The following is a 72,089-nucleotide window of genomic DNA, read 5'->3' as shown; positions in this document are numbered from 1 at the left end:
CATAACCTATTCATTCAGAGACTAAAGAAAAATGGGGAGCCCCTCTCTCGCGCGTAGGAAACATTCAGAGGACACCTGACTACTTATGAAACATCTCGCTCATTTTTCAAAATAAAAGCCTGAAACTATGTCTAAAGCCTGGTCACAGCCTGAGGAAGCCATTGGATAAGGAATCTGGTTGATACCCCTTTAAATGGAAGAAAGACGGTCAAGGAAACACAGTTAAAAAAATATATATATCACTTCCGGGTTATATTTTCTCAGGTTTTTGTCTGCAGAATACATTTTGTTATACTCACAGACAATATTTTGGAAACTTTGGAGTGTTTTCTATCCTAATCTGTAAATGATATGCATATTCTACGATCTGGGCCAGAGAAAATGTCAGTTTACCTTGGGAACATTTAAAAAATATATATATACAAAATCTGGCGCCAAGAGGTTAACCTCTTGAATTTACAAGGAATGCTAGTTCCTGGTACGAATTGCAACTGGTTACTCATGATATCGCCATGCGTTCCATTACTCTGTAGACAAAAACGAATGCTCCGGTTGGAACGTTATTGGATATATATGATAACAACATCCTGAAGATTGATTCTCTACTTAATTTGAGCAGTTTATTCGACCTGGAATATAACTTTTTGAAGTTTTCGTCCAAGTTCGCTTGGACCGGCGCCAGCTTTTGGACAAAAGTAGCTAATTGGACACTAGTAAGGGACATTATCGAACAAAACAACGATTTATTGTGGAACTAGGATTCCTGGCACTGCTTTCTGATGAAAGATCATCAAAGGTAAGGGAATATTTATGATGTAATTTCGTATTTCTGTTGACTCCAACATGGCAGAGAAATGTTGTGTATTTCTGAGCGCCGTCTCAGATTATTGCATGGTATGCTTTTTCTGTAATAAAAAAAAAAAAATCTGACACAGCGGTTGCATTAAGAACAAGTTTATCTTTAATTATATGTAAAACATGTATCTTTCATCAAAGTTTATGATGAGTATTTCTGTTATTTGACTTGGCTCTCTGTAATTACATTTCTGAACATGGCGCCAATGTAAACCGAGATTTGTGGATATAAATATGCACATTATCGAACAAAACATAAATGTATGGTGTAACATGATGTCCTATGAGTGTCATCTGATGAAGATCATCAAAGGTTAGTGATTCATTTTATCTCTATTTCTGCTTTCGTGACTCTATCTTTGGCTGGGAAAAATGGCTGTGTGTTTTTTGGATTTGGTGGTGATCTAACATAAATATATGTTGTGTTTTCGCTGTAAAATATTTTAAAAATCAGACACGATGGGTAGATTAACAAGATGTTTATCTTTCATTTGCTATATTGGACTTGTTAATGTGTGAAAGTTAAATATTTGTAAAAAATATTTTTGTATTTCCTGCGCTGCCTTTTCAGTGGAATGTTGGGGGGGGTTTCGCTAGCGGAAAGTGTGTCCTAGAAAGGTTAAACTACATTTCTTAAAATCAATTCTATGTACTATGTTCTTACAAAAAAAAGGTTTTAAATTCTGTAGTACAGCCAAAAAAAATTGTTTTTTTGAAAACGAAATGATCTCAAAAATATTGTTAAAGTTTTCAAACACTTATTTTTCACAAGGGCTTTAAGCAGGAAAATAGACACAATGTGGTCCAAAAAACACCTCTCTGACATAGGGTCCAGAATATCTTTTGCTGATGTCAGTGCAAGCTGCGTTGCTACAGATTCTGGTTTGATACCTGTGCTGGCCACCACCGGGAGACCCATGAGGCGATGCACAATTGGCCCAGCCTCGTCCGGGTTAGGGGAGGATTTGTCAATATATATTGGTCATGGCCCCTGAGTGGCGCAGTGGTCTAAAGCAACTGCCGGCAATATTATTTGGCCCCCCAAATTAATTGTTAAAATAAAAAATTAAATACCCCAAAATGTCCCTAGAAGGAAGTCACCGTACCTAAATAAAAAATATATCCAACTTGTTATGCAAGTGTTTCACACCAACAGATGGAGAAACCTACACCAGTCGAGCAATTCATTTCAACAATAATCTTCATTTTAATCTGACTTTACAAAACAACAAGAGGGTTTAATTGGAGTCTATTTCTTTGAAGCCTAGACCTATATAAAATAACAACTGGAGTTAGGCCTATGAGGTTTAACAGCCTAATAGAGGTAGGATTTTTTTATTTATTAGGCCTGCTTCGAATTGCAACTGGTCAAAAATGTAGCTTCCTACATAAAACAATAATTTAAAGAAAAAAAGACTGTCTGTGTTGGGATAGCCGGCTCTTGTAATGGCAGAACAAACAGAACATACTGTCAGCTTGAGACGTAAATATCCCTGGATAACCTCTCACAATAATATTAGTATTTACTAAATGCAGTCATTTAGGCCACTAAGCTACTTATTCAGTGAGAAAAGTTGCATTAACGATTCAATGTTTCTGCATCGGGCCTCTATATGGGATGGGAAGGCCACTGAAAGTTCTATGCTTAGATTCATAATTAGTCTGAGATTGAAATATTTGCAAACAGCAATATTTTCATTGCAAATAAGACACACTGGCTTGGCAATGGGAAAATATGCATATCTCTCTGTACAATCTTCTCTGAAACTCGATTTTCATTATCCACGTTTCTTCTTGATACTCTTTGAGAGCTAAATTGTATCTTGCTATCAAGCAAATTGTTCTGAGCACGTTACAAAAAGTAGTGTAGCCTGTTTTTCCCCACCAATGAACATACAGAGAAATAGACAAAAATAATAATTGAGTAGAGACATAGTGAATTTATGAGCGTTATCAGATCAAAATTATTATCTTGTCACTGAATTGATTCGGTACTAATCATATGTGTTAAACATGTTACATTTCTAGTGTAAGCCAATTCATTTTGCTAATATTATCAACTTATTATGTTCTGGCCCGTCGTAATCCAATTGTTATAATAGGATTTGAAGCAATAGCCTACCTGCTGTGGTCAAGTATTTTAGCACCGTTTCGCGTTGCTCTGAGACAAGCATGGGGACTGGTCTTGATAAATCAATGAGATTATTATTTTCACTGAATCTCCATTTGGGTATTAGTTAGCCTACAACTAGGGTGTGGAAAACATCACGTTGTACCGCGCCATATTTTCCTAACGGAAACCCTGAGGGTTTCGTTTTTTGTTTTTCTGGGAATAGAGACACCATAATATTTATCAAATTAATTAAGCTAAATTTAAAATCAATCCCATATCCTATGTTCTTACAAAAAAGTTTTAAATTGTCTAGTACAGCCAATATTACAAAAAGTCAAATGCTTCTCAAAGATGCCCTCTGGTGGTCAAAATAGCACTAACTAGCATTAAGGGCAACAATGGCTGACAATTAAATAATGTGCCATAGAATTCTGCGTCAGGCCGCAAGGTTTGCTGCATTATCATGCAACTTTTACAGGAAAAACCACTGTATGCGGATGACTCAACACTATACACGTCAGCTTCTACAACGACTGAAATGACTGCAACACTTAACAAAGAGCTGCAGTTAGTTTCGGAATGAATAGCAAGAAATAAGTTGGTCCTAAATATTTCCAAAACTAAAAGCATTGTATTTGGGACGAATCATTCACTAAACCCTAAACCTCAACTACATCTCGAAATGAATAATGTGGAAATTGAGCAAGTTGAGGTGACTAAACTGCTTGGAGTAACCCTGGATTGTATGTCATGGTCAAAACATATTGATACAACAGTAGCTAAGATGGGGAGAAATCTGTCCGCCTGGCCCCTAAAAGTAAACAAAGTCAACATTAATGACATGCATGTCAATCTCTCATGCCTCAAAGTGGAAGAGAGATTGACTTCCTCATTACCTTTTTTTGTAAGAGATGTTGACAAGCTGAAGTGTGTTGAGAACTCTGTAATGAATGTATTGTAATGTTTTTAAAATTGTATAACTGCCTTAATTTTGCCAGACCCCAGGAAGAGTAGCTGCTGCCTTGGCATAATAAATACAAATTCAAATCTCACCTGTTAGCTGGCAGTGAACTATGTGGCCATTGAGGACAGCAGTGTAGATCAGATGAAAAAATATATTCTTATACCAGTTGCTGAGGGGGAAAAAGCACCCAATTGTGATGCTTGAGTAAAAGTAAAGATACCTTAATAGAAAATGACTCAAGTAAAAGTGAGTCACCCAGTAAAATACTACTTGAGTAAAAGTATTTGGTTTAAAATATACTTAAGTATCAAAAGTAAATAGAATTGCTAAAATATACTTCAGCATGAAAAATAAAAGTATACATAATTTCTAATTCCTTATATTAAGCAAACCAGACGGAACAGGTTTTATGTTTTTTAAATTTGCGGATAGGCAGGGACACACTCCAACACTCAGACATAATTTACAAATGAAGCATGTGTGTTTAGTGAGTCCTCCAGATCAGAGGCAGTAGGGACGACCAGGGATGTTCTCTTGATAAGGGCATGAATTTGACAATTTTCCTGTCCTGCAAAGCATTTCAAAATGTAAATAGTACTTTTGGGTGTCAGGGAAAATGTATGGAGTTAAAAGTATATTATTGTCTTTCGGAATGTCCTCATCCACTTCCTGTTCGACCAAACATTTTTTGCCCGATGCAGGACTCCAGTGCCAGAGGAGAAAGACTCTCGGACTGAAACATTCACACCTCCATTCATTCACAAAAGGTAGTCTAATAGCTTGGCTAGGTGTGAAGAATTCCCCAATTTGTGCCACCGTTTAAACTACTGATAGATGCTGCGGTCAGAGTTGAGTCCTATTGTAAAGTGTAGCCTAATGCCCAAAAAGGGCAAACTTGCAATGAATTTGAGGCTTAAGTCCTCAGAAGTTTTACATTTGTAACTATATATCACAGACCGGAGTTGCCTTAACGAAAAATGAATCAACCCCTACAAATATATCATTTTTTTCATAATCCAAACAAAATGAGCTGTAGCAAGAGGAGAGACTGCATATGCTAAAGATAATCAGAAAGAATATGTCTTTAACCATGCATTTTAGTATAACTCATTTTGAACAAATGCCAGGAATGAGTGAGCGCTATGCTTCTGTCCCTGTTTCTGTTGTCTATCTGAGTGTTTGTTTAATATCCTACTGATTCTGTGATCACTAAGCATGCAAAATGTCGGAAAAATTAATTTCACAAATCCGGCTGTTTTTAAAGTTTGCTATGATGTCAAATCAAATCAAATTTTATTGGTCACATGCACATGGTTAGCAGATGTTAATGCGAGTGTAGCGAAATGCTTATGCTTCTAGTTCCGACAGTTCAGTAATATCTAACAAGTAATCTAACAAATTCACAATGACTACCTTATACACAGAAATGTAAAGGGATGAATAAGAATATGTACATATAAATATAAGGATGAGCGATGGCCGTGTGGCATAGGCAATATGCGGTAAATGGTATAGAATACAGTATATACTGTACATGTGAGATGAGTAATGCAGGGTATGTAAACATTATTAAAGTGGCGTTATTTAAAGTGACTAGTGATACCTTTATTAATCCATTTATTAAAGTGGCCAGAGATTTGAGTCTGTATGTTGGCAGCAGCCTCTCTATGTTAGTGATGGCTGTTTAACAGTCTGAAGGCCTTGAGATAGAAGCTGTTTTTCAGTCTCTCGGTCCCAGCTTTGATGCACCTGTACTGACCTCGCCTTCTTGATGATAGCGGGGTGAACAGGCAGTGGCTCGGATGGTTGTTGTCCTTGATGATCTTTTTGGCCTTCCTGTGACATTGGATGCTGTAGGTGTCCTAGAGTGCAGGTAGTTTGCCCCCGGTGATGCGTTGTGCAAACCGCACCACCCTCTGGAGAGCCTTGCTGTTGTGGGCAGTGCAGTTGCCGTACCAGGTAGTGGCACAGCCCAACAGGATGCTCTCAAGTGTACAACTGTAAAAGTTTAAGAGGGTTTTAGGTGACAAGCCACTGTTGCTCCTTCTTCATCACACTGTCTGTGTGGTGGACCATTTCCGTTTGTCTGTGATGTGTACGCCGAGGAACTTTCCACCTTCTCCACTGCTGTCCGTCAATGTGGATAGGGGGGTGCTCCCTCTGCTGTTTCCTGAAGTCCACAATCATCTCCTTTGTTTTGTTGACATTGAGTGAGAGGGTATTTTCCTGACACCACATTCCAAGGGCCCTCACCTCCTCCCTGTAGGCTGTCTCGTCGTTGTTGGTAATCAAGCCTACCACTGTAGTGTCATCTGCAAACTTGATGATTGAGTTGTAGGCGTGCATGGCCACGCAGTCATAGGTGAACAGGGAGTACAGGAAAGGGCTGAGAACACACCCTTGTGGATCAGCGGGGTGGAAATGTTGTTTCCTACCTTAACCACCTGGGGCCGGCCCGTCAGGAAGTCCAGGACCGAGTTGCACAGGGCGGGGTCGAGACCCAGGGTCTCGAGCTTAATGACGAGTTTGGAGGGTACTATGGTATTAAATGCTGTTGTAGTCAATGAACAGCATTCTTACGTAGGTATTCCTCTTGTCAAATGGGATAGGGCAGTGTGCAGTGTGATGGCGATTGCATCGTCTGTGGACCTATTGGGGCGGTAAGCAAATTGGAGTGGGTCTAGGGTGTCAGGTAGGGTGGAGGTGATATGATCCTTGACTAGTCTCTCAAAGCACTTCATGATGACATAAGTAAGTGCTACAGGGCGATAGTCATTTAGTTCAGCTACTTTAGCTTTCTTGGGAACAGGAACAATGGTAGCCATCTTGAAGCATGTGGGGACAGCAGACTGGGATAGGGATTGATTGAATATGTCCATAAAACACACCAGCCAGCTGGTCTGCGCATGCTCTGAGGATGCTCTGAGGATGGGGCTAGGGATGCCGTCTGGGCTGGCAGCCTTGCAAAGGTTAACACGTTTAAATGTTTTACTCACATTGGCCACGGATAAGGAGATCCCACAGGCTTTGGGACTGTATTGTCCTCAACGCGAGCAAAGAAGTTGTTTAACTTGTCTGGGAGCAAGATGTCGATGCACGCGATGGGGCTGGTTTTCTTTTTGTAATGAGTGATTGACTGTAGACCCTGCCACATACGTCTCGTGTTTGAGCCGTTGAATTGCGACTCTACTTTGTCTCTATACTGAGGCTTTGCTTGTTTGATTGCCTTGTGGAGAGAATGACTACACTGTTTTTATTCGGTCATGTTTCCAGTTGCCTTGTCATGATAAAAAGCGGTGGTTTGAGCTTTCAGTTTTGCGCGAATGCTGCCATCAATCCACGGTTTCTGGTTAGGGAAGGTTTTAATAGTCACAGCTGGTACAACATTTCCGATACACTTGCTAATAAACTCGCTCACCGAGTCAGCGTATACATCAATGTCACTGTCTGAGGCTACCCGGAACATATCCCAGTCCACGTGATCAAAGCAATCTTGAAGCGTGGAATCCGATTGGTCAGACCAGCATTGGATAGACCTGAGCACAGGTGTTTCTGCCTTTATGATGGGAGAAACAAAATGGAGTCATGGTCAGATTTGCCGAAGGGAGGGCGGGAGAGGGCTTTGTATGGATCATGGAAGTTAGAGTAGCAATGGTCCAGAATGCTACCAGCTCGTGTAGCACATTCGATATGCTGATAGAATTTGCGAACCCTTGTTCTCAGATTAGCTTTGTTACAATCCCCAGCTACAATAAATGCATCCTCAGGATAAATGTTTTCCAGCTTACATAGAATCCAGTGAAGTTCTTTCAGGGCCGACGAGGTATCTGCTTGGGGGGGATATACACTGCTGTGACTATAATCGAAGAGAATTCCCTTGGGAGATAATGCGGTCGGCATTTGATTGTAAGGAATTCTAGGTCAGGTGAACAAAAGGACTTGAGTTCCTGTATGTTGTTATGATTACACCATGAGACGTTAATCATAAGGCATACACATCCGCCCTTCTTCTTACCAGAGAGATGTTTGTCGGTGCGATGCATGAAGAAAACGGAAGAAAACAGGTGGATGTACCGCCTCTGACAACATATCCCGAGTGAGCCATGTTTCCGTGAAACAGAGAATGTTGCAATCTCTGATGACTCGCTGGAAGGCAACTCATGCAATAATTTCGTCCACCTTGTTGTCTAGAGATTGGACATTGGAGAGTAATATGCTTGGAAGCGGTGTATGGTGTGCTTGCCTTTTAAGTTTGACCCGTAGGCCGCTCAGTTTGCCTCTCCTGCGGCGACCGCGACCGCGTTGTTTTTGGTTGGCCTCCTGGATTAGATCCGTGGAGGTCTGAACAAAGGATCCGCTTCGGGAAAGTCGTATTCCTGGTAATAATGTTGGTAAGTTGACGTCGCTTTTATATTCAGTAGTTCTTCCAAGCTGTATGTAATAACACATGAGATTTTCTGGGCTAACAATTTAAGAAATAAAACATAAAAAAATGAATTACTGCATAGTTTCCCAAGAACCTGAATTGAGGAGACCATCTCTGTTTGCGTCATCTTAAAGGCTTTACAATTTTGTTTCATAAGAGAAACTCTGTTATTACTTATAATTGATTTAGTGTTGTTTACACTGTTCAATTCGGGCAGAGAAATTATATTGTAATTTAACAGCACCTGTTCATCATGCAACATTATCTCTTGAGCTTTGACAGTGATTTTACACGAGGTCTAATTCACATGACATGCCTAAAATACTTACAGTTGAAGTTGGAAGTTTACATACACTTAGGTTGGAGTCATCCTCAAAAAGGGCTTTAGATTTTGAGATGCCCCTGCCCGAGGTAGAATAAAACACAACCATGTTTTTCACATCTCTTATGAAAGTATGATTGATAGATATTGTGACACACTCCTTAAACTCAAGAAGTGCAGAATAATGCCTGGCTGGAGGGGGGAGCTGGGGGTGGGAGGGGCCACATAAGCTCATGTAAGCCAATATTGCAAGCACTGATATTGCAAAAATTTGTAATACAAGTAGTCAGGATATATTAGGATATCTTAATGTATCTTGGAAATATACAGTTGAAGTCGGAAGTTTACATACACTTAGGTGTTTTTCAACCACTCCACAAATTTCTTGTTAACAAACTATAGTTTTGGCAAATCGGTAAGGACATCTACTTTGTGCATGACACAAGTAATTTTTCCAAAAATTATTACCAGACAGATTAACTTATAATTCACTGTATCACAATTCCAGTGGGTCAGAAGTTTACATACACTAAGTTGACTGTGCCTGTAAACAGCTTGGAAAAATCCAGAAAAAGATGTCATGGCTTTAGTAGCTTCTGATAGGCTAATTGACATAATTTGAGTCAATTGGAGGTGTACCCGTGGGTGTATTTCAAGGCCTACCTTCAAACTCAGTGCCTCTTTGCTTGACATCATGGGGAAATCAAAAGAAAAATCAGCCAAGACCTCAGAAAAAAATTGTAGACCTCCATAAGTCTGGTTCATCCTTGGGAGTAATTTCCAAACGCCTGAAGGTACCACATTCATCTGTACAAACAATAATATGCGACCACGCAGCCGTCATAACGCTCAGGAAGGAGACACGTTCTGTCTCCTAGAAAAGAATGTACTTTGGTTCAAAAAGTGCAAATCAATCCCAAAACAACAGCAAAGGACCTTGTGAAGATGCTGGAGAAAACAGGTACAAAAGTGTCTATATCCACAGTAAAACGAGTCATATATCGACATAACCTGAAAGGCCGCTCAGCAAGGAAGAAGCCGCTGCTCCAAAACCGCCATAAAAAAAGCCAGACTACGGTTTGCAACTGCACATGGGGACAAAGATCGCACTTTTTGGAGAAATGTCCTCTGGTCTGATGAAACAAAAATATAACTGTTTGGCCATAATGACCATCGTTATGTTTGTAGGAAAAAGGGGGAGGCTTGCAAGCCGAAGAACAGCATCCCAACCATGAAGCACGGGGGTGGCAGAATCATGTTGTAGGGGTGCTTTGCTGCGGGAGGGACTGGTGCACTTCACAAAATAGATGGCGTCATGAGGTAGGACAATTATGTGGATATATTGAAGCAAATTCTCAAGACATCATTCAGGAAGTTAAATCTTGGTCGCTAATGGGTCTTCCAAATGAACAAGCATACTTCCAAAGTTGTGCCAAAATGGCTTAAGGACAGCAAAGTCAAGGTATTGGAGTGGCCATCACAAAGCCCTGACCTCATCCTATAGAAAATGTGTGGGCAGAACTGAAAAAGCGTGTGTGAGCAAGGAGGCATACAATCCTGAGTCAGTTACACCAGCTCTGTCAGGAGGAATGGGCCAATTCACCCAACTTATTGTGGGAAGCTTGTGGAAGGCTACCTGAAATGTTTTACCAAAGTTAAACAATTTAAAGGCAATGCTACCAAATACTAATTGAGCGTATGTAAACTTCTGACCCACTGGGAATGTGATGAAAGAAATAGAAGCTAAAATAAATTATTTTCTCTACTTTTATTCTGACATTTCACATTCTTAAAATAAAGTGGTGATCCTAACTGACCCAAGACAGGGGTTTTTACTAGGATTAAATGTCAGGAATTGTGTAAAAACTGAGTTTAAATGTATTTGGCTAAGGTGTATGTAAACTTCCGACGTCAACTGTATATCCACTAGGCTAATAAATAATCACATTTTTCCTTTCGATTATTTAATTAACCTATATCATGTTATTTAAGTTACCCCTTTGGGAACATGCCAAAGCGATTTGGAGTTGTTGAACGTGAGTGACAAAATGTAATAAAATTGAATTTGAATGAACGGGATGAGGAGGATGACGAAGAAGAGGCTGATTGAGTTTACAATAGTGTAAGAATTGCTCTTACTCTGTCCCGCGCGCACACTCAAAAGAATACCACTTTGTCAGATGGAGCTATAACTTCACTGTAGCCTATTACTTACCAAAACCTTTATTACACTGTAAGGTTTTAATTCTAAGAGAAATTAAAATGTTATGTTACATGCCATTATATATTTAAAATATATGTGTTGACTGAATATACGCAAGTGATATCTGCTAAATTAATTAAGTTGATGGCGAAGCCAAAAAGCATCGCCTACTAAGTACAGATTAATCAATCTCAAAAAAAGGTTTAACAAATTTTCCTGACCTGAGCTATTTAATGTATGTGTTTTATTTATTACATTTACTTGTGGAATGTTACCAAATAGATAACAATAGAAAGAAGCTGAAACGGGTGTCCTCCTCCTCTTCGGAAGAAGAGGAGGAGTAGGGATTGGACCAAAGCGCAGCGTGATGATTTGACATAACGAAGTTTATTAAAGTAAAGACGAAAACCGAAAACACTTCAACAAACTACAAAATAACAAAACGACGTAGACAGACCTGAACATGGAACTTACATAAATACACGAAGAACTCACGAACAGGAACAGACTACAAACAAACGATCGAACAAACCGAAACAGTCCCGTGTGGTGCAACATACACAGACACAGAAGACAATCACCCACAAACAAACAGTGTGAACAGCCTACCTTTATATGGTTCTCAATCAGAGGAAACGTCAAACACCTGTCCCTGATTGAGAACCATATAAGGCTAATTACCACTAACCTAAACATAGAAACACAAAACATAGAATGCCCACCCCAACTCACGCCCTGACCAACTAAACACATACAAAATTAACAGAAAACAGGTCAGGAACGTGACAGAAGCATCTGGTGGCATAGAGTCAGGCTGAGAATGGAGTGAAGGTGCACTGTACCGTAATATGCAACAACGCTGTGGGCCAGGTTTAAATGGTTTAGGAGCCTTTCCAATAAATTGGAATACAAAAGAAGCCATCCACACTTGATGGGCTATCAGCAGGACAATAGACACTTGCCCGAGTTTAGGAACTTTACATGTATTAATGGATGTTTATGAGGCATGCCACTTCACCCATCACATGCACTGTTTATAACCACATCTGGATGGATCCTTGACAATTACTATGGGAATAAATATCACTGAACGAAAAAAATATTAGCATAAAGTAGGCTAATGCAATTGAAGGCATCAAATTGTTGCCTTCTTGAAACACCCAAAGTCATCCAATTGTTATAATAGGATTTGAAACATTAGCCTAGTGTGGTCAACTATTTCAGCACCGTTTCATGCTGCTTTGATACAAGAATTGGGACTGATTCTTGATTAATCAATTAGATATTTATTTTCACTGAATCTCCATTTTGATATTGGTTATCCTACAATTAGGCTGTGGAAGTGTTGCTCTTTACGAGCCTAGGCCTACTCCCAACCGATCACTTTGTACAGCGCGGAAACCCTAAGGCCTACATAGGCTACTGTAAAATGCATTTTCGTTTTTATTGGAATAGAAACACCATAATATTAATCAATTTAATTAAGCTACATTGCTAACAGTATAAACAGCACAATAAATACAATTATAATTTACAAATAAATTATAATCAAAACCATATATTCTGTTCTAACAAAAAAAGGTTTCAATGTCTCTAATACCTCCAATATTAAAAACAGTCAAATGCATTTGTGAATTCAATCGCTTTAGTTGATGTTGCCGTTTATTCATTGTTTAATTATTCAATTCTCCCTTTTGTTATTTTGTTTTCGAACTAAAATGCTTGAATGTATTTCAATTCATGTATGATTTGTGTGATATGCACAAATGAATGAATAATTGGTTGATATACTTTATATTGAAGTAGGCCTGTACGCCAACATGTAAATTATGCTAAAACAGCTACAGTAAACAGGACTGTTAGGCCTACAGCTCAATGTCATTTCAGTAACTTCAACAAAAACCTTGAACCCACCTGCCCCTGACTTTTCTTAAATATGTGTATTTTACACTAGCAGTAGGCCTACATTGAGATAAATATCATTAAAGACTACAACTTTCTGAGCATTTCATCCTCAAAGCACCATGTGCTATAGTAGCTGAGGCTGCGCCATGTCAATGAAATTAACTTGTTCATTTAGCAGACATCACATGCTTATAGTCCCCAGCCCTTTATAATATGAATATGACATAACAGAATACAATAAAAATGATATTTTCCCCAAATTGGTATTTGCTGATTGTCATCAGTAGGCATGGAGCTGTGGTTATTCTTGGACAACATTTTTTAATAGAGACCATCTGTAAAATATTTTGTGTTGTTTGGCAAAACTATGTTATTTAAAAACTTTGGAATATTTTCTTTCGATAGGGTATAGCAATCAAAACGTTTGGCCTGCATGGACCTCTGTAGGATTATTTGGAAAAGTAAGCAAGCAGCAACAAGCTTCATGAAGACACCCTCACAGATGCCCTCTGGTGGTCAAACTAGCATCAATGACAACAATGGCTGACAGTAATATCACGGCCGATGCTGGAAGAAGCGGACCAAGGTGCAGCGTGGTAAGCGTACATTACTTTTATTTTGGAATGACGCCAACAAAAACAATTAACAATACAAAAACGACCGTGAAGCTTAAAGGCTATAGTGCAACTACCCACAACGAAAGGAGGGAAAAAGGGCTACCTAAGTATGGTTCCCAATCAGAGACAACGATAGACAGCTGTCCCTGATTGAGAACCATACCCGGCCAAAACATAGAAACACAAAATCATAGAAAACAAAACATAGAATGCCCACCCCAAGTCACACCCTGACCAAACCAAAAAGAGACATAAAAAGGCTCTCTAAGGACAGGGCGTGACAAGTAAAATACTATGATGTCATGGACTCCAACATGCCATAACATTGCACAGCATCCCGCAAGCTGTGCTGCGGTGTTATGCAACTTTTAAATCTGGACCAATTGTAGGTCATTTTATAGCACAAAGGTCTGACCAAATGCTGATGTCAGGCTGAGCATTTCTTCTTTTGTGTTAGGGGTCATTTAGGTTGGCGGTAGCATTGTTGACAAAATGCAGGCATCGCAGCAGAACTAGGAAGAGTTCTTGGGAAAAGAAGCCAACAAATGACTTGCAAACATAGGATCTGTCGTCCAGTATTCCTTTAGGGATTTCTTTAGAAGGACTGTCACCAGGAAGGTATGCATTTCCCCTTCACTCCTGGCTCTCTCTCCTCCTGTAGCTCCAAGGCCTCCTCCACTAACCAACTCCTCTGTAAGAAACAGTTTAAAGCACTCTGCCTCAGAAGGAGATGGCAAGGGCCTTTGGACTCCAGACTGGAACTCATCAAAGCCAACAGCAGGGGTGAAATGGCTGGAGGCCTTCCAGCTACCGCAGACCTACCGTACTTCACCCACTATTGGTCTGCCATCATCACCACCAGCATCTTTAGAGGGACCTGGGACTTTGTCGGTGGGCAAGGTTTCCTTAAATTAAGGGTACTCAATGGCCACAGGGTTGGGGGGGGGGGGGGGTGGCAGCTCCTCACTCCCACTGTCAGAGTCTGATTCTTTACTTTCATACTGACTCATTGTCAGAATTAACAAAAATCACAATTGTGAGTGGTCTCCCTTTGAAAGACATTGCTAATGCTACAGCTTAGCCCACTAGCTACATACACTACCGTTCAAAAGCCAGTTTGTGCTGTTCTGTGAAGGGAGTAGCACACAGCGTTCTACGAGATCTTCAGTTTCTTGGCAGTTTTTCACATGGAATAGCCTTAATTTCTCAGAACAAGAAAAGACTGACGAGTTCCAGAAGAAAGTTCTTTGTTTCTGGCCATTTTGAGCCTGTAAATGAACCCACAAATGCTGATGCTCCAGATACTCAACAAGTCTTGAGAAGGACAGTTTTACTGCTTCTTTGATGAGGACAACAGTTTTCAGCTGTGCTAACATAATTGCAAAAGGGTTTTCTAATTATCAATTAGCCTTTTAAAATGATACACTTGGATTAGCTAACACAACGTGCCATTGGAACACAGGAGTGATGGTTGCTGATAATGGGCCTCAGTAGTGTACATAAACATCAACCTGACAGAATTCAAATATAAATGTGAGTTATAGGTCTGTCAGTCTCATAGAAAGTCTGATAAGCGGTAGATCTGTTCTATGAGCACTATTTCTATGAATACTTTTTACTTTAGGTTTTGGACACCAACTTCAAACAGCATAAAATATGACATTTTTGGTTATTTTAAAATATAATCCACAGCGGCTTAAATGGTACAATTATTTTTGTGTTACATAAACTGAAATTAGGCAAACACGTAAACGTTTTAGCAACAGGCCTTTTGAGCATTTCACTTTCAACTAATAGCGGCTCTGACTGTCTCTTTCTTGGGATATAGTTAAAGAATGGGTCTTCTGACTCCAATGTAAGTATGATCTTGCTTCCACACAACGTTCTCACTCCAACACAGTTTTGTCAACATATGGAGAAAATCGTTTTGCTAGGTATTTGAATGCCTGCTTCCTGTGGCATGTAAGGCGGGCTGTTAAGAGACACATCACCTGGTGGGCAGCTTTGATGTACACTTTGAGGATTAAATTATTTTGTCTGAAGGCGAAGCGTTTCCAGCCTAGTCCAAGAAAGTAGAGGAGATTTTGTTTCCTGCAGCATGTTTAAGCGAACCAACATAATTTAATTTCACCAAAATCTAAAATGGACTTTTCACAGTTCTGTGTGAAGACAGGCTTACTAACAAAGACCCAGTAAAATGTGAATGTAAATAGCCTGCACCCAGTGCCGTTTCTAGGCTTAAGCAACATAAGCAGCCGCTTAGGGCCCCGCAGTCGCTAGGGGGCCCCCAACCAAAAACCATAATTTTTTAAGTCAGTCGGGGTCTCAACTCACTGTCAGTTAAGAAAGTAGAATACACTTTACCAATTTTCCTTTTGTATGTAAGTCATTGACAGTCACTCAATTAGCCCATTTTAGCTAACATTTTATAGATTGCTAGATAAGTTCATTGTAATCATGGCAGAATTACTGACTGGGCCCAGAGACCGTGGCCCCCATTGATTTTGTTAGTCACTCAGATATCATATGAAGATGGCATAAGTCATGGTAAAATGTGTAGAATTGCAGGAAAGTAGCTTTAAAACTGCAAGGTGTTCTCTACATCCCATGGCAAAATTTGTAGAACTGAATGAAATTTGCTGTAAAATTGCACATTTTCCTCTCAACCCCATTGAAAAATGAATAAAATCATATGAAATTAGTATTAAAACTGGAAAATGATCTCTCTGCCCCATGGAAAAATGTGACCTACCACCATGGTTTGGTCCTATGTACTGTAGCAACATTTTAATTTTTTTTTTTTTACATTGCATAAAAGTAGAGACTCAGAGATAGAAAATGGGATACATATATTACAGTTGAGGAACAATGGGAAAGTAATTCCGCTTTCAAAGTTACACTTGTAACCACACTTTTGAGAAAATGGCCCTGAATATTTTGGTACACCTACTGGAGAGCTCTTCTTTGTCTACACCCATTCGGCATCGTTCACACCCTATTAAGCCTTAGCCCCACCCATCTCTTTAAGGATTCACGTGAGGACGTGCTAAACAACCACAGATTTAAAGACGAAAGGCTGGTTTATACTATGTCTATCGACATGTCTCTATACAGTTGTCGCAGTTACATCATGCACATTCTATTGTCATCCGACATCAAACTTGTCGTTGTTGTTATGAAAACATATAAACACAAAAATGACACTGCATAACATCAGCAGCCTAGTAACTAACATTAAGTTAGCTGGCTAGCCAATTCAAATAATGACCATATTATAGCTGACAAGGTCTAAATTAACCTTAGCAAATTTGTATTAATTAATTACAGGAAAATAAACTCACATCATGATCATTATTTACAATTTAATGGCTAGCTAATTAACATAAATGAACTCACTTTTGTACATCGCGCTAGTCCGTACAATTAACCTTATTTTAGAGCCCAAAAAACGTAATACTTCCAGATCAACTGTAATATCAATACCATTGTAAAGCACAATTTCTCCCCTTTCCAACAAAATAACTTCACAATGACAATCTCTGCATGATTCAAGGAGGCAATGAGCTCCGTCGGGGTCTTTTTAAAAATGGTGGGTGGGGAAGCGAAACCTAATGCGTGATAGTGAGGAGAGATGTCGTGTGGGGAAATGGCTATTTTCACTCGATCTGTCCTACTTATCACCTTATTGCCTCTACAATATAAATAAAACACTATAAAGAGTTTATATAATGTGTCATTACATACCTATTTGAAGGTTTGTGTCGAATTTGAATCGGGTTTTTAGGGCGGTGCTAAAGTGATCTTCAGAAGTAAACAACGGCTTTTGAGAGTCATGATAGCTTGCAGTGACGACGCAAAAAATGACTGGGTATCCCCCCTTACCCTGTCCCTGTTCCTTTCTTGTTTTTAACCGGTGAGAGAAGTGCTACAGCTGGTGGAGAGAGGCTGTAAGACAGAATTAGTTGCTTTATGCGTGCTGTACGTTACGCCATGACACATCACGATGTAACGTACAGCGTCGGAGGGGTCCGTTTTTTCAACTTTTCTCCAATACTACAGAGCCATTACCATGTCAATCAACACTTGAATAGACAGGTAGTTCAAACCCCAGATTTTGATGTCAACACAGTCACTACAGCCCCATTAGTTTTCTTTGCAGCCTCGTTTGAATGTCGTGGTTGCGCACATTTGTACGGAATGGGGTTAGCGTACGTTACAGAAAATAGCTTATGGTTGTGACTAAATAAAAGCAGGGCATTCTACCGGAGAAATGTATGACTAACGTTATATCCTAATTTGACTTTGGTGCAGGTCATGATGTTATTTGTATTACCGTCTCAGGTAAACAAACACTATATGAAATAAAATCTACGTTTATTAGTCACATGCACAGGAAACAGAAGGTGTAAACGGTACAGTGAAATGGTTACTTGCATAGTGGAGTCTTTTGTTTAGACATGTAGCTAGGTAGCTAGCTAGCTAAACAATTAATCCATAATCCCAACTCATAATGTTAGTACTATCAATGAATCTGCAGGTAACTAAATTCAACGAACTAGGTTTGGTGTTTGCTAGCTAGCTAACATTAGGCTATAACTAGCAATGCAAATCGCTTTCTGAGATACAAATAATATTACTACACAGATCATACACGTAATGTTAGCTAGTGAGTCAGCCAGCTAGCGTTAACAGTACACTTTAACTTGCTATTAGAAACATATAGTGTTTCGGAAAGTGTTCAGACCCCCGACCCCTTTACAGCCATTTTCCCAAAATGATTAAATCGTTTTTTTCCCCTCATCAATGTCATGTGCCCATTACTGAGGAGTGGCTTCCATCTGTTCACACTACCATAAAAGCCTGATTGGTGGAGTCCTGCAGAGATGATTGTCCTTCTGGAAGGTTCTCTCATATCCACAGAGGAACTCTGGAGCTCTATCAGAGTGACCATCGGGTTCTTGGTCACCTGCCTGACCAAGGCCCTTCTCCCACGATTGCTCAGTTTAGCCAGGCGGCCAGCTCTAGGAAGAGTCTTGGTGGTTCCAAACTTCTTACATTTAAGAATGATGGAGTCCACTGTGATTATTGGGGATCTTTAATGCTTCAGACATATTTGGGTACCCTTCACCAGATCTGTGTCTCGACATAATCCTGTCTCTGTGCTCTACGGACAGTTCCTTCCACCTCATGGCTTGGTTTTTGCTTTGACATGCACTGTCAACTGTGGGACCTTAAATAGACAGGTGTGTGCCTTTCCAAATCATGTCCAATCAATTCAATTTAACACAAGTGGATTCCAATCAAGTTGTAGAAACATCTCACAAGGATCAATGGAAACAGCACCTGAGCTCAATTTCAAGTCTCATAGGAAAATGTCTTAATACTTATGTCAATAAGGTATTTATATTGTTTATTTTTTATAAATTGCAAACATTTCTATAAACCTGTTTTCACTTTGTCATTATGGGGTACTGTGTGTAGATTGATAAGGAAAATATTTATTTTATTAATTTTAGAAAAAGGCTACAATGAAACAATGAAAATGAGGAAAAAGTGAATACTTTCCGAATGCACTGTAATATCAAAACATTTTTCCAGCTAGACTCTCTTACCAGTGTACATGGATGAACACTTCTCCCTCTATGTCACAGATGCCATGATTGCCCTTAGTTTGAAGATGTAATCCGGATGTAATCAATTCCACCGGGAAATCCACTGATTTTAATCTCGCTCAACTTCTTCGTTGCAGTTTTTCGTGACATCTTTAAAAAAAAGCTGCGTTAGAAAGGATTACCTACACATACTGAGCAGCTCATGTTATAGACAGAAGTAAGCTACATGGAAGACCAATCCGAACTCATCTCTTGGCATGTCCAGCCCATCCATTATCTCAGCCAATCATAGCTAAAGGGAAGGCTCCTTACTTTTTCCGTGGCTAAACCAATTTAACAATTGTTTTCGTATTTACAGATGGCATTCAAGTTTGTTTTTAAGGCACATAAATGATCACATGTTCCAAAAGGCATTTCTGCCCAAAAAATGAATGTTTAAATAATAACTAATGAAAAATATAATGTTTACGTTCAAATGCCTGTCTTGTGAAGTAGTGACGTGCGACAAATGCCTAGTTTCCTGAAATGAGTCACAAATGTGTAGATTTTCAGAAAATGTGCTTTAAACTTGCTACATTTTCTGAAATTCTTGGCATTTAAATACACTATATATACCAAAGTATGTGGCCCCTCTTCAAATTAGTTGATTCGGCTATTTCAGCCACTAACGTTGCTGACAGGTGTATAAATCGAGCACACAGCCATGCAATCTCCATAGACAAGCATTGGCAATAGAATGACCTTACTGAGGAGCTAAGTGACTTTCAACGTGGCACAATCATAGGATGCCACCTTTCCAACAGGTCAGTTTGTCAAACTGTAAGTGCTGTGAAGTGGAAATGCCTAGGGGCAAAAACGGCTCAGCCGCAAAGTGGTAGGCCACACACAAGCTCACAGAACAGGACCGCTGAGTTCTGAAGCACGTAACGGGTAAAAATCGTCTGTCCTCGGTTGTAACCCTCACTACCGATTTTCAAACTGCCTCTGGAAGCAAAGTCAGCACAAGAACTGCTTGTCGGGAGCTTCATGAAATGGGTTTTCATGGCCGAGCAGCCACGCACAAGGCTAGGATCACAATGCGCAATGCCAAGCGTCGGCTGGAGTGTTGTAAAGCTCGCCGCCATTGGACTCTGGAGCGATGGAACCCCGTTCTCTGGAATGATGAATCACGCTTCACCATCTGGCAGTCCGACGGACGAATCTGGCTTTGGTGGATGCCAGAAAAACGCTAACGGCCCTAATATATAGTGCCAACTGTAAAGTTTGGTGGAGGAAGAAAAATGGTCTGGAACAGGACTGCACAGAGCTCTGACCTCAACCCCAGAAACGCAGACTGCGAGCCAGACCCAATCGCCGAACATCAGTGCCCGACCTCACTAATGCTTTTGTGGCTGAATGGAAGCAAGTCCCTGCAGCAATGTTCCAACATCTAATGGAAAGCCTTCACAGAAGAGTGGAGGCTGTTATAGCAGCAAAGGGGGGACCAACTCCATATTTTTGCCAATGATTTTGAAATGAGATGTTCGACGAGCAGGTGTCCACATACCTAACTTCTAATTTACTCTTCTCTGTCTTCGCTGTTCCTTTCTTGCGCAATTCATCAATATAATTTACATTAACATTGTGATAAGGATGACAGCTGAGAATCACGATCAAATGCTAATATGTAATAGCTGAACGGAGACAGCAATCAGGCTAGCAACATCCTATTATCATGACAAAATAAAAATGCAACTGTTACATTTGAAAGTGTAGCTTTAATGATTCGATGTTCGTCATTTTGCAGGAAAATAATGTTTGAATGTGTGTATCACCAGCCAATGGCACTAAATGGAAAGGTTTCCAAGAATGTTATTCTCGATTGGAATTTCTCTAAAACGGTTAATGGTGGTTAAGAACTGAAGCACATGTATGTGTCTAAGTGCATTATAGTCTTGAATTCACATTTGCTTCATGGTGGAAGAATTTGAATGTATTTGAAAAATGTTTGCTTCCACACATCAACATTTTAAACCCATGCTGTATTTAGACATACAGTGTGTTAAGCTGATTTCTTACAAACGGGAAATGATTGAGCCCTACCATTCCAAGATGAGACCCAGCTGCAGTCTGGAAAGAAGATAATCTGGATGAGTAAACCCAGTGTTATCTGTGTGGTTTGGCTTCTGAAAGCCCCAGACAAATCTGGAGTTTAATAATTAAATTAGATGGTAACAGATTGATCAGATAGTTGGCTGCCAGTCGGTTTTTGGAACTCTGGGAACTTTGAATCACTGAAGAAGCAGTCCGACTACTCTTGGCTGGTGCTCCAGAATCACACTGCTCCAGGGAATGTCCGTTTTCCAATAACATTTATAGCCCGGGATGGAGGCGTAAAGCACCATATGTTTCAAGCTTCCTGCAAAGCTTCCTGGTAAGGGGGCAATAATTCAACTTGTCACATCTGCTCATGGGCCGGTCTAGCAGGATTTATCACTAATTCAAGTGGTTTCTAAACTGTTTGAAAATCAACAAGAGGGGCTTTACTTTCCTCCGTAATCTTCTTACACGGTACATTCTACAGACATGTCTGTACCACGAAGAAAGGGGCATGTTATTGTGTCAGAGAGGAAGTGGCCAATGAGGCCTGTAATGTTTTTTTAATGGAGAAGATGGTGTGAATTGTGTTACCTAGGCTAGGGTTAAATTGGAATGCTGATTCAATGGTCATTCTCCGGCTCTTTCCTCTCACTAAGTACAAAAACGTATTTGGAAGTGAATTTCAAACGCTACCAAGAACCTTTCCGAACAATTTCTTTGGTGATTTCTCTGATTCACTTCTGAATGATTCCAGGTGTGCTTACAAGAGCTTACAGTCAATTTTAGAGAATCAAAACAAATACAATGACGTACTACCCTTTACATCATGAGTACAACTTACTAATTACCTGTTAATCAGTATATATTGTTTTGATTGCACAAGTTCGAAGGCAATACATCCGTAAGTATACAGTAGACTTTTATAAATATATTTGAGTATTGATGGAGAACGTCGTGTTCATTTATGTGGCCTGAATGATTAGTGGGACCTCAGGGTGAAGTGGGTTTGCAGTACCACAGAATCATGGAAATGTATGTATGCAAACACTGCTGGAATCTATGGATGCATTTACACAGGCAGCCCAGTTCTGATATTTTGACCACTAATTGCAGTGTTTGCATCAGCTAATCACATCAGATCTTTAAAAATCAGATATTTTTCAGAGCTTATCTGATTGGTGAAATGAGCAGATAGTGAAAACAAGATCAGAATTGGGCTGCCTGTGTAAACGCAGCCATTGAGACTGAAACCAGTAGACCTAAAATAGCCCCTAATCAAATCCAGAACCCAGGTATCAGGGATAATTGAAAAGCACATTTTTTTTCTTGAGCTCCAAGAATTCACATTGAATTCCGTGTGCTGCTCAACATGAATGTATAGAGTATACAGTGAGGGAAATGTGTATAGTGAGAAACAAAAGGCACACCTGCCCTCTTACTGTGATGGTTATAGTGGGGTTTTACTTATCACAGAAACCTTTTAACATATAGGGGTACGTTATTTCTCTCCTGTGCTGTGGTTATACACCAGTTGCTCCTAAAATATTCTCTCAGTAAACCTAACCAGACCTGTATTTGTATCAATAATTGATAAAGGCTTGATATTTCCTGAGATGACAAATTATATTAAACGTAATTCGCTGAGCAAACAAGCCATGCCTTTCCCAGAGCCCATGTCAGGGTAGATTACTTTAACCTGTGAGACCCCATTCATTGAATGCAGATTCACGTACTGTAGCTACAGTATATTGTGTTTTCCATATACCTTAAACAAAGCCCTCATAGATCCCTAAGAAGAGGTACTTCACTGACTTCAAATCAAATTTTATTCATCACATGCGCCGAATACAACAGGTAGACCTTACAGTGAAATGCTTACTTACAAGCCCTTAACCAACAATCCAGTTAAGAAAAATAAGTGTTAAGTAAAAAAATTATATACAAAAAAATAATAAACAAATAAAAGTAACAAATAATTAAAGAGCAGCAGAAAATTAACAGTAGCGAGGCTATATACAGGGGATACCGGTACAGAGTCAATGTGCGGGGCCACCGATTAGTAATTGAGATAATATGTACATGTAGGAAGAGGTACAGTGACTATTCATAGATAATAAACAGAGAGTAGCAGCACCGTAAAAGACGGGGGGTTGGGAGGAGGGCAATGCAAATAGTCCGGGTAGCCATTTGATTAGCTGTTCAAGAGTCTTACGGCTTGAGGGTAGAAGCTGTTAAGTGTTTTGGACCTAGGCGTTGTGCTCCGGTACCGCTTGCCGTGCTATAGCAGAGAGAACAGTCTATGACTAGGGTGGCTGGAGTCTTTGACAACTTTTAGGCCTTCCTCTGACACCGCCTGGTATAGAGGTCCTAGATGGCAGGAAGCTTGGCCCCAGTGATGTACTGGGCTATTCGCACTACCCTCTGTAGTGCCTTGCGGTCGGAGGCCGAGCAGTTGCCATACCAGGCAGTGATGCAACCAGTCAGGATGCTCTCAATGATGCAGCTGTAGAACTTTTTTAGGATCTGAGGACCCATGCCAAATATTTTCAGTCTCCTGAGGGGGAATATGCTTTGTCGTGCCCTCTTCATGGCTGTCTTGGTGTGTTTGGACCACGATAGTTTTTGGATGACGTGGACACCAAGGAACTTGAAGCTCTCAACATGCTCTACTACAGCCATGTCGATGAGAATGGGGGCGTGCTGGGTCCTCCTTTTGCTGTAGTCCACAATCATCACCTTTGTCTTGACTTCTCTAGAAACAACTGTTCTCTGAAATAAGGATCGCTTCTCCTCACACGTTTCACGTTAAGGGAGTTTGCACGTCACTGTTAACCTTTTACTACAGTGGCCTAAATCAAGGTCCAACAAATCTTAAACATATCTACATTGAAACAGAGGTATTAGGGGCTTACACAAAAGAAGACACCTGTACCATGTCAGATATAGAGTTGAAATCTATTCAATTTTGATTTTGCATCCCAATATTACACTTTATATACATCACAGAAGACGGAAATATAACAAACCGTTTGGCACAGAAAAAAACGGATTTTCAGTAAAAAAAAAAATTATGTTGATTAATTATGAACTTCTGAACAATTTTAATAGCATTCCACCCATGAGGCCACTAGGTCATTTGATTGCAGGAAAGGGATATGAATTGCACATGCCGTACCATGGACCAAACATGTCAAAGAGCGGACAACGACACTCAAATTTGTTTTGTAGGAAATGTGAGGTAATTAATCCAGTCATCAACAAACGTTTTAGTGCTCTGTGTCGTTTGCATTATTCATTGTCCCTTTTTTTAATGGAATGATTTAATTAAATTCTGTAAGACTATTGTGGTCCCTGGCGGCAATTGAATTTCACCAAAGAATGCGGGTAGAAAATCCCTATTTGCTCAGTTTTATGTCCATTTATCCCTCTGCTGCTCTTATTTTCCTGCACAGTCTCTAAACTCAGAGAGATTAGTTGACTTGTTCATCACAGAGGGAGCCTGTGTCGATACCAGCAGCTTATCCAATGTGATTCATGTTGTGTTTGTAGAACTGCTGAAGAAAAGACTAACAGGATCTCTCACTTCTCGCCTCCGCTTTATGCAGTATTTACGTTTTGGTCTGTGTATGTAGGATTTCTGGGAACTTCTCTTTCCTTAAGGCAAGGGTGACAGAATTTTGAAGCGTTTTCTTCATGCTGTGAACATGTATGACGATTGTAGATGTTTCTATGTCTATGTTTGTATTGGATACAGGCTATTCCCTAAGCCAAGATTTACTTGTTCCTTATACAGTCTATTTTCCATGACAAGGATAGAGCACCTTTAATGGTATTCCATGTATTATTTGTATGTATGAAGTCTGTTGCCTCTACTCGCTCCAGGTTAGTATTGGACATGGGCTAGTCCTTGAGGCGGGGATATGCTTTCCACCCGAAACGATGCAGTGTAGCTGTGCTCTGGCAGTGAGTGGGGGGAAGTAACCCATTCAGGAGGTCAGCTTGAAGCTGTTGACATTGCTCCCCTGTTCTTCTGGGCAGAGCCTCATTATCACAAGGTCTGCATGGGGAAGATTGGGGTTCGTTAGGAAGCAGCTGTCAGTGCAGAGAGGGCAAAAGGCAAGGGAAACGGCAGCTATAGTTGTTTATACTCCACAGCCTGTTTTCATTGGGGCTCAAAGACCAGTTGGTATCAGCAACTGAACTGTTGTGAGCCTGATCTTTTGTTGATCTTCTTGGAGGTAGTGTTGTTATGGTTGTATTGTAGTGTTGATAATATGCATACAGTTGGTCTTGACTTATAGTTTTCTGGCATATTGATATTTTCTACTGCTATTTGACTCGTCCTGTGCCTGTGGTAATGTCATTGGTGCATCATTTTGTTTTAGACACAAAACAAAACTATAAAGTTGATGGCTTTGATTGCCTCGTTGCAAATAAAACATGTGTACCACATTAGGTATGTCTTGGCATACATAACATATAGCCAAATAAGGACAAACGCTACAAATAGCAGCTACATTGTTCTCAGTTACTTTCATGCAATAATTGGTCGTGTTGAAAGCACCCGTCTGGGCCATATTTTTTACTTCTCATCACATTGACACTTAAAAGTTATTGAAAGGTATTAAACTTCATGAGTTGAAAATAATGATAATAAAATACTATTTCAGAGACAAAATAAGTATTAGAAATGCAGAAAGACATTTTTCAAACATATTGGGAACAGGATGAAATGCATAGCGGAGGTCTGTGCCATGTGTCAGATTTCATCTCTGTCACACTCGATCAGTGACCAGCTCTAATGAGTTACTACACATTTCCTGTAGCTGAGGTCGGAAAACTGCTTTTCTGGTGCATATGCGAATCCAGGGAATTCCAAAAATCTGTCATCTGGTGAAAAACAGAGCAGCCCTCTGTGCCACAGTGGTCATTAACGTTTTGGATTTAGGGGGATATATTACCCCAGTTGAGCTTAAGTTTCCATACAGATGAATACATTTCATTCAACTTTGCCAATTTCACCCGGGTGGATGCAGCGCACAGCAAGATAAAGTCTCGAATTGATGTGGAGAGGACTGGTTGGAGTGTAAGCGGTATATAAATGACGATGTGTTATTGTGTCTAGCAAGGACTGTTGATGTTATTAAATCTGCGATCATGTGTAATCTTTGTCGTATTCTGAAGGTTTCAATACATCAAACCGTAATCCATTCAGCTCTACTTGTGACCCCATGACTCCAACCCCATCATTGTCTAAGGTGTAATCAGCGTCATACAAAATAAATAAAACACAGTTTTGACTTGATTACATTTCAATTGAAGTAAACCCACAATAAGGGATAACAACAGGTAAAGGAAAACATTTACCATTGTTGCCAGTCTGATCCGCTGTAACTGAACTACAGCGGTACAATCGATAAAGATCTTTAATAGCACTTTCCAGGTACCCTGATGCTATTGATTTCAGTCGACAAACATTTCACTTTGATCATTATGATCCGCTGCTTGCAGTCCACTTCCTGGGGCTTCTATTCATGAGAAGCTACAATTTGTCTTCAAATGCCATACTTGGGATGGCTACCATATCGATTGTGTCTGTCCTCAGCAAAGAGCATTATCGAATCTCATTGAAAGAAGTAATACAGACAGGTTACATTCATGAGTTTCTGACATTTGGAGATTTGATAAATATTCTATTTTCAAAACAGCTCATACAGTATTGTGTTACAATAGACTATTCCAGCCAAGGAAAATGTTGGCTCTTTCCCATATCGGACAGGTAGAATTTTACCTTTAGAAATGAGTGCGTAACTCCAACTTTATGACTCATGCAATGATGTCAGTAGGAGATCATTAAACATGATCATTTGAGCGATGCATGCCTGCCTCCCGTTAGTATTCAGCTCTCAATGCCTGAAGTTTGATCAATGTTGACTTTTCATAGCCTCACAGCGCATCTCCTGATGAATAACTTTAATATTGATAAGAGAAGAGTTGTTAACTTCCCTGTGCAACCTCCTGCTCGTTACTATTGTGTCTGAGACCTAACGAACGATAGGCTACCGTGGAATGAAAGAGAGAAATACAAAGAGAACTCTGGAGACTAATTAGAGGTTGTCTAACTTAAAAAGCTTTTCAAATGGTTGTTGTTGCAGACACACAAAGTCAATGACCTGGGGTCTCATTTAATGTTTATAAGTATCTATTAATGTTCTTTCGGCTATGTTTAGAGCTCAGAGGGGCACGGGGGCAAGAGCTGATGGATGAGGAACACTAGACACCCAGCAGGCAGTGAACTCTAATATAATACAGTCATAGGCCACTCTTCCTCACTGCACGTCATTGCATTTCTTTTTAGGCATACAGTAAGTATGTTTCCATTAAATCATTTATTGTTTCTCAAGTTTTCTGAGAAATTAATGGGTGCTTGCCACCCAGAGATGAGTGTGCCTTATTAATGTTAAATCTTTATTGCACTAGGACCACCAGTCGGCTGATAATTGACATTTTCTCTAGATTAAGGTATTTATCATTCTATCATTGTCAGTAGGAGGCAACGTTGCTTTCTGGCCATTCGCACACAGTCTAGGAGAGGAAGCCAGATGGCTCTGTGTAGCCATAATGGCATGATGCAGTTGTATTCATATTTACTCCTGAGCGAAGGAACATGTTTCTTGAAGGAAAATGTTGTTTTTCCACAGCTAAGAAAAGCAGTGAGGAGAATAATAGGGCCATAATATAGGCCTTTGAAAAGGTGGTATGGACAAGGTGACCTTCAAATGTTCTCCTCTTCTGAATGTCTTGGCAAATGGTGGCTTTAGCCACACCAAAAGTGCATTAATCCCAATTCACCACCACAGCCTCTCACGGATGACTCTGGATACCACGTGACACTTCCTCCTTACCTAATATTCAAAACACAGGGCAACGGCACTTCCGCCATTGCCATTTGCATTTCTATTGTATCATTTGAACATTGGCCTACCAAATTGTGTCGTTACATGCAGATGTAATCATGTCAAATTGCACATTACAACCTATATTGTGCCTTGTAATCTAAGGTTTGTTCATGAAACTCGGTTGTAGCCGTCACAATTGCATCAAGCTCATGTTTAAGGGCCACCTGAAGTCTCATTTAAAATGATATTCTAGATATGTGGAGTGGTGTGGACATACTCCAGCGAGAGAAAGACAAAGAGCTCACCAGACGGATTGTTCTAATACTGTTTGTAATGCCACCAGTCTCTAATGCACATTACCCAGAGACTAGGGCAGCCTTGAGATGAAATGAGGTCGATCAGCAAATTACTTGGCACACCATCGATGCCTCTAATAAAATCTGAGACAGATGAACTTAAGGGCTTCTCTAATCATACATTTTCCACTGTTTAGCTCAACGTTGTCGATGTCAAACGATATTATGTGTGACAAGAGAAAATGAAAAGCGAAGAGGAGTAAGATTTGATGTTTCACCAAAATAAGTTGCATTGTGGAAATGCATTTGGAATTAGAGTCTACTGCAACCACACTTGACACACTTCATTTCACTCTCATCTTTCAGGTTTAGTGTCAATTGATGGTGGATGTGCAAGGCCTAATGGGTGTGAGTTGATGACTTATGAAGGTGTAATGCAGTGTGAGAGATGCCAGGTCAATTCTCCTATGATGGATCATTGACATGGTTGACTATACATTGGCAGACAGAATAGGCATTGTAGAAAGCCCAGTTCAGAGTTTGACAGTCAGTGACAGCATTTTTTTTAATGTGTAGATGTATTTACCCACACATCATAGTTGACAACGTGGCATCTTTCACTTTCAAACCCGGAAAAATCGATATACTATAATATACTATAATATATAATACTATATATTACTAATAATATATACTACTATATAATACTATAATATACTATTATATACTATAATATCGATTTACTCAATACACTGAAGATAAAGTTATCCAAGTGAAACATACATTTAAATTTGTTTCATTTATACATAGTAATTGAATAACCGAGATATGAATTGAGTGGGCCCTTTTAAGATCCCCTGCCTGATTGCCTTTCCTTTCCATGGCTGACAGCAGAAAAAAAGAATGGTTAAAGAGTTCATTTTGAATTCATCATCTGCTGCCAAGAACTACAGCTGCTGGGTTTTGGTTTTGTCCTCAAATTGCTGACTCACTGTTTTTTCCAGGGATAAGTTTGCTCACTTTTCTCCAATTTCTCATCATGCAGTGTCTTCACTTGGGATATATGGAAATTCCATATTGCCCCCTATGGTTCGATGTTAGAGGCTACGCACACTAAATCCATCCCACCAATATTAAATTTTACCGTACAGGTCCGTGTGTATTTTATTGATTTACACATGATAATGTGACAGAAGCGAATTAGCTTACCGTCAAATGGTAAAGGCATGCATGAGGGTAGAGTCTGCTTTTGCTGTGTGGTCCATCCACTCACAGCCCCTGGAGTAATGTCACAAAGAAATGGACGATCGAGCCCTGACTCAAGAATCTTTCTCACGCCCTCTAGCTACCCCACTTGTTGGAGTCTTTTCAACAAGTGAGAAACCTGAGTAAACGTTGTCATGCCTGGCCTTTTTATTAAAATCACTCATGTATTAATTGATGCCGCTAGATATAACTTTAACTTTATCAATATTAATTAATTGCACAAAATAAAGCATGTCAGTTTACTGTCTACACGCATAAATGACACAGATATCTGGTCTTCATTGGCCTAATTATTGAAGTAATTATGCATGAGCAGGCCAAATCCACGTGAAAAATAACTTTATGACAAAACGGATAAATAAAACATCTCACTGGTGGTAAACATGAAACAAGTCAGGGAGAAGCAGCAACATTGGTTGATGATAAACAGTGTTCTTATATAAGACAGCCTGACTGCGCCGGAAGGATGTCTTGCTTTCCTCGCCGTTTCACATCTCAATAAGGACATGTATTAATTAGCTCAGGATTCATTCATGTAAAGTAAGCAGACTTTCATCAACCATGGTGGCAATAACATTTAAAAAATGTATACTGTTGGCACTAATGGCATTAGTAGTAGTAGTAGTAGTAGTAGTAGTAGCCCACTGGGCACAGACGCCATTTCAATGTCTAGTTTTGATTTCATTTGGTTGAGTAGTCAACTAACGTCAATTCAACGTGAAATCTCGAAATATTTCCCAATCAGTTTTCCATGTTGATTCAACATCCTCACATTTATTTTTAAATTATTTTTAAAACATTTTATGATGCGGAAACGATGTTGATTCAATCAGTTTTGGCACAGCGGGAGTGGTGGTCGTAGTTTTCGTTGAGTTTGCTGATTTGGACTTTGCAGTTGCTGTACTATTGAAACGATGAGCAGCAACATTGGAAGAGGTATGTCCTAGGAGGAAATGGAATAGCTTAATACGGTATTGTGGGAAATTGGCTCTGATGCCTCCCGCAGTAAGGTCTGATACTCGCCAGCCTACATAGGGAATGGATCTCTGGGGGGTATTCCTCAAAACAAGATAAATGAGTTAACCAGCCGGTATGACGTGTTTTGCATCATATGATGTCATACAGGCTGTATTTCTTCCTGCTTGAAAGGCGAATAGCTCAGATACACATGAAAACATGAAATGACACCAGGAAATGATAAAACATCACTCAGAGATGCACCAATACGATATAACATTCAAAACGGTTGAACCTTTCCTGTTAAGGCACATTACATGAGGAAAACCACAATGAGCTTCGCCCTGGTTACAACAACCAAAACACCCACAGGTACAACTGCATGCAAATTATTATGTCATCACTAGTGATTTCAGTGGCCATGACAACTACAAAATCTGACGTACAATCAGCGTTCACACATACATAGCAGGAAGTAGGGAATTGTTGTAATTACTGAACGTTTGAATTGAGGGTAAACCAGTTGGTTTGATGCAATTCGGCCTGTATGAAGAAGTATTTCTGTAACGTCTGCTTCCAACTCACACTCTCAAACACGTAGATCCCTTGAAAGCAGCTCACTCTCCAGATCCTAATCACCTGAATTCTGATCACCTGTTCACACACCTGTATGTCATTATCACACACTATTTAGTTCAGTTCTTTGCACCCCATCATTGTGAGGTATTGTTTGTTTTGTGACACACGTCTAGTCGGAGCTTTGTTTTTCATGTAATTTAATCCTCCCGTGTATGATAGTTTTGGCCTGCCTCACTAACAACGCATTTTGCCTATTCCCTTCCTGTACTTTAGCCTATCGGATTTCCTGTTGTCAACCTATTGTCTGAACTCCCGGACAACGTTACAATTTTCCCTGCCTGTACTGTTGCCTTTTTGGACTCCCTGTGTATGACCTTCTGCCTACCCCTGGACCCAGCTACCTGCCTCCTCCTGTGGGCCTTAACAAATAAACACCTGCTGCGCCCTGCGCTTGAAACCAGCTCTCTGTCTCCCATCGTGTTCATTATAATTTCTGTTCATTATGATCTGATTGTGGAAGACATTTTTTTTTATAAGTCAACACCTTCCCCAATAATAAACCATTGGTAACTCGGGAATTACATGGTGTCAGCAGCAAGGCACTTCAGGCATGTGCAGACCAGCTCGCAATAACACTGAATAGTGGGATATTTCCAGACTTATGGAAGAAGTTGCTGATTGTACCAGTACCTAAAAGAAAATGGCCAAAAGAAAATAACGATTTATGCCCTGTAGCCCTGACATCTATACAAATTAAATGTTTTAAAATAATAATAAAAAAACAAATTCTCTCTGGTCTGTCTTCCCAATTAGACTCAAACCAATTTGCCTACAGTGACTCCAGGGGTGGTGTTGATGCATTACTGGTCATGCTGAACAATATCTACGAACATTTAGAAAAGGCAAATAGCCTAGTGCAAATTTCATTAATTGACTTAGGTAGAGCGTTTAACACCATCCAACCCCACCTACTTGTAGATAAGCTGGTGAATTTGGGTGTCAACTCTCTACTGATCAAGTGGATTAATAGTTTCCTTGTGATCCGTACTCAACAAGTGAAGTTTAACTCTGCCATCTCTACATCCAGAACGGTGAATATGGGAGCCCCTCAAGGTTGGGTACTTTCACCGATACTGTACACACTGTACACAAATGATTGTCAAGCCTCTGACGTAGCCCACACATATTTTAAATATGCAGATGACACCACTGTTGTGGGTTTCCTCCACCCAGACAAAGCCTCTCTTCAAGGTTTTGACAGAGAAACGGCAAAATTCGTCAAGTGGTGCACAGATAACTTTCTTGAAAGAAACGTTTAGATAACAAGAGATGGAAATTGATTTGAGAAGGAACAATATTCCACTACCCCCTATGAAGTCGATAGCGCGACCACATATAAATACCTGGGAATCGAAATAGACAATTAACTGAAATACAATGACTGTATCTTTGCAAAGATAAAGAAATTCCAACAGAGAAGGTTCAGTTCGCAAAAAAAATGAATGTTTAATGTCGACAGCCATATCTTACAAATGTTCTATAAGGCTGTACTGCAAAGAGTGCTGTCCTTTGGTCTGCTATGCATGTTTGGAAACATGCAAGTGCAAGACCAAGTCAAGCTTCAGCGCCTGATTTAAGATGGCTGGAAGGATAATTGGTATAGAACAGGAATCAGCCACCAACCTGAACATAAAACTCATCCTGCTAAAACTTGAAAGCATTTTACAGGGCAGTGCTCATCCCCTTTACTCAAAAATCAATCACAGGAGCAGCTGGACAAGGGGAAAGAGACTTCTTGAAAACAACATTTAAACAGATAGATATGGGGACTATCTTATTCCCAACAGCCATTAGGCTGTATAATATATAGTCTCTTGGTCCCTCCATTATACAGCATATTGCACTTTCACTTTCAATGTGTAGCTCTAGCTCTTTGAATGAATTATATTGTGTCGTTTCTGTGTTTTCATGTTTTATGTAACATCTTTTTAAGCACATGACCAAATTAATGAAACCCTAGTGGGTTAATAAAGTTGATCTGAATCTGAATCTGAATAATGAGTCATTTCTCTTTAATCAATCAATACAATTTATTTATAAAGCCCTTTTTACATCAGCCGATTTCACAAAGTGCTATACAGAAACCCAGCCAAACAGCAAGCAATGCAGATGTAGAAGCACATGGCTAGGAAAACTCCCTAGAAAGGCAGGAACCTAGGAAGAAACCTAGAGAGGAACCAGGCTCTGAGGGGTGGACATTCCTCTACTGGAGATTATAACAGAACGTGGTCAAGATGTTCAAACGTTCATAGATGACCAGCAGGGTCAAAAAATTATAATCACAGCAGTTGTAGAGGGTGCAACAGCTCAGCACCTCAGGAGTAAATGTCAGGGAGCTTTTCATAGCCGAGCGATTCAGAGTTTGAGACGGCACGTACGGTAGAGCGAGAGCTTATTCTTTAATATAGTGTTGTTTTCATAAACATTTTACATAGGTTCCACCACACCTTTAAAATATATATTTTTAAGGGAAATACATCCCTTAAAGGTAGACTCAGCGATATGATGTAGATGCAGAACGTAAACAGCATAGCGGGTCAATTTCCACAACAACTAAGAGCGTTGAAGTGTAAGGCTTAACTTCTCTGCTGTTTTGGTCCCTTGGCCACCACGCTGTAACAGCATGAAGCGAACCCGTGCACATGCGCAGATACCGTGTGTGACTGTGTGAGAGCAAAGTCTTGCATCTCGCTCATCTCAATATCCACGGTGCTGCTCGTGGCAATGTCATTATGCTGAGTCTACCTTTAAATGCAATCAAGACATACTATCCACGATTCTTTTTTAAGAATAAGCTCATTTACAAGACTCCCCATAGCTCTTGAAATCACTTCAATCATATTTCCGCTGATACCACAAGGTGGTAAGAACTGCCGTAGTTGTTAGTTGGCCATGAAACATTGCACTGTTTAAAGCAGCAGTGACACTTCTCCAATATTACCACTATAGAAAAGCAGAGGTTTCAACAGCAGAGGCTGGAAAAACCTGAAGCAACGGATAGCCAAAGTCTAACATCTCGTAGCTTCACTGTGAGTTTTTGTCAGCAAACTACTGAGGTAATTTATACTCAACAAAAGTGTGCCAGGGCACGGATTCTCTTTTCCCGACTAATTTGTGTGATTCAAAAGTTCAGTTGTCTGACAGACTTGTCTTTAAAGCAATGAGTTTTGTTTCCTGGCCCAGGTTTTTGAAGTACACACAATCACAGTGGTGTGAAGTCTTAGAACTCTCACAACATCTTGTTTTTAAATGTGAAGCAAACCGTTTTCCCTTCACATTTAATGTGAAAATGAACACCACTAAACTGCACCTTTAAGGTTACAGTTAAGTATATCATTGATGAATGTGTTATGCTTTATGTATGATTTTATGTACAGTGCCTTCAGAAAGTATTCACACCCCTTGACTTTTTCCACATTTTGTTTTGTTACAAAGTGGGGTTAAAACCTCTTGGCAATAGGGGGTGCTATTTGCACTTTGTAATAATTTAGTTCCCAAATTAAACTGCCTCGTACTCAATTCTTGCTCGTACAATATGCATATTATTATTACTATTGGATAGAAAACACTCTCTAGTTTCTAAAACCGTTTGAATTATTTCTCTGAGTGAAACAGAACTCATTCTGCAGCACATTTCCTGTCAGGAAGTGAGATTTCTGAAATCGAGGTCCCTGTTCTAGGGTCAGTTTATAAGTCCCCATGTAAGCTATGGGGCTACATGCACTGCATACGCCTTCCTCTAGATGTCAGTAAGCGGTGAGAATTTGAATGGAGTGGATTGCACCATCTGGGGCCCTATATAAGACCGTGGAACGGAAGTACCGTTCTTTTCAACGGGGCGCCTGGCGCAAGAGGGACATCACAATGGCGTCCTGAAAAGCTTTCGTTTTAGCAGTTCTATATCTCCGGTCATGTTTTTATTCGTTATAGGTGTTAACCTGTTTGGCGTGCAAGCCCGACGTCGGTACACTTATGACAACAGCCAGCTCAAAGTGCAGGGCGCGAAATTCAAAAGATATTTTTTTTAAATATTTAACTTTCACACATTAACAAGTCCAAGACACCAGATGAAAGGTACACATCTTGTGAATCAAGCCAACATGTCCGATTTTTAAAATGTTTTACAGGGAAGACACAATATGTAAATCTATTAGCTAACCACGTTAGCAAAAGACACCACTATTTTTACTCCATCAGTTTTTTACTCCATCAGTAGCTATCACAAATTTGACCAAATAAAGATATAAATAGCCACTAACCAAGAAACAACTTCATCAGATGACAGTCTGATAACATATTTATTGTATAGCATATGTTTTGTTAGAAAAATGTGCATATGTCAGGTATAAATCATAGTTTACATTGCAGCTACAGTCAGAAATTGCACCGAAAGCAGACAGAAAAATTACAGACACCAACGCCAAATAACTAAATACTCATCATAAAACATTTCTGAAAAATACATAGTGTACAGCAATTGAAAGACAGGCATCTTGTGATTCCAGACAATATTTCCGATTTATCAAGTGTTTTACAGCGAAAACACAATATAGCATTATATTAGCTTAGCACAATAGCAAACATCACACCAGCATTGATTCAAGGCAAAAATAGCTATAACGTATAAACCACCAAAATATATTAATTTTTTCACTAACCTTCTCAGAATTCTTCAGATGACAGTCCTGTAACATCATATTACACAATGCATATAGAGTTTGTTCGAAAATGTGCATATTTAGCGGCACAAATCGTGCTTATACATTGAGAATAGTGTCCATAATGTCAAGCAATCTGTCCGGCGCCATCTTGTAAAGGCACCTATTCTTATCAAAAACTATTCATAAACTTGACTAAAAAAATACAGGTTGGACAGCAATTGAAAGACAAATTAGTTCTTAATGCAATCGCTGAATTACATTTTTAAAATTAACCTTACTGCGCAATACAGGCTGCGATAACGCAAGGCTACACTGCAGGAAATGGCGTCTTATGCATTTGACATTTTTCAAGAGAACAATGAATTATCAGCATAAATAGTTCTTACTTTTCGATGAACTCCCATCAGAATCTTGGGAAAGGTGTCCTTTGTCCAAAAGAATCGTTGCTAGGTTGGAGAACGTCGTCTTCAACGTTGCAATTAGCAGTAAACAATAGCCATGTGGGCCAGAGATACCCAACTTCCTACAACGTCACGAAAATAAATACCCGAAAATCGCAATATACTGACATAAACTGATATAATTTGGTTTAAAATAACAACATTACGATGTCTTCAACACCTATATCGAATAAAAACAGAGCCGGATATATCTAGGAGCTAAAACGGGAGCTTCTAAAATGACATGCCAAGACCCTCCCTGCGTCAGAGCGAAGAGTGGAAAGATGGGACACTTCGGTTCCAAGCAATTTATAACCTTTGGGAACTACGTAGAAACTCCATTTCAACTCTCCCTATTCGCTGACACCCAGTGGAAGGCGTATGCAGTGCATCTCAACCAATAGAGGACAGGCAAATTAATACACAGGTCTCAGAACAGCCAGCAAAATTCTGCATTCTGACATACACATAGGAAAATTGCTCTAAGTCGAGTTCTGTTTCACCCACAGATATAATTCAAACGGTTTTAGAAACTAGAGAGTGTTTTCTATCCAATAGTAATAATAATATGCATATTGTACGAGCAATAATTGAGTACGAGGCCTTTTTGAAATGGGCACCTTTTATCTGGCTACTCAATACTGCCCCTTGAGCCCAAACAGGTTAAAGACATCATAAGGTAGTTAATTTAAACCGACTTATAGCAGTTTATAGCGATTTTCTGGGATTTCTTTGTGACAAATGTAAAATAATAATTCCGCCATGAATTTCGGTGCGGTCTCGCTTTAGCGCACGCTGTATAGCGCAGTAACGTTAATTTTAAAAATCTAACACAGCGATTGCATTAAGAACTAATTTATCTTTCATTTGCTGTCCAATCTGTATTTTTTAGTCAAGTTTATGATTACTTATCGATTAGAATAGGTGCCTTTCCCAAGATTTCTCCTGACATTTTCTTTGCAGCTTGGCTACTTTTCTCATTGTATAACCACGATTTGTGCCGCTAAATATGCACATTTTCGAACAAACTCTATATGCATTGTGTAATATGATGTTATAGGACTGTCATCTGAAGAATTCTGAGCAGGTCAGTGAAAAAATTTATATATTTTGCTGGGTTATACGTTATCGCTATTTTTGGCTTGAATCAATGCTGTTGTGTGGTTTGCTATTGTGGTAAGCTAATATAATGCTATATTGTGTTTTCGCTGTAAAACACTTAAAAAATCTGAAATATTGGCTGGATTCACAAGATCTGTGTCTTTCATTTGCTGTACGCTGTGTATTTTTCAGAAATGTTTTATGATGAGTATTTAGGTAATTCACGTTGCTCTCTGTCTGTTATTTTAGTCGCTTTGGTGAGAGTTGTGATGGTGGCTGCAATGGTAAACTATGATTTATACCTGAAATATGCACATTTTTCTAACAAAACATATGCTATACAATAAATATGTTATCAGACTGTCATCTGATGAAGTTGTTTCTTGGTTAGTGGCTATTTATATCTTTATTTGGTTGAATTTGTGATAGCTACTGATGGAGTAAAAAAATGGTGGAGTAAAAAAAGTTGTGTCTTTTGCTAACGTGGTTAGCTAATAGATTTACATATTGTGTCTTCCCTGTAAAACATTTTAAAAATCAGAAATGATGGCTGGATTCACAAGATGTGTATCTTTCATCTGGTGTCTTGGACTTGTGATTTAATGATATTTAGATGCTAGTATTTACTTGTGACGCTATGCTAGGCTATGCTAGTCAGCTTTTTTACTGATGGGGGTGCTCCCGGATCCGGGTTTGGGAGGAATTAGAGGTTAAAATGGATTTAATTGTAATTTTGTACACAAAATACACTGTCAAAGTGGAAGAAAACCAATAAATTATAAAACAGAGATGGGTAGTCCTTCAAAATTAATGTTAACCACTATTATTGCAAACAGATACTTCTTATGTGATTTGTTACGCACATTTTTACTACTGAACTTATTTAGGCTTGCCATAAGAAAGGGGTTGAATACTTATTGACTCAAGACATTTCAGCTTTCATTTTTAATTAATTTGTGTCACGATCGTCAAAGGGACTGAGAGAGGACCAAGGCGCAGCGCGTGGAAAGTACATCTTCTTTTATTTTAAAGAAGGAAAAAACAAAACAACAAACAGAACAGACGACCGTGAAGCTATACAAACATCAGTGCTGACACAAAACACTTACATTCCCCATGTCACACCCTGACCTAACTAAAATAATTAAGAAAACAAAGAATACTAAGGCCAGGGCGTGACATAACCCCCCCCCTTAAGGTGCGAACTCCGGGCGCACCAGCACATAGTCTAGGGGAGGGTCTGGGTGGGCGTCCGTCCACGGCGGCGGCTCCGGCACTGGTCGTGGTCCCCACCCCACCATAGTCACTACCCGCTTACGTAGCCTCCTCCAAATGGCCACCCTCCACATTAACCCCACTGGATTAAGGGGCAGCACCGGACTAAGGGGCAGCACCGGACTAAGGGGCAGCACCGGACTAAGGGGCAGCACCAGGATAAGGGGCAGCACCAGGATAAGGGGCAGCACCAGGATAAGGGGCAGCACCAGGATAAGGGGCAGCACCAGGATAAGGGGCAGCACCAGGATAAGGGGCAGCACCAGGATAAGGGGCAGCTCCGGACTGAGGGACGGCAGCTCCGGACTGAGGGACGGATCCTGGCTGGATGACTGCTCTGGCGGATCTTGGCTGGACGGCACTGGCGGATCCTGGCTGGACGGCTCATGGCTGGCTGACGGATCTGGCTGCTCATGGCTGGCTGACGGATCTGGCTGCTCATGGCTGGCTGACGGATCTGGCTGCTCATGGCTGGCTGACGGATCTGGCTGCTCATGGCTGGCTGACGGATCTGGCTGCTCATGGCTGGCTGACGGCTCTGGACGCTCATGGCTGGCTGACGGCTCTGGCAGATCCTGTCTGGTTGGCGGCTCTGGCAGATCCTGTCTGGTTGGCGGCTCTGGCAGATCCTGTCTGGTTGGCGGCTCTGGCAGATCCTGACTGACGAATGGCTCTAGCGGCTCCTGACTGACTAACGGCTCTGACGGCTCGGGACAGACGGGCGGCTCTAATGGCTCGGGACAGATGGATGGCTCAGACGGCACTGGGCAGACGGATGGCTCAGATGGCGCTGGGGAGACGGATGGCTCAGATGGCGCTGGGGAGACGGATGGCTCAGATGGCGCTGGGGAGACGGATGGCTCAGATGGCGCTGGGGAGACGGATGGCTCAGATGGCACTGGGCAGACGGATGGCTCTGGCCGGAATAGGCGCACTGTAGGCCTGGTGCGTGGTGCCGGAACTGGAGGCACCGGGCTAAGGACACGCACCTTCAGGCTAGTGCGGGGAGAAGGAACAGGGCATACTGGACCCTGGGGACGCACATTAGGCCTAGTGCGTGGTGCCGGAACTGGTGGTACCGGGCTGGGGACACGCATCTCAGGGCTAATGCGGGGAGCAGCAACAGGATGCACAGGACTCTGGAGACGCACAGGAGGCTTGGTGCGTGGTGCCGGAATTGGTGGTACCGGGCTGGAGACACGCACCATAGGACGAGTGCGTGGAGGAGGAACAGGGCTCTGGAGACACACTGGAAGCCTGGTGCGTGGTGTAGGCACTGGTGGAACTGGACTGGGGCGGGGAGGTGGCGCCGGAAATACCGGACCGTGCAGGCGTACTGGTTCCCTTGAGCACCGAGCCTGCCCAACCTTACCTGGTTGAATGCTCCCCGTCGCCCTACCCGTGCGGGGAGGTGGAATAACCCGCACCGGGCTATGTAGGCGAACCGGGGACACCATGCGTAAGGCTGGTGCCATGTATGCCGGCCCGAGGAGACGCACTGGAGACCAGACGCGTTGAGCCGGCTTCATGACACCTGGCTCAATGCCCAATCTAGCCCTACCAGTGCGGGGAGGTAGAATAACCCGCACCGGGCTATGAACACAGGAGACACCGTGCGCTCTACTGCGTAACACGGTGTTCGCCCGTACTCCCGCTCTCCACGGTTAGCCTGGGAAGTGGGCGCAGGTCTCCTTACCTGCCCTCGGCCCACTACCTCTAAGCCCCCCCCCAAGAAATTTTTTGGGCTGACTCACAGGCTTCCTACCGCGTCGTCGTGCTGCCTCCATTCGCCGGTATCCCTCCTCACACTGCGCCAGAGAATCCCAGGCTGGCTCCGGCACTCGCCCTGGGTCGATCGCCCACCTGTCGATCTCCTCCCACGTAGTGTAGTCCATATTACGCTCCCATTTCCATTCCTCCTTGCGCTGCTCCTGTTGCCGCTTTTCACGCTGCTTGATCCCGCATTGGTGGGGAATTCTGTCACGATCATCAAAGGGACTGAGAGAGGACCAAGGCGCAGCGCGTGGAAAGTACATCTTCTTTTATTTTAAAGAAGGAAAAAACAAAACAACAAACAGAACAGACGACCGTGAAGCTATACAAACATCAGTGCTGACACAAAACACTTACATTCCCCATGTCACACCCTGACCTAACTAAAATAATTAAGAAAACAAAGAATACTAAGGCCAGGGCGTGACAATTTGCAACAATTTCTAAACACAAAATTCCACTTTGACCTTATAGGGTATTACAGTAGGTGTAGATCAGTGACACAAAATCTAAATGTAATCCATTTTATATTCAGGCTGTCACACAATAAAATGTGGAAAACATCAAGGGGTGTGAATACTTTCTGACGGCACTGTATACTTCCTGATGGCACTGTACTTTCAATATACATGCATTTTGAAAGTGACATACCTTGAAAAATTGATTGCTGACAAGTGAAACATGTTGGGACTATATCAACAATGGACTAATGAAACAAATACAAACATATTGTGTGGAATTGTGTGGAATTTTCAATGAGTAAAATAATTTCCTATTTCATTTTCTCAATTCATTTCATTTTCAATTGACATCTATTATATTAATATGAATATGGGATGAATAGGATTTTTCTAATTTATAACATCCATTGGTAAGCCACTAGTGCCAAAGCCAGCGCTGTAGACAAATTTAAAGTGGTCTCTCTTTCTCACATAATTTCCCTGGGTAACTGAAGTCTTTGGCACTCGATCTCAACTCCAGCAAGATGGTTTTAATTGATGTGACTAATGTAAAACAAGACCAACTGTCAGATGTAAAGCTTGTCACTGGTGGATGGTGGGGTACTTTTTTGTGGCCTCTATTTACACAGCATAATGATCCATAGCCATCAAACTTAAACCCAGTCTAGTGCTTACATATGGAAAATGTGTCAATTGCAGAGCAGGAAATTATGCAGTCCACTAGCTCCCTGTCTACCATGCCATCTGAGCGGCACGTTTCTCTCTCCCTGAACGAGAAATTACATGTTTATGAGTTATCCCCCGATGCAAGCCTGCACCTTGTAATACATACACGCCTTTTTTTTCTAGCTGAATGGCCCACGGAAGGAAATCTGTAGTGAACGTGGTTAAATAAATGGATTCAAAAATTACAACCAGTGAAACTCTTCAGACGTTGTTGTTGATCAGTGCAACTCTTCAGACGTTTTTCTCTATTCATTTTGGTTGTGTAAACGTGTCAGTTGTCACCCATTCTTTCTGACTACTCAAATAAGAGGATACCATTACTTTAAGAGTTATAATTAAGCCTTTTCATATCTGAGTTCATGGACACTTTTCTGTTATACAACACTCTTTAGTTGTGGCAGGTATAAACCGCTTTACATCCACAGGTCAAGCTACTTCTTAAGGACATTTTAAGGATTCGAACAGAAGGCCAAAGATGCAAAGAATATTGCCCCAGTGTATGAATGCTAAGGGATGATCTTTCCATGTCTGTGCACAACCTTTACATGAGATCAACTCTGAGTAGATTATAAGGCGACCGGTTATCTTTAACCTCGCTCCTCTTTCCTCCGTTCCATTACAGTGTGACTTGTCTAAAAGGACCAATGTTCAACCCTGTGCTAAAATAACTATTACGTCTGTAAGAGGATGAGATCAGCCGGCACCTGTGAATAGCCTAGCCTTTTTAGGAAGACGAAATAACCTGTAAAAATGTGCCCCTCCAGTAGTGTGGAGATACTACTGCAGCGTCCCACTATTTGTCACTGTCAGCCTCAAGACTGAGGATATGATAAGAAAAAAAGTGTCTTGAAGAAAACGCTGAAGTACGTGATTAAGAATAATGACTAAAAGATTGCATAAAACTTTCTCCCAAATCACATATCAACTCCACGCCTGGCATTATCCCTCAAGCAGCTCATCAGTCCTGGACAAAGTCTCAGTCTCTCGCTTGGTCCCATGGCTTCCACAGGAGCCTCTTTTGCTCTCTGTTCCTGTACCTGGTGGAGACATTAGTAGCAGCTTGCTCCGGCGTGAACGTGTGCTTCAAAGTTTCATATCGACACAGTGACCTTCTGTCCCTTTCTGATATTCCGCACTACTGAAAAATGCAGCCAGTCCCTGCCATTATCTTCAAAGCCAATGTTCGAAGACAGAAACTATGTGAACAGCGCAAAACATTCAATGCATACCAGTGGGAGTGGTTTAATTTTGTTTGTATCGTGCCGCTGCTGAGTTGATACAGTACACAGGCAAAGAATGCGTATATCGCATATATTACAATGTAGTCAGAGAAACTCTTTAATTAGATTCCTGTCTTCTAGGGAATACCATTTTTGTTCTCCAGAAGGACCAATGAGCTCCAGATGTTAAAATATCATTAAGATGTCTCTCCCAGTCACCTGCCTTCTGTGACATTTGTCTTGTCAATGACAAAAAAAAAGGTTCGATAAGGGACGGTTAGAAATGTACTCGGGTGGGGTATTGGGCACACACATCCCTTTTGCAGGTTTTACCATATACTTTATTCCTAGCCAAAGGTTATCCTCTGCTTGCATGCACCTCCCCTATATCAAGGTGTTTTTCTACTTCCCTTATGACCTACACTTTTCCACATGCAAACTATTACTATACCACAGGTCAATATAGTCTACCAGTCTAACTGTCTATCCTGCCCTCTATCCACCACTCATAGTGAACATAGTGGTAGGTGGCTCGTTTGTCCGGATCCACAATAGGCTAACTAGCAATCATACCACACATAAAACAATTCAAAGCTGCACCAATTTTCAATATGAATCATCAAGAACAAATAGGAATAGCTGATAGGCAGAAGAGAGGCCAGGTACGTCATTGCGCATGAAAGAACAGTGGGACAAAAATCTCCCTTATTGATCTTGTTTAGGGAAAATACAAGTATCCTACCCAGACTAGCCTACAACACCACAATACAATGATTCATTGCATTATTGTTTTCAAGCACGTACAAACTCTACTCTAGACTACAGTGTAAATGTCATTTGAATAAAGGTGCAAAATACCTTTGATTTGAATGTTTCATCCCATTTATTCCATTTGAATCAGTTGTGGGGCTACTCTAGACAGTTTATAAGGTCTAGAAAGGTACAGTAGCAGGCCAGTCTGGCTGTTTTTTTAAACTTTTGATACTGACATGCACTGTCTGTCTGATCATCGTCCTATTATAATGTGGCTACATATGCTCCCAACAGGCCCAGTTGTTCAGGATAGCTTAACGTGCTCTCTGCTTCCTCTCCAATCCAAGCGATAATTCCTTGTGCACCTGAACCCTAACGCTTCAATATGGCCAAAATATTTGTCATTTATCTTTTAAATGTATTACATTTTACACAGCATGTGGCATAAACACAACCAGTCATACTGTTTTAATCTGGTTAGGCTACTTCAAAGTCTCTTTTAGGCTACCTGTGCACGTATGTTCAAAATATAATTCCAGCATCTAAACTGAATGGAAAGAGACATACAATACATGGCCAAAAGTATGTGGACACCTGCTCGTTGAACATCTCATTCCAACATAATGGGCATTAATATGGAGTTGGTCCCCCCTTTGCTGCTATAACAGCATCCACTCTTCTGGGAAGGCTTTCCACTAGACTTTGGAACATTGCTGCGGGAACTTGCTTCCATTCAGCCACAAGAGCATTAGTGAGGTTGGGCACTGATGTTGGGTGATTAGGCCTCGCTCGCAGTCGGCGTTCCAATTCATCCCAAAGGTGTTCGATGGGGTTGAGGTTAGGCCTCTGTGCAGGCCAGTCAAGTTCTTCCACACCGATCTCCACAAACCATTTCTGTATGGACCTCGCTTTGTGCAAAGGGGCATTGTCATGCTGAAACAGGAAAGTGCCTTCCCCAAACTGTTGCCACAAACTTTGAAGCACAAAATCGTGTAGAATGTCATTAAAAACTTCTTATGGCTGCAATCCCGTTAACGGGATGATATGACAACAGCCAGTGAAAGTGCAGGGCGCCAAATTCAAACAGAAATCTCATAATTAGAATTCCTCAAACATACATGTATCTTATATCATTTTAAAGGTAATCTTGTTGTTAATCCCACCAAAGTGTCTGATTTCAAATAGGCTTTTCAGCGAAAGCACCACAAACGATTATGTTAGGTCACCGCAAAATCACAGAAAAACACAGCCATTTTTCCAGCCAAAGACAGGAGTCACAAAAAGCAGAAATAGAGATAAAATGTATCACTAACCTTTGATGATCTTCATCAGATGACAGTCATAGGGATTCATGTTACACAATACATATATGTTTTGTTCGATTAAGTTCATATGTATATTCAAAAACCTCAGTTTACATTGGCGGCATGTTCAGAAATGCCTCCAAAATATCCGGAGAAATTGCAGAGAGCCACGTCAAATAACATAAATACTCATCATAAACTTTGATGAAAGATACATGTTTTACAAAGAATTAAAGATAGCGGTTGCATTAAGAACAAGTGTGTGTCAGATTTCAAAAAGCTTTACAGCAAAAGAACAATATTCATTAATCTGAGAACAGTCTTCAGCCACAAAAGGAAGCCAAACAGTTACCCGCCAAATTGTGCAGCCAACAAAACTCATAAATAGTATTAGAAATCTTCACTTACCTTTGCTGATCTTCGTCGGAATGCACTCCCAGGACTCCCACTTCCACAATAAATTTTCGTTTTGTTCGGTAATGTCCATCATTTATGTCCAAATAGCTATTTTTGTTAGCGTGTTTGGTAAACAAATCCAAAGTCAGGAAGTGCGTTCACTAAAAGCAGTCAAAATGTCCAAAAGTTCCATACAGTCAGTAGAAACATATATTTAGAATGTTTTTAACATAAATCTTGAATAATGTTCCAACCGGAGAATTCCATTGACTTCAGATGTGAGATAGAACAGAGCTCCCTCTCATGTGAACGCACATGGTCAGAGCATGGTCAGGTCATGGTAGACCTGACTAATTCCTGTCTCCTTCGGCCCCACTTCACAGTAGAGGCATCAGACAAGGTTCTACAGACTTTTGACATCTAGTGGAAGCCGTAGGAAGTGCAAACAGATCCATATCCCACTGTGTATTCAATAGTTGAAAATCGACCAACCTCAGATTTCCCACTTCCTGTTTGGATTTCTTCTCAGGTTTTTGCCTGCCATATGAGTTCTGTTATACTCACAGACATCATTCAAACAGTTTTAGAAACGTCAGAGTGTTTTCTATCCAATACTAATAATAATATGCACATTTTAGCAACTGGGACTGAGGACCAGGCAGTTTACTATGGGCACCTCTGGGCACCTTTCATCCAAGCTACTCAATACTGCCCCTGCAGCCATAAGAAGATAAGGTGAAAACGCACTTGAGTGATGGGAATGTGAGGAGTATTTAATTTACTTGTCTACTTTGCAAAGGGGGAACCAATGTCGGTTCGATTACTTGAACTCCGTTTAGTTAATTTTGTTGGGGACCCCAATGCGCGTGTTTCATATCATTCAGGTAAGAAATCAACACAATAACTATGTGGGATGCTGGGCTGAAAAGAGTTGTAGTTTTCATTACCAAATATTCATACTAGTTCAGCGCAGATCGTCAGTTAAGACGTTTCTTATTTACAATGACGGCCTTCTAAAAGCCAAAAGGCCTCCTGCGGGGATGGGGCCTGGGATTAAAAATAGACCACATGAGAGAGGAATGTACACGACACAACGATGAGAGAAAGGGATAAAGACAGTTTTTGAAAGTATGCCGTATGTATAATGATGTAACGTGTTTTCTATCCAATACTAATAATAATATGCATATATTAGGCCTCTGTGCAGGAGTCAGGAAGCAAGTTCAGGGAGGGAATCATTTCATAAAAGCACAGACAGAAACAATGACGCCTGGGGAAGGAACCAAAGGTAGTGACATATATAGGGCAGGTAATCAAGGAGGTGATAGAGTCCAGGTGAGTGTCATAATGTGCTGATGCGCGTAACGATGGTGACAGGTGTGCGTCATAACGAGCAGCCTGGTGACCTAGAAGCCGGAGAGGGAGCACACGTGACAACTGAACAAAAGTATAAATGCAAAATGTAACAATTTCAAAGATTTTACTGAGTTACAGTTCATATGAGGAAATCAGTCAATTAAAATAAATGCATTAGGCCCTAACCTATGGATTTCACATGACTGGGAATACAGATACGCATCTGCAGGTCACAGATACCTTAAAAAAATTGTGCCTCACATTGGGCCCCAGGATCTCATCACGGTATTTTTGAGCATTCAAATTGCCATCAATAAAATGCAATTGTGTTCATTGTCCATAGCTTATGCCTGCCCATGCCATAACCCCACCCCCACTATGGGGCACTCTGTTCACAACGTTGACATCAGAAAACCGCTATCCCACACGACGCCATACCATGGTTTGCGGTTGTGAGGTCAGTTGGATGAACTGCCAAACTCTCTAAAACAACATTGGAGGTGGATTATGGTGAAGAAATGAACAATCAAATCTCTGGCAACAGCTCTGGCGAACATTCCTGGAGTCAGCATGCCAATTGCACGCTCCCTTAAAACTAGAGACATTGTGACATTGTGTTGTGTGACAAAACTGCACATTTTAGAGTGGCCTTTTATTGTCCCCCGCACAAGGTTTTTTCAGCTCATGAAACATGGGACCAACACTTTACATGTTGCGTTTATATTTTTGTTCAGTTTATTTTGAAGAACTAGTAAAATGATTTAGTCAGATAGCTCTGCAGCATATGTAGGCAGGCTAGCCTAGCTAAATAGGATGACTAAAGACACTACAGTTTGGAGAGTACAGAGATAACGCTGTCTGACTACTACACCCTGAGCAGATTTGAAATGATGACTTTAAGGAATGAAAAATAATAAAGTAACCAAATAAAAATCAAAGTACTATACACAACTGAAATATGTTATTATTTCATAAGAATTTCCTTCTTTTTTTTTTTACGTCTACCCAATGTGGACCTGACAGAGACAATGGAACATTTTGAATGTTTTGGCAATTGAATATTCCCTGTTTTTGGCTTTTGGAATATCCAGCTGAATTGTTTTTTTTAATGAAATCTAAAATCGTGATTATTTTAACAATAATCTAACCAAAACCGAACTGACTTCAAAAAGCCCTAATCGCTCAGTGGTAATGACTGCTAATGTTCATGGCATAGTAAATTAGAGAGAGTAATATTGAAAGTCCCCCTTATCATAGTGTCACCAACGTTGCTTTCAGGGAGTCTTGATCTGGGAGAGAGCCTTAGGACTCGTGTCATCAGGCTCTCAGCTGTTCGCCATCTCTGCCTCATTGCAGGCAATTCCCTTCCCCTCTCGCTCTCCCTTTCTCCCGACTCCTGCCAAACCTGTCAGCTGGGAGGGATGTCACACGATTTCAACGAGTGTGAGAGCAGGACATAATATCTGTCAACTTCATCTTCTTCCTCACTTGCCTTCACTCCCGCAATGCATCCTCTCAACAGCTCTTTCAGAGCCTCCTCCAATCCGTCCATCACACTTTTCTCTGGGGTTGTTTTTTCACACCAGAGGAAATGTCTAAATCCTCCTTGTGTTCTTGTTTGTCCTGCTTGCTGTCCATCATGCTGTAGTGTAGTGGACCAAATGTTCATGTGTTTGTTTTAGAAATGCCAAAATCCAAATGTCATTTTCATATGCATTGTCTTAGCCAGGTCTGATAACTAGATCTGATTGTTTTAGACAGTTTCATAACTCAAATCTTTAAACTGGCAGTCTTTTGGTAAAATGAGGACAAGCATTACCCATAAATCCACAATACATGTTCAGTGTTTTAGTGTATTGTATACTTTCACTGTGTTGTAGCCCAATTGAAATATATCGACAATGGGTTTGTTGCAGAAAAATATATATATACGTATATATGAAATTAAACAAAAAAAAATTAAGACAAAGTCAAAAGCCTCACACCAATTTGTACTGTTAGTTTCAAACTTCCCACTTTTCCTCTCCATCTCCCTCCTTCTCTGGCTCTCTCAACAGGCATTGTACTTGTTGACTTGAATCAGCAGTTTGACACTTGTAGCAGACACTGGACATCTTCCTAAAAGTTGAATGAGTGTTATTGTAGTCTGATTACTCTCCCTGCAGAGGAGTTTCTGGGGGAAAAAATGGTTTCAAGATTGTTTTAAAGACAGAGTAATCCCCCCCAAAAACGATCAAAGTAGAACATAATTGCTTTCTGCTCATCTTCTCTGAGCAGTTTATTCTGCTGCTTCTTCTTATTCTCTAAAATCAACTGGTTTTGAAGGTGTCTCTTTGGAACAGCCACTTTTCTTGAACTGAACTTGTATTTACCCCTTGGAATCCTTTTAAGGACAGAAAGGGAGTGGACAAGATTTAAAGCATTTGGTGAGTGAGTGTTTAAAAACAAAATGATGGATGGCAGCCAGCTATGATGTTTGGTTTGCATAGGGAACTTTGCATGGGGAAATTGCAGCTGGTATTGTCACATAATCTTTACTGAGGATTTGGTAACCATTGGTACCTATAAGTAATTATTTCAAATAACAGAAACCCAATTGGCTAGTACTAGCTACATTGCAACAAATGGTACTCCTTCTTTGAGTGAATCCCAAAGAAATGTAAGGTACTAAATAGGTAGGTACTAAATAGGTCATAACTATGTAATTACAATTTTTTCCATGAAAGTGTAACAAGTATAGCAATTATTTCTGTTTAAACTGTACTTACACCAGAAACCCTACCCTAAGTGGGTATAAAAAATATTGATTGGGTTAAATTATGTTTTAAACTTAATAAACAACATGGACACAGACACGTCTGTTCTGTTGCATGGTATGTTGGTTTTGCAAACACATCAGTTATGAATTGCAAATTTCACTGTAGGGGAGGGGGTAGCGAGAATAAACATTGTTCTACAGTATCAGTCTAGGAGACACTTTTCAGTCTATCAATGTGTCAAGGCACACAACGCTGCTGGCATAATTGACTGGAAAGATTTCATTTCATATCATGCTGCAGACGAGCAGCTGGAACCGCTTGTGAAGTCTTACGTGTCTTGGACAAGTTCATTTCACATTATATTACAGGGACTCCTCGACGCACACTCAACATACAGCCTATATTCTGATGCAAGGTTCCCATTTATTTCGAAGCTCTATTATCTGCATAGCAATTGACAGTGTTTTGCCCAATACCACAAATCCCACAGAGTTGTCAATTTAGCACTATAAGTGGATACTATGTGGAGGGTGTGTGCGCATCGCTTGAGGTATCTCTGCTGGCTCCCAGAGAAATGTGTGTGGGTGCGAGTGTGTGTGTGTGCGTGTGTGTGTGTGTGCGTGTGAGTGAATATGGACATTACATTGTGGCCCAGCATGGACATGCAGGAACAAAGAGAAGGTAGCGGGCAGATGTTATCAGAACCTCCAGGGAGAAACCATGGAAAAGAGAATTCCTTATATCTACTGTCAGTCCTACCTTTGGTGTTTGTGATAGATTGGGTGGACAGGAGAAGAATACTAGAACAGTTTGTATGGTGATTACGATCAATCTCTCTCCGTCTCTCTCCCTCCCTCTCCATCTTCTGAGAAAAGGTGCATGTACATTGGTACAAAGCCTCAGTGTGTGTATGTATTGTGAGCAACTGTTGATAAGTTTCATTTAATCAAATTTTGTTGTGGCCAAAAATTCTGGGGCAATTGTGCCAATGTATTAGGTACAGCATTTCAACACAGACAAGTGTTTAAGGGCTCTATTCAATCTGTATCGCTGAAGCGGTTCAGATTGCGCAATATGAATTAAAGAGAAACTGACAGGAGTTTTAGATGCATTAAATATGTTCAAGATATGATCAAATACACCCTCAGGAAGAATAAGATTTGTAATTTTCCCCTTGACTTATTCCAAATGTTGTTGTTTTACAGCCTTAATTCAAAATGGATTAAATATTTTTTTTCCTCACCCACATACACACAATACCAATAATGACAAAGTGAAAACATGTTTTTAAGAAATGTTTGCTAATTTATTGATAATGAAATACAGAAAAATCTCAAATACATAAGTATTCACACCCCTGACTCAATAAATATTAGAATCACCTTTGGCAGCAATTACAGCTGTGTGTCTTTCTGGGTTAGTCTCTAAGAGCTTTGCAGACCTGGATTGTACAATATTTGTACATTATTATTTTTTAAACTCTTCAAATTCTGTCAAGTTGTTTGCTGATAATTAATAGATAACCATTTTCAAGTCTTATTTGGCCTTGTGCTTTACGTTATTGTCCTTCTGAAAGGTGAATTTGTCTCCAAGTGTCTGTTGGAAAGAAGACTGAACCAGGTGGTCTAATGTGATTTTGTCTGTGCTTAGCTCTATTACGTTTATTTTTATCCTATAAAACAACCTAGTCCTTGCCAATGACAACCATGCCCATGTTTTGGAATATTTGTATTATTTACAGGCTTCATTCTTTTCACTCTGTCATGTAGGTTAGCATTGTGGAATAACTACAAATGTGTTGATCCATCCTCGGTTTTCTCCTATCACAGCCATTAAACTCTGAAACTGTTTTAATGTCACCATTGGTTTCATTGTGAAATCCCTGAGTAGTTTCCTTCCTCTCCGGCAACTGAGTTAGGAAGAACGCCTGTATCTTTGTAGTGACTGGGTGTATCGATACACCATCCAAATTGTAATTAATAACTTCACCATGCTCAAAGGGATTTTTTTTTTTTTTACACGTCTACAAATAGGTGTCCTTCTTTGCGAGGCATTGGAAAACCTCCCTGTTCTTTGTGATTGAATCTATGTTTGAAATTCACTGCTCGACTGAGGGACCATACCGACAATTTATTGTGTGTGTTGGGTACAGAGATGAGGTAGACATTCAAAAATCATGTTAACCCCCTTAAGTCGATGTCAGAGGCCCCGCTGAAATCTAATCAGCATAATCAAAAAATCCCCATCAAAATCCATCAGTTTAAGCTAGAGATATATTTATTTTTTTGCATTGGCTGCATCACAATTCACAACATTGACAAACCTAGAGAGCAGAACATGAGACATCCCGGAAATTGCTCTTCTCACAAAATTGCCTGTAGCATCCAAACGGTTTGGCCTAGAAGCTATTATGACCCATCTATGGAAAGATAAGACTCTCATGAACACAATGTTGTTTTGCTTTACGAACAAGAGTCTTGGGACTTGTCTGAAGTCGGTACAGCTGATCTGCCAACTTCTGTTGGTAGTGTCGGAACAGTTTGGGCACACTGTGTAAAGGTGAGACTGTGTAAAGGTGAGACTCTCACGAACACATTTTGCTCTAGGACACCCACAAGCTTCACAAGCATCGTCTGACGGTCCCCTGCTACCAGTTGAAAAAAAATGAATGAAGGTACAGTATATAAGGAGTCTGTTTAGTGCCCAAACATAAGGGTTTAAATAGACAGAATGTAAAAAAAAAAATTACTAATGTTTCCTGATCTTTCTTATATGTCTAAGATATAAGACAGACATTTCAGAACAAACTTCCTTTAGATTTTCTGCATTTGTATGGGCTAATAGCAGTAAGGCCCGGAAAAAATGTCATCAAATATAATTTTTAGGATACTTCAAGGGGTTTTAAAATTAAAAATCAAATAGCTAAATGATCCTTGGTATGACCTTCTTAAAGCAATTCTATATAGCTTAGTAAACCCCCCCCCCCTCAAGGCTTAGACTCTTATGGGTTAAACACTATTATTGCACACAGAGTAAGTCCATGCAATTTATTACGTGATTTGTTAAGCACATTTTTACTCCTGAACTTATTTAGGCTTTCCATAACAAAGGGGTAGATTACTTATTCACAGAAGACATTTCAGCTTTTCCTTTGTAAACATAAAAAAAACATTATTCACTTTGACATTATGGGGTATTGTTTGTAGGTAAGTGACGCAAAATCTGAATTTAATCCATTTTAAATTCAGGCTGTCACACAAGAACATTTTGATAAAGTCAAGGGGTGTGAATACTTTCTGAAGGCAATGTAGATATGGTCATTTTTCACGTTAAAAAACTTGAATAGAATATTTGGGAACAATGTAGAGTCGGGCATTTGTGAAAATTCTGTATCAGTTATGATTTAAAACCTGCTATAGTAATATTTATTAACAAGTAATGTATAGGTGAATTGTAATCACTCATGCATTAGCTGCATTAATCTATTCTGCCAACAATGCCTTACTCTACGTTATGGATTTTTTTGTAAAATAGGACGGATTTTTAAACGTCTTATAAAGATGGTTTCGTAGCATAAACTGTGAATTTTATGTTTTTGACTGATATTATGATTTTCTGTTTCATATCTGCAAAGTAGTTAAAATACTGTCAGTTTCAACTGAAAAGGTCATTTCCCGATTGAGGTAACATATGCAGTATTAACCGCGACTGCAGTCTGCGCTAACGCGGGAATATTGCCTTTAAATTTCAATCTCACTGTAATACTGAACTTCCGTGATACGGATTGAATGGAGTCCTAATGTGTGTCTGATTTGATGTTGGGATTTGTGTGCGGCAGTGCGTGAGCCCTTTCCTTAAACCAGGGCCTGTCAAGGGAGCCTGGACTCCCAGCCACTTCTCACATGAGCAGCCGAGCAAAATTAGCTGATGATTGATCCCACTCTAACGGGAATGGTGGAGTTTTTTCTAAATGGATATTATATTTAAATAGAGAAACAGGCATTGACTTTGTAATCCCTGTGCAACACTTGCCGACAAGAAAGAAAAGTCAAGTGCTGTATTCGTCTGGACGCCATGCTTATCTTCCACAGTCCCAACAGGCTGTGCTTGTGAATGTCTGTAGCTTCAAGCTACGGTTGCTGACTCTGATATTATAGTGCATCTCTGAGGTGAGCATGCGGGGAGAGTTTTTTCCATTCATTTGATCAAAGACACACATTTCCACGTGTCTTTCTATGGCATAGTACCGGCTCCCAGATGTAGCATAATCATGCAGTGTATGGTCTCAGCATAGGGGGACCCCAGAACAAGATTTTGCTGAGGGTCATTAAAAACCTAGGGCCGGCCCTGAGCATACCACCCCACCCTACAAAAGTATCAAGTCCTGTCTCATTTCGTGAGATCCTACAGTCTGCTGTGTCCTTATAAGAGTGAATTATCTCTGATAATCATTCTAATCGGGGTTCAGCTCATGTTACTAGGCCTCCTGCTGCGCCTTAATGCTTAATTACTCCTCAGCTTGTCTTCTCGGGATGGGTGCCCCCAGCCTTGCTCAACCAATCCTCTCTCTCTCTGTCTAATCGTGCACTGCCCTATCATGTTCATCAAGTTCAATCACTAATGACAATCACGCTTTTAATCAAAATTGCATTGTCAGCTCCTCACACACCATAATGTCAGTGAGATCAGATTTTCACCCTGAAGATCATCCAAATTGCTGACCATGCACTGTAATATTGGGTAAGGGTAACATTTGTCAAGAACAAATTCAACCGATTGCTTTATTTATTTACCTTTAATTTATACAGGTAAATTCTCCTGAAATTAAAATGTAATTTGCAAGAGAGACCTGCTCATGAGTTACAACCATTAATTTATTAACTGATTTATGAACTGATAATTTCTCTAATTTACAGACTCTTTATACACAACTATAATGGGCTCTTGTTAAATCTTGTTTTTATGCAGCTTACTGAAGAATGAAATAAATTGTGCCTTTTTATGCTTGCAGTTGTTATGCTGTCAGTTTTTTCTTTACATTGAATATTGTGTACCGGTGATTTTTTTGTCTAGGTTGGTCATTACTGACAAAAACAATTGCTTGTCACAGAGTGAAACTTCACGATACTTTTCCAATATTTACAATTGTAACTTTTTTCATTCTGTTCACAGATTTCCATGTCTCAGATTAATTTCTATAAGAAACAATTGACTCTGAAACCTTTTCCTAGGTTGGTCATTACCGAGGCAGGTAGAGTGATTTCATGGCAGAAAAAAAAAGCCCCACTTATAGCCACTTCATTTACATATTGAACTGCTGATGGTTCACAATAACAAAATGTGCCATAGTCGTCAGAGCAATACTGCAGGTTGTCTTCCACTGACACTTGGTAGTAGTGCATGTACAATTATGCATATGCCACTAATGGCAGTTTCTCCTAACTGTCAGGGAGCTGTATATAGTGTTTCCTTTGCAGACAGCTTGATGCTAGGTCTATCGCCAGCATGTTTGATTCTGCTGACATTGTACCCTTGACAACAAAATAGCAATGTATCAGCTGAATATCTTCTAGGACCATCCTTCTAGAGTTATGGAAAGAAGTGACTTGTGTATTTTTCAAAAATAAAAGCCTCTGTGTATACCATATGATCTTCTGTTAAGATTGTCAGAAAATAATTACATTCAATAAGAAAATATATTATGAGCACTTGGGGCTGAACCCTAACGTGAGATGTGTGTTTGCTTACAAATGTGAGTTAAAAGTGCAGATCTCAAGTTAGGGTTCAGGCCTGAGCACATACCGAGACCGATATTTGCCTCAACTGAGAACGTAGCCTAGTGTAAGGTGAGTCAGAAGTATTGGGACATAAGGTGAGTCAAGTAAATGCCCGTTTTTGTTCAGCTGGAGTCCAGAAGACTTTCTAAAGAGACTATATCAGATTCTGCTTTCCCTGTAACTTCGGGGAACATGGCAGACATTGCAGAACAAAGTATTTATGAAGATATATATTTAAAGCTGTTTAGTCCATAAGGATTAGAGCAGGGCATATTATAGGGGAATGCAACCATTACAGCAACAAGCTTATGAAAAATGTGTCACGTTTTGTTTCTCTGTTAACTATGTCAGAAGGTCATTTGTGACATCAACAGCTCCAACTTCAATTACTTCAAATAGTTTGTAGTCTCATCCTAAACACAGACACAATAATGTATCACTCACAAACCATAAAATTTCAAAATTTTTGCAATAAAAGTGTTAACACTCAGATTTTGTTTTTCAACTGCAGGAGAAAATTTATCTAATTAATTGTAATGCTGGCCATTTAATGTTGATGTATGTTAATGACTGTACGCTTTGCATTTCCTTTTTGGCAAATGTACATTCTAATGAATAAAATATATTGTATATACATTTGGGGAGACAGGTAGCCTAGTGGTTAGAGCGTTAGGCCAGTAACCGAAAGGTTGCTAGATCAAATCCCTGAGCTGAGAAGGTAAAAATATGTCATTCTGCCCCTGAACAAGGCAGCTTAACCCACTGTTCCTAGGTAGTCATTGTAAATAAGAATTTGTTCATAACTGACTTGCCTAGTTAAATAAAAAAAATTGCTCTCTTAAATAGATCATCAATGATGCTAAACAAGGTTAAGTTGTTTTTACATACGATATACATGATTTAGCTAATGAATTGTACTTTGTCCATATTCAGTGTTTGTAGTGCTTTTTAAGGTATTATCAGAATATTACTCAAAGCATTTTGAACATCACCTATATTCTTGGTCATATTAAAAAAAATATATATGCATTTGGGTTTATTGGGTCACCTTCATGCAATCTGTTTAGCTGGATTACCCAAATTGACTACTGTAACAGATGCATCATAATTCAATTCTTTGTTTGGGATCCAAACAAAGTCACGAATCCATGCACCCTCCCCATCGCCTCTCCTCCCAATACCAAAGAAAGACTGTGAAAGGAGGCAAGAATACATGACCACGAGTCCATGACTGAGGTTGTATTCTTTTGGTTTTAATAACGTTAACAAGAATTGGTTTGTAAGCTTTTCCTGGATTCTGCTGTATGACCATCCATGCAGTATTCTAAGTGGGTTAGATACAGTAAGTCCACACTCTACTTAACATAACATTTTATTAATTTATTTTGTCTCTCCCTCAGAGTAGGTCTTTGAAATTGAACTGAGAAATTCAAAAATGTAATGTTTCTCAAAAGTACTCCAGTCCACCATCTGCAGGGCAGATGAATCTTTGTACATTACTCTTTGCAACTAATCACTTGGTAGTTGAATAGAACGAGTACAGTAAGTCACACTGCCTGCACTTTTACAGAAAATAAATAACCCAGACCATGCCATTGCCTGGTGCGAGACAATTTTCTCCCAACTGATGGGATTTTGCGTATAAGCATCTCAATGTACGTATAAGCACCTCAAACACTTTTAATTTAAGATTAACTTTACTTTCTGACAGTAACTCAGAAAAGTGATCTCACGCTCAGGGTTTTCTTGCTCTCTTTGCCATCTCTCTCTCCTAATATGTTTTGCTCGTTCAGTACCATCAGTTACATGTCTGCCAAGCATCACACGTCGTCAGCTCACTCCCATTGACATCCCACTGTTCTGACCATTGATTGGCAGGTCAAGCATTGAGCACAAGCAGGAAATCAATAACGGTGGACCTCTAGACGGTACAGGGGGAGTCTTCAAGGAACTGGCCTACTGGACACTGCCAATCACCAACCAGAAAATGTAAGGCCAGCCAGCCATGAACAAAAGCTATCTAAAGGCAGAGACACTAGGTTGGATATTAAATTGATTTATATTTTGAGAAGTTTCAGCTGTCGTAAAGAGAAAAAAAGGAAAAGACAAGTTTTGAAAATGTATTTGTCTTACACTCATTTCTATTCTACAACTTGACTGGATCCGGGACCTTGGGGATTCCGTTATATAAAATATATACTCTCTTTGTCTGTCACACCCTGATCTGTTTCACCTGTCTTTGTGCTGTTCTCAACCCCCCTCCAGGTGTCACCTGCCCTGACCCTGAGCCTGCCTGCCTTTTATGTACCTTGTTACACCACCCTGAATTAATGACCTCTGCCTGCCCTGACCCTGAGCCTGCCTGCCCTTCTGTACCTTTTGGACTCTGATCTGAAATACTGACCTCTACCTGCCCTTGACCTGTCATTTTGCCTGCTCCCTGTTCTATTAATAAACTTTTGTTGCTTTGACATTATCTGCATCTGGGTCTTCCCTGAAACGTGATAGTACGAACTGGCCATGACTGACAAAGCAGACTCGGACCAGCTCCGCAATGCCATCTCCTCCCAAGGAGCCCCCATTGGAAGGCACAAGGAGTTGCTTCGTGGCCTTATGGAAGGGGTCCAGACCTTGGCCGAACACATTGACCGAGCGTTGAACACATTGCTGGAGCAATTCCACGGGTTGTCTGTTAGGCAGCCTACCACGACAATAATAACTTACCAGCCCCTCAGTAACCTGGCTGTTGGCAGCTGAGAGTGCCAGAAACCAGGAAGCGCTGTTCAACATGTTCCTGCATGGAGTATCGGAGGATGTAAAGGACGAGCTTGCAGCTCGGGAACTACCGACAGATCTCGACTCACCCATCGCCTTGACCATTCGGATCGATGGGCGACTATGGGAGTGAAGGAAGGAGAGGAGGTTCAATTTCTCTCGCCCGGCCAATGCTTCCACCTCACCTCCGAGACATCAACGGAAGTCCCCAACGGCTCCGTTGCCGAGAGAACCTGAGTTCCCCCGAGAGTCTCCGAAGTCTGCCAATTCACCTCTTCCCGAGTCAATGCAACTAGGCAGAACTAGGCTGTCCCCAGGCAAACGGTTATACAGGTTTCACATGAAGAGGTGCCTGTATTGCGGGACTACTGGTCATTTTGTGGCCACCTGTCCACTAAAAGACCAGGCTCACCGCTAAGAGCGAGTACTCTGGTGGGCCATTCGGATATCTTTTCCTCTCCCCTTCTTTCTCGACTATGGGGCCGATGAGAGCTTTATGGACTCTACCATAATTTCTGCTTATTAATATGTCTCCTCGAGTTCCCGTGGTATTGGGATTCTGTTGTCTCCAGCGACACAATCCCATTATTGACTGGTCTGCTGGTACCATCCTGGGCTGGAGCCCGTTCTGCCACGTTCATTGCCTGAAGTGAGCGCAGCCTACCCCAGGATGTCTTCCTGGGGACTCGGAAGTTGCCCCGGACCTCTCCGCCGTTCCCATGGGGTACCAGGACCTCCGGGAGATATTCAGTAAGGCCCGGGCCACTTCGAATCCGCCACACCGACCCTATGACTGCAGGATCGACCTTCTCCCAGGCATCACTCCGCCCCGGGGATGACTGCACTCTATGTCGGGTCTGGAGACCAGGGCTATGGAGAACTACATTGAGGACGATATCACGGTGAAGACCCGCTACCTGCTACCAATCATCTGCTCGGCCTTCGAGCCGCTCCAGGGGTCCACCGTGTTCTCCAAGCTGGACCTACGGAACGCCTACCACCTGGTGCGGATACGGGAAGGGGACAAATGGACGACTGCCTTCAACACTGCCAGCGGTCACTACAAGTGTCTGGTCAAGCCATTTGGCCTTACCAATGCCCCTGCTGTTTTCCAGGCTAAGGTGAATGATATTCTTCGTGACATGTTGAACCGGTTCATCTTCGTCTACCTCGACGACATCCTCGTTTTCTCCCACCTTGCCCAAGAACACGTGCTTCATGTCCGACATGTTCTCCAACGCCTCCTGGAAAACCATTTTTTTGTGAAAGCAGAGAAGTGCGAATTCCATCTCTCCACCATCCCCTTCCTGGGTTAAATCATCGCTGCAGGGAGTGTACAGATGTATCCCGGAAAGATGAGAGCGGCGGTGGATTGGCCCCAGCCAACGTCCAGGGTGCAACTGCAACGTTTCCTGGGATACGCCAACTTCTATCAACGCTTTATCTGGGGCTACAGAACCCTGGCTTCCCCCGTCTGCACTCACCTCTCCCAAGGTTCCGTTCACGTGGTCCCCAGCTGCTGCCGGGCGGATGTTGGAGTGGGGGCTGTCCTGTCCCAGCGTTCTGCCCTGGACTTCAAGTTACATCCCTGCGTTGCCTTCTCCCATCGCCTCAATGCCACGGAGATGAACTACGATGTGGGGAATCGTGAGCTTCTCGTGGTGAAGATGTCATTGGAGGAGTGGAGGCACTGGCTGGAGGGGTCGGAACATCCATTCATTGTGTGGACCGAACACAAGAACCTGGAATATCTCCGCACTGCCAAGCATCTCAACTCCAGGCAAGCTAGGTGGGCCCTGATTTTCACCTGGTTCAACTTTTCCGTCTCATACTGAACGGGATCCAAGAATGTCAAGCCAGATGCGCTGTCATGCCGCTATAGCTCCGCGGCTACACCCCCGGAACCCGAGACCATCCCTCCCACCTCGTGCCTGGCGACGTCACTCAGCTGGGGAGTAGGGAAGCAGCTTCGTGAGGTGCAGCGTTCCCAGCCGAACCCCAGCTGTGGCCCTAATAACCGACTGTTTGTTCCTGATGCCTGTCTGCTCCTCGATTCTGGAGTAGGCCCACTTCTCCAAGCTTGCCTGCCACCCGGGCTCCCGTTGGACCCTGGTCTTTGTGCGACAAAGCTTTTGGTGGCCTACCATGGTTCCTGACGTCTCCGTGTTCGTTGCCGCATGCACCATCTGTGCGCAGAACAAGACTCCCCGGCAAGCTCCGGCTGGTCTCCTTCAACCTCTGCCTGTTCCTCACCGTCCCTGGTCTCACATATCCCTGGACTTTGTAACGATTCCATGGCACATAGTTTATGAAGTGATACACAAAACGACGCTGGATTCAAAACTTTGAGTTTTTCAATTTAAATGATTATAAAACATTCTTGCAACCAATAGAATGTCATATAAATGGAGGATACAACCATCCCAACTCTGAATATTTTGCTGCGAAGAGACAGAATCAATAGATAATTTGTTTTGGTACTGTTAATATGCGGCTTGTTTTTGGTCGCAGGTTCAGGAATGGCTGAAGAATTGCAACATTTACATGATGCTAACTCTGCAAATAGCTCTACTGGGTGATTTAAAAAGTCATAGTCAATCGATCAATAATATAATAATACTCTTAGCAAAAAAGTTTCTTTAAATTTAGTTTAAGATTCTGAATTTTTGTGAAACATCAAAGCACAGTTGAAAAAGATATGGCACATAGAAATCAAAACTGGATGGTGTTAAGTGATAGATGGGAGGGGTTGAGTGAAGCTGAAGAATGGGATTAAAACCAAACAAAAGATAACTACTGCAAAATATACTATAACGTGTCCGTAAAATGTATAAAGTATGTATTAGCTGGAAGTAGAAGCCTAAGTGTTGTTTTCCATTAGTTTCAATTACATGCTCACTTACACATATGGACTTATACATACACATACGATCTCTCTCTTTTCTCTTCTCTCCCCTTTCTCTCTCTATTGTCGAGAACTGTTCTATAATGTAGTATGTTTCTTGTTTCTCTAACTGTTCTGTCTTTGTCTACATGTTTATAAATGTTTACAACTGTCCGTAAAATGTGTAAAGTATGTATAAGCTGGAAGTAGAAGCCTAAGTGTTGTTTTCCATTAGTTTACTCCAATATTAGGGGAGGGATGGCAGGGTTAGGGGCAAATAACAAAGGAAATTATATTTAAAAAAAATATGCAGTACCAGTCAAAAGTTTGGACACTCCAACTCATTCCAGGGTTTTTCTTTATTTTCCTATTTTCTACATTGCAGAATAATAGTGAAGACATCAACACTATGAGATAACACATATGGAATCACGTAGTAACTAAAGTGTTACTACTACAGGGAGTACAGGTTGCAAAATAAAGAAAGTTTGGGAACTGAACACTAAATATCTGAACACTATGAAGTGGATATGAACACATACGTACTAAAAGACATGCTCACTTCCACGTAATGACTTATACATACAAATACACACTTGATCTCGCTCTCTCACTTTTCTCTTCTCTCCCGTCGAGAACTGTTCTATAATTTAATGTGTTTCTTGTTTGTCCATCTTTTCTATGTCTTTGGCTACATGTTTATATATGTTTACAAACAAGCAATGGGAAGATATCAGAATTGGGACATTGGGGAATAATAGCATATTGTACGGGATACATGTGTACTGTAGTGAAGCCGTTTCCATAGTAATGCGAGGTCTCTTTCGTGATCATGTGAAACGTTAATTGCTATGGAAATGCTGGGATGTGTTTTTCCATGATGTTAAAGGGAATTATGATTCAACTATGATGGTGATACGATATGGATTACAATTATCATCATGCATTTTAAGGCTATACGCACTACATGTTACACACATAGACACTCAACCATGCAAATTGGCGAGGTTATTATTTATTTTGACATCACACATTATAGTCTTAGTCTTATACAGACATCGTACACGCTCTCACTAAATCACATCCAATATCATACAGACATAATATCGTGTCTCAATTTTCTAACATCTGTGGCATTGGCTCACAGGCAAGGGAATAAAACAAATATTTCTAGAACCTATTTCTTGAATTCTAAATATCAGACATTTGAAAGCTCTAGTTTTGACCTTCATAATACCTTTGATGGCAGTAACTTTACAAGCACTAATTATGGTCCATTTAGACTGAGAATAGTATCTAGTTATGGTAAGGGGTGAAATAAGTATAGAAAGTTCTAATTGTAACGGTTTAGCAGATTATAAAAAAAGATCAGTCTTTACTTGGCTAAAAGAAAAGGAATATAACATATACTGTTTACAGGAAACTCACTCTACATCCTTAGATGAAGTTGCATGGAAAAGGGAATGGGGGTGGTGAAATAATTTTCTGTCATGAACAAAGGAACTCAAAAGGTGTGATGATACTACTTAAAAAACATTTTGATCTGAATGTGCAAATAGTCAGGAATGATTCGCAAGGAAGGTGGATCTTTTTGAATTTGAAAGTGGACACAAAAAGAGATTTGGCTCATTAATCTATATGGTCCAAATCAGGATGATCCATACTTCTTCAAAAATATTTATACCAATTTATTGAACTTAGAGACAACAAATGATCAAATCATTATGATGGGAGACTATAACAGTGTTAAGTACCTCAATGGACCGTAAAGGAAATCACTCTACAAACTGTCATCACCGTGCCCTTAAGGAAATCACAAATATTATGGACACATTGAAATATTGGATATTTGGAGACTAAAAAACACTGACCTAGTGAGATATACATGGACTTAATCAAGCTTGTCATCTTGACTACTTTCTTGTCCCTTTCTCTCTTGCATCAAAGGTTCAAAAGTATTAATAGGAGACAGAATGCGATCGGATCATCATCTAATTGGTCTTCACATAACTGTCATAGAATTTCCACGTTGACGGGGATTTTGCTTATTTTTAAATAAGACAAAATAATTCATAACTGATTTTCAGGATAATATAGGTTCAGCAAATCCCCTTATTATTTGGGATACCTTTAAATGTACCTTCAGAGGTCATTCAATTCAATATTCATCAATGATAAAAAGCACTTCCTGGCTAAAGAGACAGACTAACATGGGAAACACATGAACTAATAATACAGGTAGATAGCAATAAAAACAAAACTACTGTCACGCCCTGACCTTAGAGATCATTTTTATGTCTCTATTTTGGTTGGTCAGGGCGTGAGTTGGGGTGGGCATTCTATGTTTTTGTTCTATGTTGTCTATTTCTATGTGTTTAGCCGGGTGTGGTTCTCAATCAGAGGCAGCTGTCTATCGTTGTCTCTGATTGAGAACCATAACTAGGTAGCCTTTTTTGATATACTAAAAGCTCCATTGTTTTAAGTACTCTTTTGAAATGGAGGTCTGTCAGGTACTCAGCAGGAAGGTCTGTTTACACACTTATTAAAACAAGACCCAGATGGCAAATATAAAGATCCAGTCTATGTTGTGAGGCAAACATACGAGTGAAATGCATAGCAGTCGGAATTCAAAAGTTTTACCAGGTATTGTTCATCCTGATCAGACAGTTTTTTTTACATGGACGATACATTGGAGATAATACACGACAACTACTAGGAATAATAATCGTCAAGAGGAGTTTGGTTGTCCGCTGTCACAATATCTATTCTTATGGCCATCGAAATGCTAGCTATTAAAATTAGATCCAATAACAACATTAGAGGATTAGAAATCCAAGGCTTAAAAACAAAGTTTCATATTAAGTCCGCAAGCTAGATCCCTGCATTGTCTCATTGAAGATCTAGATAACTTTTCTGGACTCTCTGGACTAAAACCTAATTAAGTGTAGAATATTACATATTGGATCTTTAAAAATACAACTTTTACATTACACTGCAGTTTACCTATACAATGGGCTGACGGTGAAGTAGACATACTTGGTATTCTTATCACAAAAGATATAAATGAGCTCTCCACAATGAATTTCAATAAAAAAAACTTGTACAAATAGACAAGATCCTGCAACCATGGAGAGGTAAATACCTGTGTATTTATGGAAAAATTGCCCTGATTAACTCCTTAGTCATATCTCAGTTTATTAAGGTGCTGCGTATTCCTGACGATTCATTTTTCAAATCATATGAGCAAAAAAATGTTCACTTTATTTGGGACGCTAAACCAGACAAAATAAAGCGTGCCTATCTATATAAATAATGTGAGTTGAGATTATTAAATATAAAAGCACTAAACCTCTCTAAAAGCTTAACTTATTCAAATGTTTTACTTGAACGCTAAATGGTTTCAAGTAGATTACTAAGAAAAGCTCATCCACTGTTTAAAATGGATGAGCTAATTGAAAATGGTACTTTTTCAAAGTATCTCTCTTTTTCAAACGAGCATTGCAGAGCTGGCTCCAATTTCAATTTCATCCCCCTGAAAAGATAGAACAAATATTATGGCTAAACTCAAATGTGCTGTTTGATAAAATATGTGTATTTATGGGAAAGATGTTTGAAAAGGGTATTTTGTCATTAAATTATATAGTAAATTGGAATGTTAGAGTTATGTCTTTCATGGAGTTATCTGAATTGTATGGGAAGGTCTGCTCAATACAAGAGTATAACCAAACGATTACAGCATTACCCCAAAAATGGAGGAGGCCGGTGGCAGCGGGGAGGAGGAAGGGCACTGGTCTGTCTGCCCAATATAAAGGATCAAAACTTGCGGCGGAATAAAAATAGCATAAATAGGAAAGTATACCAGTTTCATTTGAGGACCACGATGTTGACAACTCTGTGCAATACAGATGGCAAAATAGTTGGGAAGAGATTTTTGATGTTCCGATTTCATGGTACAGGGTGTATGTTTATATATAATCCAAGATGACGATGATCCAAGATGGCGTAGCAGTGGGATGTTTTGATTGTCTTGTCCCGTCCCTTGTATATATTGTTTCTTTCTTCATATATATTTATCATCTCATTTTTCCATCTACGGACTGAACATACTCTCCTGCAACCCGTCTCACCCAATGTGGTATGGAACTGCTATTTTTTATACTTTAGAACCGTAACCCCTTTCAGCAGCAAGCCAGCAGTCAGTTAGCCACTGCTAGTTATCCATCACCGTTAACTGGGACATCTGCCAACTTCAGCCCGGTCAACTCCTGCCAGCCGGCACAGCGCGATATCCATCCAGAGCATATCGGACTGCTTTTCTCCACCATATCTCCGGATTCCTACCACAAGCTCTGAACCTTTACTCTGGATCATCGCAGTTAGCTAGCTGCTATCCGAGTGGCTACTCCTGGCTAACGTCTCTGTCCTGGAGTTAGCCTTGAGCTAGGCCCATCTCCCGGCTAGCCGAAGAAATCCACCAGATAATCCCTGGGCTTCAATACCTCTTTTGCCAATTGGCCTGGACCCTTTGCTGCCGACACGGAGCCCCGCCGATCCATCACGACTGGTCTTCCGACGTAACCGTTCGAGCGGGTTTCAACAGGCTCCCCCGCTGCGACGCCCCCCTGAGGCCCATCTGCTAGCCCCGGCCTGCTACCTATCTGAATCTCCCTGCCTCCAGCTCGCCTAGCTACTCACTGGACCCTATGATTACTCGGCTACACATTCCTCTCCCTAATGTCAATATACCTTGTCTATTGCTGTTTAGGTTAGTCATTTTTGTCTTATTTCACTGTATAGCCACCAGCCCTGCTCAATATGTCTGAGCTAGCCCTGTTCCACCCCCCACACATGCTGTGACCACACCTGGCTTAAATGGTGCTTCGAGATACAAAACCTCTCGCATTGTCACTCAATGCCTAGGCTTACCTCCACTGTACTCACATCATACCATACCCTTGTCTGTACATTATGCCTTGAATCTATCCTTCCATGCCCAGAAACCTGGTTTCATGCATGTTAACATTAGAAGCCTCCTCCTCCTCCTTTATTCACTGTTTTAGCACACTCTGCCATCCATGATGTCCTAGCCATGTCTGAATCCTGGCTTAGGAAGGTCACCAAAAATCCTGACATTTCCATCCCTAACTATAACATTTTCCGACAAGATAGAACTGCCGAAGGGGGCGGAGTTGCAATCTACTGCAGAGATAGTTCTGTCATACTATCCAGGTCTGTGCCCAAACAATTCAAGCTTCTTTTAAAAATCCACCTTTCCAGAAATATGTCTCTCACCGTTGTCGCTTGTTATAGACCCCCTTCGGCCACCAGCTGTGCCCTGGACACCATATGTGAATTGATCTCCCCCCATCTATCTTCAGAAATCGTACTGTTAGGTGACCTAACACCCCGGCCATCCCACAATTTCTTTTAACATTTTACCTTTATTCAACTAGGCAAGTCAGTTAAGAACAAATTCTTATTTTCAACGACGGCCTAGGAACAGTGGGTTAACTGCCTTGTTCAGGGGCAGAACGGTTACTAGTCCAACGCTCTAACCACTAGGCTACCTTGCCGCTACAATCTAAATTAGATGCCCTCATTATTTGCCCTCACACAAATTATCAAGGAATTTACCAGGTACAACCCAAAATCCGTAACCATCCTAACCAACTTGCCCTCTAAATACTGTTACGCACACCTCTTGGAGGGAACCCTGCTACACTCAACTCCCCGTGGAGTGAAAGAGGTATGTGACTGTAGGTGCAGGTAAAGAGGTATGTGACTGTAGGTGCGGGATGACTGAGACTTTTACCGTTAACAGGGAATTTATTCCTTCACATGGTAATTTGGGGAAAAGGGGCTGGACAGAACCAAAGCAAAGAAAGTTAAAGAGTCCCCTCTCCTACCCACAACTTACCTAACTAGCACCACCTGGCGCACTAACCAAAATACAGGGGATGGTCTGCCCAGGTCTTACCTAGTGTGCATAGACAGAGTACATGCTACGGGTATGTATGCCCTCAGGACTCTTGCCTAAGCACTCCCAAGTTGCCTTCCCCCCTGGGAACAAAAACAGAATAATTCAAACTTAAAGTGAACAATTTCACTAATCAAAAACACTGCGTCCAATTGACACACACATACCTCAGAAGTAGCGGCTTCAAAATACTTAACAAAACCTGTCTTTGAGCAACAACCGCCACAGGACATCCAATAAGCTCTCTCTGAGCAAAGGAACACTGGCTTTTAAACAGCTGGAGAAGGAGTCTGTAATTGCAGACAGCTGTATCCCCTGACGAGAGGGCGGGGTCAGATTCAATCTGCAATGGTGCCAACCAATCAGCTGCTTGGGGGAATCCAGGAACCATTTCCTGAAATACATACACACACATACCCACAACACAGAAACTTGGGAACTTAACAATACACCTCTACTGTCTTCAGTAATCACTGCCTCATTGCCTGCGTGCGTAATGGGTCCGCGGTCAAACGACTACCCCTTATCACTGTCAAATGCTCCCTAAAACACTTCAGCAAGCAGGCCTTTGTAACCGACCTAGCCCGGATAACCTGGAAGAATATTGACTCATCCCATCAGTAAAGGATGCCGTGGTTGCTCTTCAAAAGTGCTTTCCTCTCCATCTGAAATAAGCATGCCCCATTCAAAACATGTAGAACTAAGAACAGATATAGCCCTTGGTTCACACCAGACTTGACTGCCCTTGACCAGCACAAAAACATCCTGTGGCGTTCTGCATTAGCGTTGAATAGACCCGGGATACTCAACTCTTCAGGGAAGTCAGGAACCAATATACTCAGTCATTTAGGAAAGCTAAGGCTAGCTTTTTCAAACAGAAATGTGCTTCCTGTAGCACTAATTCCAAAAAGTTTTTAGACACTGTAAAGTCCGTATAGAATAAGAGCACCTCCTCCCAGCTGCCCACTGCACAGGATAGGAAACACTGTCAACACCGATAAATCTACAATAATCGACCATTTCAATAAGCATTTTTCCACGGCTGTCCATGCGTTCCACCTGGCTACCCCTACTTGCCCAACCCCCCCCCCCCTGCTTCTCCTTCACCCAAATCCAAACAGCTGATGTTCTAAAAGAGCTGCAAAATCTGGATCCCTACAAATCAGCTGGGCTAGACAATCTGGACCCTCTCTTTCTAAAATTATCCGCAGCAATTGTTGCAACCTCTATTACTAGCCTATTCAACCTCTCTTTTGTATCGTTTGAGATCCCCAAAGATTGGAAAGCTGCCGCAGTCATCCCCCTCTTCAAAGGGGGAGACACCTTATACCCAAACTGTTATAGACCTATATCCATCCTGCCCTGCCATTCTAAAAAATTTGAAAGCCAAGTTAATTTACAGATCACCGACCATGTCCAATCCCACCATACCTTCTCCACTATGCAATCTGGTTTTCCGAGCTGATCATGGGTGCACCTCAGCCACGCTCAAGGTCCTAAACGATATCATAACCATCATCGGTAAAAGACAGTACTGTGCAGCCGTCTTCATCGACCTGGCCAAGGCTTTCGACTCTGTCAATCACCGCATTCTTATTGGCAGACTCAATAGCCTTGGCTTCTCAAATGACTGCCTCAAATGACTACCAACTACTTCTCAGAGAGAGTTCAGTGTGTCAAATCGGAGGGCCTGTTGTCCGGACCTCTGGCAGTCTCTATGGGAGTGCCTCAGGGCTCAATTCTCGGGCCGACTCTTTTCTCTTTATATATCAATGATGTCGCTCTTGCTGCGGGTGATTCTCTGATCCACCTCTACGCAGACGACATGACTCTGTATACCTCTGGCCCTTCTTTGGACACTGTGCTAACAAATCAACGCCATACAACACTCCTTCCGTGCTAGTAAAACTAAATGCATGCTCTTCAACCGATTGCTGCCCGCACCCTCCCGTCCGACTAGCATCACTACTCTGGACAGTTCTGACCCTGAATATGATGGACAACTTCAGGTGTCTGGTTAGACTGTAAACTCTCCTTCCAGACTCACATTAAGCATCTCCAATCCAAAATTAAATCTATTATCAGCTTCCTATTTCGCAACAAAGCCTCCTTCACTCATGCCGCCAAACATACCCTCGTAATACTGACTATCCTACCGATCCTTGACTTTGGCGATATCATTTACAAAATAGCCCCCAACACTCTACTCAGCAAACTGGATGTAGTCTATCACAGTGCGATCCGTTTTATCACCAAAGCCCCATATACTACCCACCACTGCGACCTCTATGCTCTCGTTGGCTGGCCCTCACTACATATACGTCACCAAACCCACTGGCTCCAGGTTATCTATAAGTCTTTGCTAGGTAAAGCCCCGCCTTATCTCAGCTCACTGGTCACCTTAGCAACACCCACCCGTAACACGTGCTCCAGCAGGTATATTTTACTGGTCATCCCCAAAGCCAACACTTCCTTTGGCCGCCTTTCCTTCCAGTTCTCTGCTGCCAATGACTGGAATGAATTGCAAAAATCTCTGACGCTGGAGCCTTATTTCTCCCTCTTTAACTTTAAGCATCAGCTGTCAGAGCAGCTTACCGATCACTGTACCTGTACACTGCCAATCTGTAAATAGCACACCCGACTACTTCATCCCCATATTATTACTTACACTCTTGCTCTTTTGCACCCCAGTATCTCTACTTGCACATCATCATCTGCACATATATCACTCCAGTATTAATGCTAAATTGTAATTATTTTGCCCTTATGGTCTATTTATTGCCTACCTCCCTACTCTTCTAGATTTGCACACAATGTACATAGCTCTTTCTATTTTTTCTTCTTCTTTTGTCTTATTGACTGTACATTTGTTTTTATGTGTAACTCTGTGTTGTTGTTTTTGTCGCACTGCTATTCTTTATCTTGGCCAGGTCGCAGTTGTAAATGAGAACTTGTTCTCAACTGGCCTACCTGGTTAAATACAGGTGAATAAAAAAATATATATATATACACTGCTCAAAAAAATAAAGGGAACACTTAAACAACACAATGTAACTCCAAGTCAATCACACTTCTGTGAAATCAAACTGTCCACTTAGGAAGCAACACTGATTGACAATAAATTTCACATGCTGTTGTGCAAATGGAATAGACAAAAGGTGGAAATTATAGGCAATTAGCAAGACACCCCCAAAAAAGGAGTGATTCTGCAGGTGGTGACCACAGACCACTTCTCAGTTCCTATGCTTCCTGGCTGATGTTTTGGTCACTTTTGAATGCTGGCGGTGCTCTCACTCTAGTGGTAGCATGAGACGGAGTCTACAACCCACACAAGTGGCTCAGGTAGTGCAGTTCATCCAGGATGGCACATCAATGCGAGCTGTGGCAAAAAGGTTTGCTGTGTCTGTCAGCGTAGTGTCCAGAGCATGGAGGCGCTACCAGGAGACAGGCCAGTACATCAGGAGACGTGGAGGAGGCCGTAGGAGGGCAACAACCCAGCAGCAGGACCGCTACCTCCGCCTTTGTGCAAGGAGGTGCACTGCCAGCGCCCCGCAAAATGACCTCCAGCAGGCCACAAATGTGCATGTGTCTGCTCAAACGGTCAGAAACAGACTCCATGAGGGTGGTATGAGGGCCCGACGTCCACAGGTGGGGGTTGTGCTTACAGCCCAACACCGTGCAGGACGTTTGGCATTTGCCAGAGAACACCAAGATTGGCAAATTCGCCACTGGCGCCCTGTGCTCTTCACAGATGAAAGCAGGTTCACACTGAGCACATGAGCACATGTGACAGACGTGACAGAGTCTGGAGACGCCGCGGAGAACGTTCTGCTGCCTGCAACATCCTCCAGCATGACCGGTTTGGCGATGGGTCAGTCATGGTGTGGGGTGGCATTTCTTTGTGGGGCCGCACAGCCCTCCATGTGCTCGCCAGAGGTAGCCTGACTGCCAATAGCTACCAAGATGAGATCCTCAGACCCCTTGTGAGACCATATGCTGACACATGCACATTTGTGGCCTGCTGGAGGTCATTTTGCGGGGCGCTGGCAGTGCACCTCCTTGCACAAAGGCAGAGGTAGCGGTCCTGCTGCTGGGTTGTTGCCCTCCTACGGCCTCCTCCACGTCTCCTGATGTACTGGCCTGTCTCCTGGTAGCGCCTCCATGCTCTGGACACTACGCTGACAGACACAGCAAACCTTTTTGCCACAGCTCGCATTGATGTGCCATCCTGGATGAACTGCACTACCTGAGCCACTTGTGTGGGTTGTAGACTCCGTCTCATGCTACCACTAGAGTGAGAGCACCGCCAGCATTCAAAAGTGACCAAAACATCAGCCAGGAAGCATAGGAACTGAGAAGTGGTCTGTGGTCACCACCTGCAGAATCACTCCTTTTTTGGGGGTGTCTTGCTAATTGCCTATAATTTCCACCTTTTGTCTATTCCATTTGCACAACAGCATGTGAAATTTATTGTCAATCAGTGTTGCTTCCTAAGTGGACAGTTTGATTTCACAGAAGTGTGATTGACTTGGAGTTACATTGTGTTGTTTAAGTGTTCCCTTTATTTTTTTGAGCAGTGTATATATATAAAACGATGCAAAATTCAAGACTTTGTGCTTTTCAGCTAAAATTATTTTATAGAATTCATGTCACCAACAAAATGTTGAATATTTGGAGCATAAAATCACCGAAGCTCTGCAGATATTGTTGTGAGGATACATAATCAATAGACCGTTTATTTTTGGTATTGCCCTCTGGTAGCCTGTTTCTGGTCTTAGGTTCAGGAAAGGCTGAAAATGCATAACATTGATATAAAATTGACCCTAGGAATAGTACTGATGGGAGATCTGGAGAGGCCGGGTCAGTCAATTACTAACACACCAATACTCTTAGTAAAAGTATTTATATTCAACTTGCAATCTGTTGATTCTATTCAATTAGATAGATTGAAATTGTACGTTAAACGTCACAGCATAGTTGAAAGATATACTGTATGTTGCGTAGTAATCAGAAGAGGGTGGCCAGCAGTAATAGGTGGTAGGGGCTGAGGGAAGCTGAGGGTTTGGATGTGGAATTGGAGATAAGAGGAAGTGGAGTTGCTGGGCGGGGATAGAATGATGGTCAAAGATGAAAATTTAAAAAATTAAGTCACTATAAAACATAATCAAAAGTATGTTTGAATGACACTGAGGGAAGGTGTTTTTACAGCCTGAGGCTGATGCCGTGCAGGTGTTTGTACACATGCATATACACTCTCATTCAAATGCACACATACACGGACACACACATGTAAATAGT

This window comes from Salvelinus namaycush, chromosome 10, assembly GCF_016432855.1.
Source record: "Salvelinus namaycush isolate Seneca chromosome 10, SaNama_1.0, whole genome shotgun sequence".
In the NCBI taxonomy this organism is placed as follows: domain Eukaryota; kingdom Metazoa; phylum Chordata; class Actinopteri; order Salmoniformes; family Salmonidae; genus Salvelinus; species Salvelinus namaycush.
The sequence above is the reverse complement of the archived record's forward strand: the minus strand, read 5'-3'. Positions refer to the sequence as shown.